The sequence below is a fragment of the Magnolia sinica genome, chromosome 11 (assembly GCF_029962835.1).
Source record: "Magnolia sinica isolate HGM2019 chromosome 11, MsV1, whole genome shotgun sequence".
In the NCBI taxonomy this organism is placed as follows: Eukaryota; Viridiplantae; Streptophyta; class Magnoliopsida; order Magnoliales; family Magnoliaceae; genus Magnolia; species Magnolia sinica.
The window spans coordinates 28298951-28371039 of record NC_080583.1 but is presented as its reverse complement, the minus strand read 5'-3'; the positions used below and the strand labels follow the sequence as shown (position 1 = coordinate 28371039).

The following is a 72089-nucleotide window of genomic DNA, read 5'->3' as shown; positions in this document are numbered from 1 at the left end:
AGAGCCGACCGGGATATGATTTTCCGTCGTTTAATAAGTCAATACATGATTATATGAGGGAGAATAATTATCATTCACCGGTTAAGAAGACAATGTGTAATTATTATATGGGTGATAACGCTTATCAATAACCATCAAGTACACTCACATATGACTCGCATGATCTTAATTGGTGGAACTATCAGAGCATAAATGAGAGAGGTGAATGTTGAGTGCTAAATATTGCATATTTTTCCCTGTTTATACCTTGATTTATGAACATGATATCACTTAGTCGATATATTTATGCATGTTTGTCTTGTAAAGTGATTTCGAGAGCTTAAAGTGAAAATGATGCTAAAAGCATGGATTTAATGCTCAAGAATTTTCAAAGCAAGGATTGGATATTTGAAGGCCAAGATTGTCCAAGATCTAAGGAAACCAAGTGAAGAAGTAAGAAAATTGAATTTATAAAGTGCAGAAATTCAGAACTGCTAAACTTGACTGTTCGATTGCATCGAATACATTTCAATGACATTAAAGTAAGTGTTTGATGTCATCGAATGACGATCGATCACATCGAGAATTTAGCGAAAAATCAAATTTTCATTTCCATCGAAGACCCTTTGATGCCATCAAAGGTAAGTTATTATATCATCGAAACCAGTTCGATGACAAGGAGAATTTCTGATTTTTCAAGCTCAACTCACTGGACAGTTTTGGACCAATTTTGAATGCATCGAGGAGTTGTTCGATGACATTAAAGACTGTTCGATGACATTGACAACTTACACAATGCGAAAGGCGTGCATTTCCAATTCGAACTCAACTTGAACTTCCAACTTTGATGACATCGAAGTTCCATCGAAGGTGCATATAGTACGTAAAATTGAGGTAGTTTCCAAAGTCAGCCAAACAAAGCCTATATATTTGGGTTCTATAAGGGATTTTAAACACGAATTAGGATTAGAGGAGTAGAGTAAAAGGTTAACTTCTTCCAAGGAGTTCTTTTTTCTTCCTTAATTAGTTTTTCATATTTTTCTTTAAGAGTTTTAACTTAATCATATCTTTGGTTGGCTAATCTCTTAACTAGAGCTAAGAGGTGAAGCTTGTTGCCTATTATAATGCTTTTTCTTTAACAAAAACTGGATTCCAATCCATTCTAATCAGAAGATAACATAATAATATCAATTATAAACATCCAACATATATTATAATCATGATAGGCTTAATCTTTCATGAAGATCTAGGTAATCACATCACAGGGAATCGAAAGCCTCTAATGTACCTAGAGGTGACAATAGATTAATCAATTTTATAGATTAATTCCATCTCCAATTTAGGAATTCAATCACATCCATTTACAATTCAATATAAATACCTTAACTTTAATTGAAAAATGAAATAAATATAAAATATCAATAAAAAGGTCCATCCCTTATCCATAGCTAAGAGATTAGCCTAACATGACTAAAAAAACTATAAAAAAGAAAAAGAAAAATAGAACCAAATGATTACAAAGGAAGGATGATTCCGAAGAAGCTTTATCACTCTTAGGTCTCTCTCCCAAGCTCGAATTTGTATTTAAAAAAGCCTAAAATACCTCTTTGTCTTCCTCAGGTTAGATTGAACCCTCCTTTGGTGGCATCAAACCTAACTTCAGTCGCACCTAAGTGTTGAGTTGAATTAACTCTAAAAATCATTATTTCTTGTTGGATTGTTTTGTACACTTTCAGTCAGACTGAACCAATCTTAGGTGGGGACTGAACAGTCTGTTGATTTTGTTATTCAATTGTGTGATTTTTCAGTCTTTTCTCTATCCTTTGCACATGGTTTCCTTGGATCTTTGGCATGTGAATTCTTTAATAATGACCTCCAAACATCCAAGTCTTCACTTGATTAGTCTTTGAGCTTTAATTCTCCTTCTTAAGCATGATATCATCTTTGAGAGGATAAATATGCAGTATTTAGATGTTATCACACCCCTAACCAGCATTTTGCTAGTGCCGAGAAAAACATGCGAAAAATTTTGAATTCAAAAATAAATTCCAAAGAGAGTTAATCTTGTAATCTCAAGTAATTTCAAACCAATGCAATCCAGAGAGAACTAAATCAAGCATATCATTCACCTAAGTTTCAGTACCTTAATAAATATTCCGATTGGCTTTAAAGTAATAATAATAATATAATTGAATAAATCCCAACATTATATTTCATGAATAGAACATGTAACCTAGACTGAACACCACCATAGATCTAGTTCTTCCACTTTCATATCCACAATGATAATCAAAGAAATGATCAAATTAAACAAACCAAAACTTGTTTTACATTTCAACACTTCACTCTTCAAGATCTTGATTTTTTCTTCGATGACTTTCATTATATTTCTCATTTTCAATTTATTATTATTTTTTTATTTTTTTATTTTTTACCAGACATTCTTTTCATGGACAATTCAATAGGTAACCCTTTTTTACAACTATTTTTTAGCTCGGTACTTTTTTTCCTTCTTACTTTTCTTAATGAACATGATGGACAAATTCCTCAAGATAAGTGGTATACCTCGATCCATAGCTCAAGTGGTAGACTGAGTGAAGATATCCTCATTTTAACATTGAGGTCTTGGTATCGATTCCCTAGTGGGGGTGGCTAATGAAAGTGTCCTAGTTTGTCAGATTACATGAGTATTGAGTCAGTCTTCAAGTGAACCCCAAGATGAAGATTACAAGATCAAGACCTCAACCAGGAAGAAACTCGAGTGCTCCAAACAAGTAAACGAAGCCTCACTTCCCTAACCAAACCCTTGAGATATATGACCCCATTTAACTAAGTCTTACCCCCAATATATCTTAAATCATCTTTTCGTAAGCTTAAATTTTGAATACTTGAAATATTAGAGGAGTAAACATGAACTGTACAGGTAAAATCAATTTCATCAATTTGTAATCAAAGACATTTTCGATTTTATTGAACATGGTTCGATTGCTTTGAGAAATAGGCCCATTCTATTCAGCAATAAAATCACCATTTACTGAGAAATATTAATTATATTGAATAGAGTTCGATGATATCAAAATTCAAATTTCGATGGTATTGAGCCTGCTTTGATGGCATCGACTTAGGGTACTCCCTCTACACAAAAAATATTCTCTAAGTATTCATCGATATAATTGAGTCACCTTCGACTACATTAAGAGTAAGTTCTCGATGGAATCAAAGACTGTTCGATACATAAAAAATTAGGAACATTTTGTCCAGCAAGCCATTTAGGTATATACATCTTTTTTATTACATCGAAGACCATTCGGTGTTATTGAAGTTCAAAATTCGACAGCATCGAATTATGATCGATAGTATTGAAAATTGAGACAAAATCTTCCAACAACCAAAGGTAATTTTTCTAAAGAGAATTTGATGAGATCGAACCACCTCTCGATTACATCAAAGTGTACATCGATAGAATCAAAGGGTGCTCCATAAAATTGAGCAGAAACTGTTCTACACAAAAATGAATATATGTGTGTAAGATGTCGATGCAATCGAAGAAGGCTCGATAACATCGAAGTTCAAATTTTGATGTTATCGAAGACTACTCAATAGCATTGACAAGGGCAGATTTCTGCCCATTTTTTTCCTGTTGGGATCTTCTTTATATATACCGAGGATTGTTTCTTAGTAAAGAGAGCAAGAATTGAAGGATCTTGAGAGAGTTATTGTAACCAATCATACCCTCATCCTCAAGTCTTTTTTTTTTTCCCATAAGAGTTCATCATTTAATCCATAACACGTACATTTACTGTCATATTCTTTACTTGGATTGAATTATGAACTCTGGCATTGATTGAGTTTCCAGCAGCACCTTTTGTAGGAAAATCATTGTACTGGAACTCTTGAATGCTTGCTCATGGGAATCTTCTCTAAGTAGTTAGCTCATATCATTTAATAGAGAAGATAGCTCCAAAACCCTAAACCTCACAACCTCAGAGCATTTATCAAAACATCAGAAGTGGTTGCGGTTCAAGGGAACAGAAGACTCTTCATCAACAAAGATCTTCAAATTGTGTGAGAAAGGGGCTCATTCACTTATTTGGAAGTATAAAGAGTCCGTTGAATCTAAAGCCCTTTCCTTGTGTAGAATTGGGATTCAGAATTTGAGTGAAAAACTCGCCAAGACCTTTTTATAAGGCCTCTGATGGGAGAATATATTGTCCTTGTATAGGACGTGTTTGCCTTGTGCAGGCATGGATTACCTTGTGTAGGATCCCAGAAGAGTTCTCGAGTAGAACTCATTGCCTTTGTGTAGGCTCCAAAGTGTGTCCTTGTGTAAGACTCGTCGCCTTGTGTAGGCACTTAAGGTTTCCTTGTGTAGCCTCCTTAAGTTAACCTTGTGTAGGTTATAAAGGTTCATGACAAACTTGATTTAAAACCATTGGATGGTAGAATCCGGTACACTCTAGGAGAGAGTTTATCTGCCGGGAGTGGAGTAGGCAAGTAGACGAACCACTATATATGATTGTGTTTAGGATTACTTTTTGTGCATTGATCTAATTATGCTTATGTTTATCGAATGATTATTATAATGTATGATTTAGTAAATGTCTAAGTATTGACAGGAATCACATCCCACACACTATCACATACACCATCTGAAAAGGAGAGCTTACAAAGTCCTTAGGGGGGGGGGGGGGAGAATAGGATTATACCAAATAATCGAATAAAGTACTGAATAATAAATAAATCAGAGCTTTCAATTATACTAGTATTGAAACATTGATTTAAACTGATTCGTAGGACAACCTTCACCCAAACAAATTTAGGTAGGACAACCTTATTTCACGAACGTGATAAAAATCAAAATCCCAAACTGAGCAAGATTAAATAAAACAAATATTACAAGCATTCACCAATTTAACATAAAAAGAATTATAAATGTTCACTGCAAAAAGATAAGATCATTTACCACAACACCAAGAATTATAGTGGTTTGGTGTGTCAACAACTGTTTTAAAACAGCCACACCTACTCCACTACCAAAATTACTATCCATGTAATCTTGGCTTTCACTAAGAACAAGGTTTTCACAAGATCACCTTAAAACCTGATAGAGTTGCGATTTTACCGGGCTATCATAAACAACGAAATCCCTCACTGAGATTTTCTTGCTTATATTAGAGAAACCAACATCGAGATTTTCTAGCTATCTCAGAAAAACCAAATATAGAAAATAAATGTATACTTATCTTCACCGCAGAAGAAGCTATAGCCGAAGAACTGCTTTTCTTAAATGTGTCAAATGTTCAATATTCAGTCCGATAGAAAAAGCCTAAGGTTATATTAATTTTAATTAAAATTAACCCAAGTGGCTACTTGTATTAATTCTCTTAAATCTCAATAAGAAGAGTATTCACTCTCTTTTTAGAATCAGAATACAGAGTTTAAGATTAAGGAAATTAAACAAAAAAGATATATAATGATTTATAAAAACCGTTCAATAGTTTGATAATAACTGAGGCTTCTCTCTCTCTCTCTCTCTTGTAGAAGGATTATAGTTGTGATAATTGAATAATTTGAATTGAGAGAGAACCTCAATTTATAAGCAAAAAAGTTGTTTGTTCAACTGGCCTAAGGCAGTCTTCGACTGGCCTAAGCACCGGATTCTGTTCTAATGGATTTCTGTATTTGAGCGAGATAAGATTCAACAAACGTTCGACTGGTCCTACTCGACTAGTTGAAGGTGGTCTTCGACTGGTCGAACATGGTGTTTGACTGGTCGAAGATGCCAAAATCTAAATTAATTTAGTTGCTGGACTTCGAGCCGAGAAACTCTCGACTGGTCGAAGATTGTCCTTCAACTGGGTGAGTAGACCACTTGACTGGTCAAAGGTGCAATAGAATTTTCTGTTTCCTCAGTTTTTACTAGGGCTGGTTGAGCCAAAACTTAAGTTGGTCGAAACTCAATCAAATACAAGCATAAAAATCTAATTTTAAATAGATTTTGAAAGCACCTAAACCTAAGGTCTTTCTAGGGTTTATAATACCTATATAGATTGAACTTCATTATCTTGAAGTAGATTAGAGACTTGAACTTCTCTAAGGAGCGTGATCTTCTACTAGAACATTAGTAGATCTTGACTTCATGTTGTCTTTCGAGCTTGATCTTTAACTTGATCTTGAGCTTGATCTTTTACTAGAACATTAGTAGATCTTGACTTCATGTTGTCTTTCGAGCTTGATCTTCAACTTGATCTTGAGCTTGATCTTCTACTAAGATCTTGGTCTTGATCTTTTACTAGATTTTGAACTTATTTTGAACTTTGATCTTGAATTATACTTGAAGATCACTTGATAAGATGTTTTCACTTAAATGAAATTTGACAAACAAAGTGTGAAGTGTACTTAAAATATTATAGCACTTACACTATCTTTATAGGCAAGTTTATTTATATAAAAATCTTGTGTAACCCTATGTGTTTTGGACCCTCTATTGACCTGGATGCCATATAATTACTTTGCCTTACTCATCTTGATTAAAGTTAAGCATTGTTTGTTATTATAGGAAAATAATATTTGAAGTCCTATTCACCCCCCTCTAGGACATTTGGACATACTTCTATACTTTAGTAATAGCAGTTTTACCGCAATTTCAGCTAATAGTGGAGCTTGTACTAACAAGGTAATCCAAAAAAAAAAGTCAAGATAAGTAGTCCGCTACTACGTTCTCTACTTCTTTCTTGTCACGTATCTCAAAGTTGAATTCTTGGAGTAGGAGAGTCCATCTCAAAAGACAGGGCTTAACATCCTTCTTTGAGAGAAAATACTTAAGTGCCGCATGGTCAGTGAAAATTATAATTTTTCATCCAATCAAGTAGGACCTAAATTTGTCCAGAGCAAAGATGATGGCAAGGAGTTCCTATTCCATGGTGGATTAATTTATCAGGGCATCATTCAACATTCTATTTGTATAGTAGATAACACATGGTTTCTTCTCCTTCCTTTAGTTTAACACGGCCCCAATAGCATAGTCACTAACATCACATATGATTTTAAAAGGAATGCCCCAATCGGGTGCATGCATAATTGGTGTAGTTATCAACATACCCTTTAGCTTTGTAAAATCCTCTTGGCATGAGTCAATCCACTCAAATGGGACATCCTTTTAAAGGAGGTTACTCAATGGTCTACAGATTTGGTTGGAATCTTTAATAAACATCTTATAAAATCTTACATGATCGAAACAGGTGTGAATGCCACATATGCTTTTGGGAGTCAGAAAATTAGAAATCAAATCTATTTTGGCCTTGTCAACTTCAATTCCATTAGACAAGATCATATGTCCAAGGACAATTCCCTTTTGAATGATGAAGTAGAACTTTTTCCAACTCAAGATAAGGTTTTTCTCTTCATTCATTGTTAAAAGCAAGTTCAAGTGCTTGAGCCACTCGTCAAACGTACTTCCAAAATGGAGAAGTTTTTCATGAACACTTTTAGAAATTGCCCAACCATATCTGAAAAGATACTAAGCATGCTTCTCTAGAATGTCGAAAGAGCATTACATAGCCCGAATGACATCCTTCGGTAAGCAAAGGTACCAAAAGGGCAAGTGAATGTGGTCTTCTCCTAATCTTCAGGGCTATTTCAATCTGATTGTATCTCGAGTACCCATTTAGAAAGAAATATTAAGAATGACTAGCCAATCTTTCCAAAATTTGATCAACAAAAGTTAAGGAAAAGTGGTCTTTCCTCGTATGGTATTAATCTTCTTGCAGTTAATGCACATTCTCCAACTAGTGGTAACTCTACTTTGCATGAGTTGATTATTGCATTGGTTACAATGGTAATTTTAGACTTCTTGGGTACCAGTTGAGTTGGGCTCGCCCATTGATTATTAGATATAGGGTAGATGATACCTATATCCAATAATTTCAACACCTCCATTTTAACCGCAAGTCTCATATTTGGATTTAATCAGCATTGTGGTTCTTTCATGTTTTAGCATTCTCCTCTAGGTGTATTTAGTGAGTGGAAATTAGGGGGTTAATTCCCTTAAGATCCGCAATAGTCCATCCTATGCCATTCTTGTGATTCTTAAGAGTAACAATCAATTTGCTGTCTTGCTCATCATCCAAGTGAGAGGAAATTACCACTGGATATATGTCTCATTGACCTAAATAAATGTATTTTACCATAGATGGCAATGGTTTTAGGTCAAGCTTCGGTGACTTGATGCTAGATGGTAAAGGCTTTGAGTCCATAAGGGGTAATATTTCAAAGCTTCGCCTCCACTAGTTAGTTTCAAGTATTGGCTTAGAATTTAATACATGGCTCATTATATGCAATATCATGTGATTGTTAGAATTTATAAATTGAGCAATACAGGATTCTAAGGGGTCACAGATTGTCATCAATATTAGCTCCTCCTCCATAAGTGTGTCAATCATGTTTACCTCGTAGATCTCATCTACATCTCATGGTTGCTTGCAGAGATTAAATACGTTCACTTTCAACATCATGTTCCCAAAGGACAGCTTCATCACTCTATGCTGACAATTGATTATAACATTTGAAGTGGCTAGGAATGGGCATCCCAAGATGATCGGAATTTGAGTGCTAGCATTTATAACCAGCTATGTGTCTAAGACTATAAAGTCTATTGGATAGTAGAACTTATCAACCTATACTAACACATCCTCAACTACCCCCCTTGGTATACGAATGGATCGATCAGTAAGTTGTAAGGTCGACTTGGTGGGTTTCAATTCTCCAAGCTCCAAATGTTCGTACAATGGGTAGGATATGAGGTTAACACTTGCCCCCAAGTCTAGAGGTGGGCATCGAATTGAGTCGGACTAAGTTAGGCGACCCGAACTTGATCCGATTTTGAAAAATACCTGACCTGAACTTGATCCGACTCGATATCGAGTCTAGCATGGCTAACTCGATCTGAGTCCGGTTCTTGGCTGGGTTGACCCGAACTGAGTCCAACTCAGTCATCGAGTCAAATTGAGTTCGCACCGATTCGGATCGGGTCACATCAGGCTGGCTGGCCAGATAATAATAAAAAAGTTGATATGGTAGTTATTTATTGATCGGGTTCACCTATTTACTGGTAGAATAGGAAGAATTGGACTCGCTATGGTATACCCATGACTTATCTCTCCATAGAACATGTGGTGGGTCATGTATTGATCGGGTCCACCCATTTACTAGAACTAGGATGGATGGCTCACTATTTAAAAATAAAACTCAGGAGACAATTCGATCAGGTAGCTTTTGTATGGTTTATCTCATTGCATTTTGTTTTACCATTAACATTTTATTTTCACCGTCAATGTAATGTTGACAGATCAAAACATTTCATGCCACAGGGTCCATAGGGTCCACTGTTAATTAGACCAAACATTACATGCCATAGGGTGCCACACCAATGGAAATAATGTAAAATTGCTCCCAATAATGCTAGGTTAGTGCAGTGTGGCCTACTTGTACTCTGATTTTTATATCTTTATTTCAACCAAAGTAAATAAACTATGTCCATAAAAATAACAAAGTAAATAAACACTTTCAAAAATCAAAAGTAAATAAACCATGTCCACATACAGACAAATAAAACTTTCATTCATTCAATAAGCTCTGTATGATAAATACCTTTGTGGCGTGTAACTTGAATAACCCTGTCCATAATAGTAACCCCCTCCTCCACCTCCATTTTCGTCACCAGAATTATCCTTCGGTTATCTTTTTATAGCTTCAACTGCGGGAGAACTTTGTGATGACTTTAATCTGTAGGTGTCCAAAATATGGTCGTTTACCTCTGCTGAATCAGATGGTGGAGATGACTTTCCATCGTCTTCATTCATATATTCAACAAGTTTTTTAAGCCGCTTTTTATGATCCGATTTGTACGGGATTCTCAACCGCCTATAAAATGCTACGAGACTTTTAAAAAACTTTGATGATTTACTTGTACCTGCTTGAGCATCATCTTGTTTCGGAGGGGGTGGATGTTGTTGTCTGGTTATGGATGCCATTTTCAAACTTTCTTTTAAAGTCTCTCTTGTTCTTCTCTACTAACTGTGAATGCATTTCCTCTACTTAACCCTTCTTCAACTATAATAGGCCTACTTTTATATCTTATGTGGCTGGTTATATTGGTTGTAGTTGTAGGGGATGGGGTGGAGAAAGTCTTTATATTTGAGTTGAAAATGGTTTGAAATAAGTTCCGCACTTCTTGAGGAGCTTTGCTACATCGTGGATTGTCTCCTCCCCGACAAGCTAAATGTAATTTCGACTGATTTGTTTTGTTAACAAATTATTTTCCACATAACTTATATTATTACTTTATCTTTCCATCCTGGGAGTAGACTTGACTCCATAATCCCAAATATCTGCCAATGTATCATCTTCTGATGACATATCTATAGGTGTTTATTTAGAAAGAAAAATATCTGGTTAGATTAAGGTAACATATAATTAAGATATAGTGATGAATAAACACAATCAGGCAACCATATGATGTGAGATTTAAGCAATATTAACTAATTTAAAATTATGAATGAAAAGAGAAAAATATCCATCTACCGATCAAATATTACAATTCAAGTCCATAAAAATGATTATCAAAATCCTATTGTAACTTATAAGAAAATACAAGAAAAATAGAATGCAGTGTCTTATCCTCTAGTCTCTTTTATACAATTATTGTATGTACTGTCTCATCTTGCTTATCACTCTCCTCTTCCTCAAACTCTTTATCAACAGAGTTCCCTTTCCCCCAGATTGGACGTAACCGATCCTGTGTATAAATGAGCGTTTGAACTAATTATAGTGTAAATGAGCTTCGATACTTGTTCACGACCCTACTCCCCGTACTAAAAGCAAATTCTAACACAACGGTTGAAATTACAATTGATAATATGTCTCTTGCCATTAATGAGAGCATAAGGTATTGTGAATCATGAGATTTCGACTTCCACCAATCTAAAAGTTCAAAATCTTCACCTTTGTGCTTTACAAGTGGCTCCTTGAGATAATGTTCAAGTTCTGATTGGGTTGTCTACATTTGAGTTTGAACCTGTGCCAGGAAAGACATGAAATCTTTGATCGTGTCTCGTTGTTCATCAACAACAGAACTAGAGCCCACTTAAGGAGTACATAGGCTTGCGGCTGTAGTTTTATCTTTTACGACGCCTAAAATTTGTACATAGAAATTGTACGAATCAACAATTGCATCACGAATCTTATCAACCTCAGATCCGCTCTTCTTACCATATAACTTATTAAAGATGAATAAAACTATGAACATCTTGTATCAAGGATCAAGAATGACTACAATGACCATTACCAGACTGCACTCAGACTAATACTTATCAAACTTTAACTACATACCCATGGTCATTACTCGTAAAAAGTCTAGTCATTCGTAAAAAAATTGAAAAGAACTTTCGAAATAAATTAGCTCTTGACTAATCATCATCAGAAGGCAACCAAAGATATGCACTATCACGCTCTGGATAGTGAGAGAATACATCTCTGAAAGTTATCGCTGAATCCAATATTTCAAAAGTTAAATTCCAACATATCATGACATCCAGCTTCATCATCATCTGAAATGACAAATTCAACTGCTTCACGATCTCATTCTATACATATAATCGTGAAGGTGACACTTGTATGTACTTCACACTCCCTCTTATGTTCTCGATCATTGGCTCAATTGTTTTAAGGCCATCTTGTACAATCAAGTTTAGGATGTGGGTACAACACCTAACATGAAATATCTTTCCACAAAAATACAAGTCATCGGTGGCCCTAAATTGGTTCTGAAAGTCATTATCATGTTATCATTTATAGAGGCATTGCTTAAAGTTATTGAGGAGATTTTCTTCTCAATGTCCCACTCCATAAGACATTTGTACATGCAGTCTAAAATCATCAATCAAGTATGAGAAGGCGAAAGATAACGAAAGTTTAGGATTCTCTTGCAGAGCCTCCATTCGGCATCAACGTAGTGAGAAGTTTGTAACATATACCCCTTTTGTTGATTGGATGTCGTCCACAAATCCGATGTTAGGCTAATTCAGGAAACCGATTTCTTGAATTATCATACACCGGCTCTTTATCATGTGGAGCAAGGCTTGGTCCATTATCATTCTCAGATTTATTTGAATCCTTAGGTGTGTCGGCCTTCATTAGTATAGTCTTTTCTATTTCCTTTTCACTTTTAAGAGTGGTGATGGACTTGCTTGTTCCACGTGTGGGTTAGGAGGATTCGAATCACTCACTTCATATTGTTCTTTTGGCTTAGGTTGAGGTTAGCCAGAAAGGTCCCTTTCTCCCTAACAGTTAAGTGTGATGCAATCCTTGAAATTGACATTTTGAGATCATTTATGGCATGCATAGTGGTATGATTGAATTGCATTTTCCCTTACACGAATGCTTGCAGTGTGTTTTCAAGGATCTTCTTTTATGGTTGCACTTGTGATGCACTTTGAGGTGCATGGGGAGGTCCTTAGGGAGGAGTGCTTGCATTAATGGTTGGCCCATTTCTCTAACCAAAGTTGGGATGATTCCACTAGTTAAGATTGTATGTTTTAGAGTTCGGCGCACTAAATGGGTGTTGGTAAGCATTCATGTCATTCACTTGAGCGTACAACACATCCTGAAAAGCTAAGATTGTAGGACAATCCTTCGTAAGGTGTCCATCACTCTCGCATATGCTACATGCACTTTTCATAGCCACATTGGTGGGTTGGATTGCTTACACCTTCCTTAGTTGCATGGCCTCAACTTTTTGAGTGAGACTTGTAATATTTGCATTCACATTGTCCTCCTCCTTGAGGGCATAAATTCCCCCTTTCTCTTTAGGAGTAGGCTTCGAATTACTTAATTTGGTGGCGGCGTCCCTTGATTATGCATTTCAACCAACATATCAAGGGAATCATATTCCTCCTCTAGATGCTTTATCATAAACTCTCCATTGCATATCATCATAACAAATTGGCGCATATTTAAATTCAGTTCATCATAGAAGAAATTGATTACTCACCAACTTTCATAATTGTGGTGTGGGCATGTGAGTAACAAGTCCTTGATTCTCTCCTAAGATTGGAAGAATGTCTCGTCTTCCTTTTGGGAGAAATTTATGATGGTGTACTTTAAGGTGTTGCTTTTATGAATTGGGAAGAACCTCTTAAGGAACTCCCAGGTTAGCTCAGCCCATCTGCCTATTAAGCATGTCTTAGTGAATGAAGACATTGTTTTAATGGAAAGTCACTACATTAACTGAGAAAATCATACAAGATGGTGTGGTTGTTCTTGCCGGTTGCAGGTAATCTCTTAAAGTTCAAACCGGGGAATGTAGTATGCCTCGTTCTCATCATGCATCATCCTATCTAGTGTTCATCATTGTTTTCTACACTAGTGTGCGGGCATGCCAGAATTGGATTTGTGGCTCTAATTCGAACTGAACAACAATGACCCTGAGTGCCGAGGTAGGTAAACACGTAGCGTATGACCGAGGTCTGGGGGGGATCGACCGCCTATTCAGCCACTCGCTCGATGTGTAAATTGGATTAGGCGATTTTCAGAGGGTGGGGTTCATCCTCTGATGATGGGTTACTCCGTTGCCTTCCGTACGAAAGGACTTTTTAATATATATGAAATTTAAAGAGAGAGAAATCCTTACAATCGATCGCGAAGAATAGCTGAAGAACTCCTTCCCGATAAATGAACTAAATTCAACATGCGAGTGTGAACTCAAATTATAGCTAAGGCTTATCAACTATTTAATTACCACTATGAATTACACTACAAAATGTAAACAAGGAGCTGGAAAATAAAAGGTTATACTAAGAAATGCAATTTGCTTGGCAGAAAGTAAAGGATTAGACTCTATAATCTAAATTGACTGGTAAGTAAAAGATACTTAAAAGATAGATTAGGTTTGTATGGATTGATATGAGACAAAATTTCTTCTTGATTTGCTTTGCTATTTATAGCTTTAATCCAAACATTTTGGATCCTTCCCACATTCTGATGGCTACTGTAACCACTCTCCACTATTCTATTTGGTTTTCGGATTCTTCTCACATTCTGCTTCCTTCACTTCTCTTTACGTCATCTATCTCGCAACCGCTCGATCTCGACCGCCTTTTTCTACGCTATCCATTACCTGATTATTCTAACTTGACCACCCTAGTTTCAGCCACTCTTGTGCTACACAGCACCGACTGATACGTCGTGACTCCACTTCCCAAGACAACTCCATACATATCTGCAAGTCAATCTCTAAGTGCGGCATGCGTGCCTGTACAGATCACATGTAACCTGCTCTGATTGGTTTTAACAGGGTACAACTGAAATGGGTGTGAACAACTGGTGGTGTGTTCCACACAGAAATTTCATTAAAATTTTATCTAGTTTTATCCATGTTATCATCAAAGTGTGGCTTATATTCAACCATGGTTTAAGATGATTCAGGCATACTAAGATATTTTCGAACTCGATGGTGGATGGAAAGCCCGCCCGTCGACTAGAACTCCTTCACTTAAAAGTCAGTATGTATGGTCCCTCATCCACTTGGACATGAAAGAAATGAAGTTCTAATCCTAAAAATAAAATCCTATAATGGAAAAGTATTCTAAGGCAATCAAGAGATCTAGAAGGCAACTGGAAGAAGTGGAGATGATTATTAATTAGAAGAACTAGAGCTAGAGAATTATGTTAAAAAAAAAAAAAAACTGTTAGTATCTAGAGAATAAAAATATTGTAAAAATACTTCTCCTAGCAATTCAGAGATCAAAATCCTAAAAATTAAGGCCTATGTTAGAACTAGAAACAATACCTAATCTAAACCTAAGTATTCTTAGTACAATTGTCCTAGGCAATGGTGCTAAAAACTTGATTGAACCCAAAGGTTAATAACCCCAAGTATAGGGCTACGATGTAGTAACAACTCAGTAAAACCAAGGTCGATTCATAGGGACTTTGATGAGAATACACTAAGAACTAATCAAAGAATAACAGTTGGTCTGGGTTTCTAATCCAGCAGAGTAGAAGGGTTTTAAAAATAATTAATAAAAATGAATAATGATCTAGGAATCCCCAATCAATAGACCTTGAACTTAATTTATCTTCTCGAATTGATAACTTAACTAGATTTGGATTCAAATCCATTCTAATAGGAAGATAACGTAGTAATATCAATCATAAACATCCATTACATATTAGAATTACAATAGGCTTAATCTCTTATTAAGATCTAGGTAATCATATCGTAGAGAATTAAAAGCATCTAATGTACTCAAAGGTGACAATAGATCATCAAATTTATAGATTGATTTATTTTCTAATCTAGGAATTCAATCACATGCAATCACAATTCAACATAAAAATCTTAACTTTCATTAAAAATGAATTAATTATCCAATATCCATTAAAAGGTTCATCCCTTAGCCTTACCTAAGAGATTACCCAAACATGACTAACATCTTAAACCAAAAAAGAGGAAAAACTAGAAAAATAAACTAGAACCAAATGAATAAGAAGGAATGATGATTCGAAAGAAGCTCTGTCACTCTTAGGTCTCTCCCAAGCCTTAATTCGTATTTAGAAAAGCCTAAAACACCTCTTTAAATAGACTTGATTCGCACCGACTTTAAAAATTCACACTTTATTACGCTTCAGTTGCATCGACTGTGACATTTGGTCACATCGAACATCACTTTTCTCACCTCGACTAGATCAGCTGAATTTCTTCAATATTCATCTGAAGTCTTTGTCTCCCTCAGGTCGGATCGAACCCTCCTTCGGTGGCACTAAACCTAACTTCAGTCACACCTAAGTGTTGAGCTGAATTAAATATGAAAATCACTATTTTTTGCTAGACTGTTCTATACACTTTTAGTTGGATTGAACCAACCTTAGATGGTATTGAATAACATGTTATTTCTGTTATTGCACTATATGATTTTTCAGTCTTTTCTTTATCCTTTGTACTTGGTTTTTTTTGGATCCTTGGCATGTGAAATCTTTAATAATGACCTGCAAACATCAAAGTCTTCACTTGACTAGTCTTTGAGATTTAATCATCATTCTTAAGCATGATTTCATTTTTGTCTTTCAGATTACCTCGCATATACAAAATATATATCAGTTAACCAATCTAGCACTTTAAATGCATGGAAACTAATACAATTGGGAGGATAAATATACACTATTTAGATGTTATCATGGCTCCCACAAAGACTAACACGTACGAATTTATGTCCGGTGAATTCGGACCTACACAAGAGCTTAGGTCATTCACAAGAACCTATCAAGTTTGGGTTATAAATTCTTACCCTCAATTCTATACAAGAAAATATAATATAGACATACTAAATGACACTTACTTTTCAAATTAAGCCCCTTTGACGTACTGTGCTTGAGTCACTTTTTCAAAGATCTCCTGTGTTTAAATTTGCTCCTCAATTGCTCACTCGATCGTTGATGCTGATGTTTGCCAATGCTTTAGATCCAAGATCAAACACCTTTCATGCAATACTCCTTTGAGGTAACCAAGGTAATGAGAGTTGGGTAAAATCTCCTACAACTAGGGGATTCTCCCTTATGGACACTTTAGAGGTTGAGAAACACTAGAATTTTTCAATAGAATCGATGTCTAGACTCTAAAAAAGACTTGAGATCATGGTCTTCTTGTTAAAAAAAAAAAAAAACTTAGAATGCTTATTAGAGTGAAATCATTAAGAAGATTGCATAGATCTCATTGGGATTGAACATAGAAGTTTAGGTAAAGCTTGGGATGTGTTAGGGTATCTAAAATGCCAAAATCCATAATTTTTTCAAAGATCTGACTGCAATATATATCATAAAAAAGCTCCAACGGATCTCTAGTGGTTAGGCTCGAGTGAACGAACTTGACCCTCGATCGGTCAAGCCAGGCCAAAAAGTGGTTAAATGAACTCATTGGACTATTTTGGCCATATTCGATTGATCAAGCTATACCAAAAAGTGGTTAAATGAATTCGTTGGACTAGTTTGGCCATATTCGATCGATCGCGCTCGATCGCTCTAGAGGAATCAAGGATTCCTCGAGCGATCAAGCTTATACCTCGAGTGCTTGACTTAAATCATTTTTAGGCCAGTTGCTTGTTGGACATTTTTTGTCATGTTCAGTTGATCGACTCGATCGATCAAACTTTGATGAAGCAGAACAAAAAGTCTCCTGGTTTGGGCAGTTTATTTTCTAGTAGATCGGGACCTCTATAACCTATCTTATCATATTCCAATAAGGTTGTTAAGGCTAAGTGATAATCACACAAGATTTTCCTATTAAGGGAAGGATCATCTAGAGGTTTAAGGGTTATTTTGGGTTAAGGTTAGGGTCACCAAGGCACCTCATTTACCTATTCTTCACTTCCTTGATGATCCAGTCTTCATGTGTTTTTGGTCTTCAATTTCCAAGGGCTTATCCAACTCCCGGACACATAGATACATGTGTTTGAAAAATAAGTTGCATAAATTAGTGTACTAACAGAATATTTTAAATGTTGTGTAGTGGATCATCGATATTTACTGTGAATCGCCCATATTTACTATGGATCGTCAATATTTTCGCTATGGATTGTTGATATTTTCATAGTGGATTGCCAATATTCAGTGTGGATCGTCGATTTCACTGTGGACCACTGATATTAAGAGTGGAGTGCTGATATTCCCTATAGACCACTGATATTAAGAGCGGACTACTGATATTCACTGTGAACCACTGATATTGACTATCGATCACTAATATTTTCACGGTGATTGCAGATATTCACTATGGGGTACCGGTCCAATGAAAACGACCATAAATCCCTACATGTTTGATTTTGGTGAGCTTATGCTCATTGCAAAGGTAATTTGATGATATTTCAAATGGATTTAGAATAATCTCATTTGGATTATTCCCTAAAAGTGGGCCCAAATTTTATTAAAATTATTGTGGATCTTGATATTCTCTAGGAGGTACTAGTTTGATGAAAACGACCATAGCTTCGTCGTTGTGTGTCCGATTAAGGTGGTCTTATACTTGTTAGAAAGTTAATTTGATAAAATTTCAGTTCAATTTAGAATAATACATTTGGAGACCATTTGACTGCCCAAAAGTGACCCCAAAACTAGGCCTCAGTGAATATCAAAGATCCATAGTGAATGATGAACTTTAGGCCTACTTTTGAAAAATAAAATGGTTTCCAAATGAGATTATTTTAATGTCAGTTACAATGCTATTAAGTTACCTTTCCAACAACTATAAGATCACCCAAATCAGACATGTAATAAGAGAGTTATGACCATTTTAGTTAAATTGATGGCCTAGAATAATCTTGATAAACTTTCAGCCCACTTTTAGGTAATTAAATGGTGTCCAAATGATATTATTCCAAAGATATTTTAAACTTCGTCAAATTACCTTTTTAAAGAGAAAAAGATTACCTAAATTAGATATGTAACATGGGAGTTGTGAACGTTTTCATCAGACCAATACCAACAATTCATATTAATCTTAATGAACTTTGGGCCATTTTTTGTGCAATCAAATGGTATCAAAATGAGATGATTTCAAATCCATTTGAAAGTTCATCAAATTACATTTCCAACAAGTACAAGATCACTTAAATTGGATATGTAACAAAGGGAGTTATAGCCGTTTTCATCTTACTAGTACCCCATTGTGAATATCTGCGAACATAGTGAAAATATTAGCGGTCCGCTCTTAATATTAGTGGTCTACATTGAATATTAGAAGTTAACTCTTAATATTAGCGATCCATAGTAAATATCAATAATCAACACTGAATATCAGTGATCCACAGTGAAAATATGGGCGATCCACATAGAATATGGGTGATTAACAATGAATATCGATGATCTACCATACAATATACTTCTATCTCAGCAATCTTTCATTACGAAAATTTATCCATTACAAAAGTCATCCATTACAACATTCATTTATTCCAACATTTATCATATTTATCCATTACAACATTCTTTCCTTACAAAATTCATTCATTATAACATCATTCTAGTATAAAAATTCATCCATTAAAGCATTCTTCCACACCATTTTCCCTTTTATAAACTCCCACCAATATTCATACCCAATAAAAAAACCCAACAAAGTAACTATAATGGAAACCAAAAATGAAGAAGGAATTGAATAAAAAAAACACCATCCTCCCCTTTACACCCTTCTCCTCTTTAATGAAAAAAAACATAATCAAGGAATAAGAAAACAACCAAATGGCCCTCGTATGGCTTGGGCCTCATGTTTTCAACACATCCACATCTTATGTGGGGCCCACTGGGTTGTCTAAAAGAAAATCTATCACATCCACATGTATTAGGTTTCAATTTCATGTCATTAGCCTAGGTTTGAGGACAAATCTCATCATAGATGAACCACACCAAAGGAAATATATCAGAATTAATGCACAAAGTTAGTGTAATACTGGGCCACAAACATCTTCAAACCAAAAACTAAAAAATCCTTTCTATGTGTTCACGGTTGTTTGATTAAAATAAACAGATCATCGGCTAAAGAGTAAGTTGAATTTTAGTTTTTGGTAGGCTCTTGTTCCTCTTAAGAAAACCTTACATTTTACAAGATGAGTACCCTCTGTACAAGTAGCAGTTATGGCACGGTGACATTCTCGTCCTCTAAAAATAATTTCGTCTTAGACACGTCACAATATGGGGCCACTTAGACCAACAATTATTTTTTTTTTTTTTATGTATGTTTGTGTATGTATATATATGTTTGTATGTGGAAATGGTAATGTGAGGTCGACCTCATAGCACAGAGTCCCATGAGGTCGAGTTCTATGGGCCCTATCATGATCGATGTTGGACATCCACAGTGAATTTGGTGGGTTTCCACCAGGTTATGAGATATCCAAAAATCAGGTCACATTATGTGAACATCTAAAATACATTTGATGGGCTCACATGAGTTTTGGATATGAGTGAAACTTTGTGTGACCCCTCGTCAAATGAGACACACATAATGGATGAGCTGAATGTTTAACTGATAGGGTTACCTTCTTGCAAAATCAGCCCTATCCAAGCCGCCCTATCCAAGCATCAGCCAACCACACATGTTTTATGTCATTTATCAGCAGTTATACAAAGGTGCTGTCACCTGTGAGTGGATGGAGCTGATTTTTCATATGGTGGCCCTCCTTATCGGGCAATCTACTGGATGTGTGGACGTCACAAACACACGATATACTGGAAGTTATCACAACCGGTTGGACCAATAGTTACCGTTGTCAGCAGCTACCGTTCAAACATGTTTTTGAAAAAATAAAAAATAAAAAATAAAAGAAAAGAACCATCATGTGAATGCTCATCCAACTCCAACCGGTCGACCTCATTGTACCATTTCCCATATATATATATATATATAGAGAGAGAGAGAGAGAGAGAGAGAGAGAGAGAGAGAGAGAGAGAGAGAGAGAGAGAGAGAGAGAGAGATCTTTTAAGTCCCTTGAAAGGCCAAATAACCGTCCATCTCATGGGATTAGAAAGATACCCAATTCATTTAATAATACTAATAAAAAAGGCGTGGGGAACTAGTGAGCTATACGTCCAAACATTCCCAATCCAAAAAGCCAACACGAAAGGGAAGGTTATCAGCACCTCATATATATTTAACAAAGAGCAACTTGTCCTGTCGCACTGGCGATTGATCATATGCAACTAGTTGTACCATTGGCCTATGGTACAAGTAGTTGAATTGGAGACATGTGCAGTGGAATTAATGACCTCGACCATCCATTCGTTCTAGTCCACTATTGGAAAACTACCAAACAAGAACCAAAGATATTAACCACCAGATCAATAGCTTGCAAAATTGAGAGTCCAGATTGTTTGTAGATAAGGTTCAGTCACTTTGAACCCATATGACTGTAAAGAATCACTTGGGTCAGATGATCCAACCGTCCAATGTACAACTTATGAACGGATACCTGTAACAAAAATTACCAACATGCAGTTGGTTATGGTCATCCGGTCGGACTGATTTTTGGATAATTGCCTAGAATTAGAAAGATTAACGGCTGGTCCGTATTATACAACTAGTTGTTTGGACACATGGAACCGTCCAAATGTCCACATTGACTGCTAAGTCGTTTATCCAGCACTTGGTTATGATACAATAATAATCCAACCGATCAGATGATGATTCTAATCATCCAATGTATAACCTACAAAATGGATGGTAAAGATCAATCGTAGTAATAGTTCCAACCATCAAATTGAGAATTTGGTGGAACCCCCCTTGCATTTGTTATGATTATGAAGAAACACCTTGGTCCAGATGATGCTAACCGTTGGATGTATAGTTTCAATAATGCAAGGTTGTAACAAACATGATCAACCTTGAAAAGGGTCCAGATCATCCGGCCGTGTGATTTCTCTATGGCGGTCTCAAAGTAGGCTCTAAATCATCATGTGGACTGTCCTATGATACAGCTACCTATCTATTTATGTGCGTGGATATCAATAATCCTCTAAATTGGTGACGCATGGAAAACTTGATGGTGATGTGAAGCTATGGTTCAATGATCTAGACCATTGAGATGATGAGCTCAAAAATCCCTTAGAAAATTTTGAAACTTTTGGCAGACTGTGATGGACAGTTCACAGGCTTGAAGAGATTGTAAACGTGGGATGTACTCAACTCAAGCGGAACCATCCAAATCGTGAGCCTAATTTACATGGATCATAAATCAACGATTACAGATGATTGGAAATCCTGACCATCCGATCGGTGCACACTCAATAGCCAATGGTCCTAGTTCAGAAAACATGTCCATGAATCAAAGGTTAGGATTATTCCTCGTTGTTTTGGGCAGTTTTGAATGCAAGCGTGCCTAAATTGTAGTTCAATTCAAATTGAACAACTATGACCTCAAGCGCCAAGATAGGTAGATACACAGTATATGACTAAGATTGGATGAGATCGGCTGCCTATTCAGCCACTTGCTTAGTGTGTAAAATAGAAATAGGCGATATTCAAATAGTAAGATTTATCCTCTGATGATGGGTTACACATTTGCCTTCCGTACAGAAAGATTTGTCAATACAGATAAAAAAGAAATAAGAAAAGGAATCTTAAATTTGGTCGAAGAATGGTTGCTAAGCACCTTTCCGAATGAGGAGCTGAATCTAGCATATGAGTGTAGATCTAAATTACAACTAAGGTTACCAGCTACTCGATTAACGCTACTAATTACACTATGAAATGTAAGCAACAAGCAAAAAGTAAAGGATTACATTAAGAAATGTAATTTACTTGACAAAAAAGTAGAAAGATTGCACTAAGGAATGTAATTGACTTGGTAATTGAAAGGATAATTGAAAATTAATGTTTGGGTTGGATTGGGTTGGTGTGAGACCTCTTTTCTTGTTGAATTCCTTTATTATTTATAGCGTCAATCCAGCTATTTGAATGCTTCCCACATTTTGACGGTTACTATAACCATTCAACACTATATGGCTTTCTTTGCTTCTTCTTTTGTCATCTGTGATGTAACTGCTTCTACACGATTGTTCTTCCATCGGCTACTTAAGCCAAGATGTGGCATTGTTTGCGCTCCAGTTCTACTACCACAAGATCCTCTTCGTATACCTCTACAAATCTTCAAATACACCATGCAGATCCATCCAGATCACATATAACTTACTCTGATTGGTTCCCGCAAGAAATGATAATAATGTGGATGAACATTGCCCCTCGCATTGCTTCGCCTTTTAAAAAAGGTGACAGCGATGTATGACCCTATCACGGTAATCGTCTCTAGCCAATACATCTTCACACGTCAGTCGTAACAACCCTTGTCCAAAATAAAAGGCAAACCCTACTACGCACGTGTGTCTACATCGTACCAAGCAAAGCAATAATAATGCCCTAATAAATACTTCACCACCTTGTCCGATATAAGTGTCATTTTGATTATTCTTTTATTTCACGCTTCATTTCTCCACAGAAAATTTCGATTTCCTTCTCATTCTCATACTCCAGCAATGGATGTCGCATCGTCTTCTTCTCCATCCTTTCACCAGGACGATCTAGTCACGACAATGGATGCCCTTTCTGAAAAATATTCCAACAACAGTCATCCAATCGCCTATGGGGGATTATTTCTGCATGGGATTAGCCTTCTCTCCTGCAACTGATGTTGACAAAGTTAGCATGATGGATCCTCTATTTCCCATTTGTCTGGGTGAAACTCTACTAATTCAGTCCGAATCGATCCCTAAACCCGCTAATGCCCTGAAGAATCCTTTATCCTAGCCAAGACCACTGTCGAAATGGGATATTTTGTCTGCTCATGTCTCATCGCAGTATGAGGCAACATGAAGGAATTTGGCCATTTACGAATGCATCAAACTATCCATCCACGATTACCCATTAGATCCTACCCTTCTCACAGCAGCTTTGACATTTTAGAGCTCTTCCACCAACACATTTTTCTTTAGATGCAACCTTATGAGTCTGATGATTTTGGATGTCACAGCTCTAACCCAACTTCTTCCTTTCGGCGAGGCTGTCTTCCCCAGTTTCGTTTAAAAAGAAACCAGACAATTCACAAATAAAGCTGGCAAGGATTATTCTCACTTCATGTAGACGTACCGCAAACACATAGGAGTAGTCAATTATCAAGAACATAAGGCCTTCCTATTACTCTGGATTTGTCGATATTTACTTTGCAATGCTCTGCAAGTCACGAATGAGTACCTTCAACTGGTCGAAGTGCTTGTACATGGTCAAAAACTTGCTCTGACACCTTTCATATTAAGCCACTTTTACAGAGGTATCTTTGAGATTAACAGCAAAGGTTTGTATCTTGCAAGAGGACCATTATGGCTTCTTCAAATATGGATCTACAAGTACTTTTACCCTTCCCTTGTACATCATTCCTTTCACTCCGTCCTTCTTATTCTTCATATGGTGAATGTGTCATCAATTCTTCCTAAAAAAAACTCGATCATTTTGTTATACATATGGATACTTTAGTTTTTTTTCTTTGGATATGGGAAAACGGAGTCGAACGTTCACTCTCTTTCATGATAGAGAATTCGACCCAGCTTGTTTCACTGGCTAATATGAGAGTAAACACTACCAAAAAATCGAGCAAAGGATACAGCCTATGGCGGAATTTTGCTACGGTTTAAAGCCGTAGCTATATAGCTACGGATTTAATCCGTAGCTAAAGTCCGTATATCCGTAGCTAAATCCGACGGAAAAAAAGCCGCGCGGGTCCTTTCTATTTCATTGACGCGGGCCTTTTTTTTTTCATTCCCACTCTCTCAAACATCCCTCTCACGCCTCCACCTCACCCCCACGCCCTAGCCGCACCTCCACCTCTCTCTCTCTCTCTCTCTGTGAATTGGAAGAAGGTCCCCACGCCCTAGCCGCACCCCCACCTCTATCTCTCTCTATCTCTCTCTCTCTTTGAATTGGAAGAAGGTCCCCACGCCCTAGCTGCACCTCCACGCTCTATCTCATGTCTACCATCTTTGATGCCTATAAGAAGCAAAAACGGCAGATCAAGGCCTATGCATTCCATGCATTCGCAGACCCTAGCTGCCCAGTCGACTACTCGGGCCTGTTTCGCGACAATATCCGATCGTTCCTCCAGGAATGTGCTAAGATCGAGGACTACAATATCAAAGGGATGCCGACATGGTGCACGCTGCTCGTCAATGAGAGCACGGTGTCATTGTCCGTCTCTATTTCATCGAAGAAAATGTCAAGCCCTCAAGCCGACTGTTCTGCGATTTCTATTGTTGCGTCGGTAAGGAATTACTGATTTGGATTTGTCACGTTTGATTGGAAATGGGATTTTCTTGAATTGGAATTTGCAGGATTTGGGTTTTGAATTGGGGATTTGGGTTAGAATAATGAATTTTGAGAATCACGATGAATTCTTTTTGGCAATTCATTAACATGGCATCTGTCATTGTAACCCTAACTGGATTTCTTGTGAGAAGTGATGAATTGGCTCTGTGTTGATTTCCCCCCTACATTTCTACCCTCGACCTGGATTGGGAATCAGACTTGTGTAGGATTCTTTCAGGCGTCATGATATAAACCAGAGTGTGTTTGTTAAAAAAACCTTTTGGATTTGGGTGGGATTCTTTTCAGCAACGAATTTCAGTTATTGGGTGATTTTTTTTTCCATTTCTAGCCTTGAATCGGTTTCCTGAATTGGGGATGGGATCATGAAGAATTCCTCTTGATCCAAATCAGGTTTTGTGATTTATGTCTTTTCTATGACAGAATCTTATTTCTTACAATTAGTCATGGATGGTTGTATAGTTGTCAAGGTATTTTCTTCATTTGAAGGTATAGGAAGCCTATGAACTCATTTTCAACTATATTCAGGCCTGTTTTGCAGATCAAAACATAAGATTTGATGTATTTAAATGAGATCAAAACTCATTTTCAAGGTATATTTAATACTCAATTCTACAGTTAACTCCAATAGCTACACTGTCAATCCACTATTGCCCTTCCTCAACCATCTCAAGGTAGAGTCTCTAAGAGATCTAATTTATGGCCCTGGAGTGGGCCATGTCCAAATCCAGAATTCAAGAGTTGCTTGAAGTGAATCAAATATGTCTCTTAAATGTTTGTCATGGTTTATTAGTTTCAAGAAGTATTCCCACATTGAAAAGTATTCTAAGCCCATGCTAATAATATCTTAGTTATAATTTCTTCAAGCAATTTATATGGTAAGTATTGCTATTGAAAGCCTCCCTAGCCTCTAAACTGCTTCCATGCTCCCTTTATGCTTCCAGATGGAAGCTAGGAACAGAAGAAAGTGTTATAGAGTCCCCAACATGTACCTGATTAAAAATGAGAAAAAGATTGCTTATTATCTTTTAAGGCTTGTTTCTTTTCAAGTAAAAAATATATGCTCGGGAGTGCTATAAATGCATACATTTCTCAATGTCAGGTGTATCATGTAGAAATTTATATATATATTTTATTTTAAATGAAGGGTCAATTTAAGGATGAGTTCGTCACTGCCGGAAGGGTCTCGCTCTTGGAGGTTTCCACTTCTGCAATTGCATGTCTGCTGGAATAATTTTTCTGGGTTCATGTCATTGAGAGGTGAGACGTGCATTCTGTGGAAGATATAGGAAAACTACTACTCATGATCTAGTTATGCTGGTACATTTCTATAATATCTTCTGGAAATTTTGATTTTTGTTTTGAATTTCTTGGTTTAAATGTCTCTGCTTTTTCTTTTTTTTTTTTTTTTTTGTTTTAAAAGAACGTATTATTGGAAATGTGGACAGTTAACTGCTTTCTTTTCTCTTTTGTTTGCTATTCTGTTCTGGGTGAATTTTATTTTTTACCTTTTGAGATTTCTTTTGTTCTATTTTTTTCTATGTTTGAAATTTGAATTGAATATGATGAATTATTTAAAGGAGGTGACTGTACCAGAAACATATGCAGATATGCCATCGATTGAAAAAGGAACGAGGAAGAATAAAAAGAAGCAACTAGTATCTTGAATTGTAATATTCAACCAAATCCATATCCTGTTTTGGGTTTTATCCATTGTTGGAATTAGTAGTGCTAAATCTTAGTAATTTGAATTATTTTTAGCATTTAATGGTTTTGGGAAAGAAATTAAAATAAAACCATCTTCCTATTTTATGCATTGTAATTACTGATTTTCAAGAAATTGAAACTCCATGCAGGTCAAGAAGACTATAACAGGCTGAGACCTGTCAGCTACAGTGGCGTTGATGTCTCTCTCCTTGCTTTCTCTTTCATTAGCAGGCCTAGTTTTGAGAACATAGCAAGGAAGGTGAGCTTATTTGATTGTCCTGCTGTGATTTTTTTTTCAATACCCAATTGTATTTTGTTGGCATTGATATTCTGCTCAAAGTAATAGTAATGATGCTGTATTCTTAGGATACACTTTTCTGATTTTCTGTCACTTTCTTTTTCCGGATTCTGTTATTCGTATTGGTTTCTATTTGTATTTCACATGTGCTGACTCTCAATATGTTCTGTTATAGTTCTAGTCCTGAGCCTGCCTCTTCCTTGTTGAACTCTTGCTTTTACTTTACTCTAACATTGTTCATTTTTATACTTTTATTACCTGTTCTAGTCTTCTGGCCACTAAGCTGGATTCGCACTATCCAACTATTGGTGACTCATGGTGTTGTGGCTTCAAAAACATCACACACCTGGTTCACCACTCACCAATGGTGGCTCAGTCACTTAGCATCAAAACTTAACCGTCCAATATGGGAAAAACAAAGAGGTCAGGCAGATTTGTGAGTTGCCTGAGTCAACTCAGTAAATCCATCCCATTTTGACTCGTACCAAGCACCTAGCTAACAAGGTGTCAACAAATGGGGCAATAGAAGATCAAAGGGCAACTAAACTGATTTCGTGGCATTCGGATCATGGGGTTTAAGATGGAGAGTCACTAAACTGATTCTATCATTTCCAGTCTCTAATATCTCCAATGATTTCTATCTTGCAACGTATCATTGGAAATTTCTAATACACCGCCCAGTTTCTCAAATTAGCTTCGAATTCAATTGTTAGGTTTTAGTTTATTGGCGTAGTTTTTTAATTGTGTAGATATTTGTTAATCAAATCAACCCAGAAATTGCTAAAGCAGGGTGACACCAATTTAATTCATATTGATGGCCGATCTTTAGTTGTATTCTCATGCATTTCGAGCAGGCCTGAAGCAATCCTAGCTAGAATTTGGGGCCTAGTTCTGCCATTTTGAATGGAATGGAGCTAGCTCCACTGGTTTACCTAGAATAGGAATCAAATAAATTTCCTAAATCAGATGATATCTGTGTAGCCTGCATCTTTTCTGTGCATGTGGACTGTCTGATGATGAATCTGAAGCATCCAACTGATGGGCAAGCTTGGATTTTCCATGTTTCAAAACTCTGCTATCTAAACAGTGAGCTTCAACAATTTCTTCTGTTCCATTAAATGGTCATGATTTGAATTACTCTTATACCACATGCAATTTCTAAATAATTACCCAGTGCTTATGTATCATTCATCTGAGTATCAGAGTGTTTAATTTTATTTTCCTTCTTACCATGCTCTTGTGAATAAGGGGCTCAATTTAAGAGCTTTCACAACCATGCTCAATTTCAGGAACTACAAAGTGTAATGTGGTACACATGCCATGTTTATAGTGGCTTTGTGCATGTTTATGGATTGTTGTGCTATGCTAGCATTCAAACAACAGACCCCAAGATAACTAAGGAACTTTTCCATTTTTGTGTGAGTTGAGTCAAATTGTGAATATTTTCCACCATTTTTTCTGTTTGGTTTCAGCATTGCATTGTTTTGAATGGTACTTGTGTTGGTATGGGCATTTATGAAGTTTTTTTTTAGTTATATCATGTTTTATAATTTAGCAAAGGACCTGATGATACTGTTTTGTGGCCCTTTTGAATTTCCAGATTGATTCGCTATGTATTGTAATGGGAATGGTATGTATTGGAATTTGAGAAATTTTAGGGTGTCCCTTTATCTCGAAATTGATGAAGCAGATCTGGATGTGCGTTGGAGCTATCCGGATGTTGAGCGGGGGTCCCTATGGACAACATTGGAGTGGCCTGGCCATTTGGACAGGCCATGTTTATTTATTTACTCGAAATTGATGGAGCAGACCTGGATGTGCGTCGGAGCTATTCGGAAGAGCGGGGTTCCCTGAAAAGAGGGAACCGCTATTATGACCATGATGAAGATGGACAGCATTGGAAGGGCCTAGCCATTTGCGCCGGATGGCCGTGTTTATATCTGTATTTGCAGGGACCATACCCTTAACCTAAACCAAAACCTATGACCTAAAACCTTAACCTATAACCTAAACCTCAACCTTAACTTAAACCTAAACCTAAACGTTAACCTAAAACCTAAAACCTAAACCTAAACCTAAAACCTAAATGTATTCTCAAATCTCTAAACCTAAACCTACACCTAATCCTAATCTTAACTCCCTAACCTAAACCTATACCTAAACTTGAAAACCCAAACATAAACCCGATCCCGAACCCGAACCTGATTTCCTAAACCTAAACCTTAACCTATTCTCAATTCCCTAAACCTATATCTTATAACCTAAACCTAAACCTAAACCTAAACCTAAACCTTAACCTATACCTATAACCTTAACCTAAACCAAAACCTATGACCTAAAACCTTAACCTATAACCTAAACCTCAACCTTAACTTAAACCTAAACCTTAACTTAAACATATAACCTTAACCTAAAACCTAAAACCTAAACCTAAACCTAGAACCTAAATGTATTCTCAAATCCCTAAACCTAAACCTACACCTAATCCTAATCTTAACTCCCTAACCTAAACCTATACCTAAACTTGAAAATCCAAACATAAACCCGATCCCGAACCCGAACCCAATTTCCTAAACCTAAACCTTAACCTAACCTCAATTCCCTAAACCTATATCTTATAACCTAAACCTAAACCTTAACCTAAACCAAAACCTATGACCTAAAACCTTAACCTATAACCTAAACCTCAACCTTAACCTAAACCGTAACCTTAACCTAAAACCTAAACCTAAACCTAAACCTAAAACCTATAACCTAAACCAAAGCCAAAACCTATAGCCTAAACCCGAACCCATTCTCAAATCCAAAAACCTATAACCTAAACCATTAACCTATAACCTAAATCAAAACCTATAACCTAAACCAAACCTAAACCTAAATCTAAAACCTAAACCTAAACCAATAACCTAAACTCAAATCCCTAAACCTAAACCTAAACCTAATCCTATAACCTAAACTCAAATCCCTAAACCTTAACTTATAACCTAACCTAAACCTATACTTATAACCTAAAACTATTCCCAAATCCCAAAACCTATAACCTAAACCTAACCTTTCCCTAAACCTATAACCTAAACTCAATTCCCTAAAGCTAAACCTATACCTAATCCTAATCTCAACTCCCTAACCTAAACCTAAACCTAAACTTGAAAACCTAAACTTAAACCCAATCCCGAACCTGAACCTGATTTTCTAAACCTAAACCATAACCCATTCTCAAATCCAAAAACCTATAACCTAAACCTAAACCTAAACTAAAACCAAAACTTATAACCTAAACCCGAACCCATTCTCAAATCCAAAAACCTATAACCTAAACTTAAACCTAAACCTTAACCTAAACCGTTAACCTATAACCTAAATCAAAACCTATAACCTAAACCAAAACCAAAACCTATAACCTAAGCCCGAACCCATTCTTAAATCCAAAAACCTATAACCTAAACCTATAACCTAAATCAAAACCTATAACCTAAACCAAATCCAAAACCTATAACCTAAACCTGAACCCATTCTCAAATCCAAAAACCTATGACCTAAACCTATAACCTAAACCTAAACCTATAACCTAAACTAAAACCTAAACCTATAACCTAAAACCGAACCCATTCTCAAATCCCAAAACCTATAACCTAAACCTAAACCTTAACCTAAACCTATAACATATAACCAAAACCTATAACCTAAACCCGAACCCATTCTCAAATCCCAAAACCTATAACCTAAACCTAAACCTTAACCTAAACCTCTAACCTATAACATAAACCTAAACCTAAAACCTAAACCTAAAACCTAAACCTATAACCTATAACCTAAATCAAAACCTATTACGTTTCCCTAAACCTTAACCTAAACCTATAACCTATAACCTAAATCAAAACCAAAATCAAAACCTAAAACCTAAACCTATAACCTATAACCTAAATCAAAAAATATAATCAAAACCAAAATTAAAACCTATATCTTAAACCCGAACACATTCTTAAATCCTATAACCTATAACCTAAACCTAAAACCTATAACCTAAACCAAAACCTATAACCTAAACCAAAATCAAAACCTATAACCTAAGCCCAAACCCATTCTCAAATCCCAAAACCTATAACCTAAACCAAAACTTATAACCAAAACCAAAACCAAAACCTATAACCTAAACTTGAACTCATTCTCAAATCCTAAAAACTTTAACCTAAACCTAAACCTTAACCTAAACCGTTAACCTATAACTTAAATTAAAACCCATAACTTAAACCAAAACAAAAACCTATAACCTATAACCTAAACCTGAACCCATTATCAAATCTCAAAACCTATAACCTAAACCGAAAACAAAACCTATAACCTAAACCCGAACCCATTCTCAAATCCCAAAACCCAAACCTAAACCTAAACCTAAAACCTAAACCTAAACTTATAACCTAAACTCAAATCCTTAAACCTAAACCTAAACCTAATCCTATAACCTAAACTCAAATCCCTAAACCTATACTTATAACCTAAAACTATTCCCAAATCCCAAAACCTATAACCTAAACTCAATTCCCTAAACCTAAACCTAGACCTAAACCTAAACCTAAACCTATAGCCTAAACTCAAATCCCTAAACCTTAACCTATAACCTAACCTAAACCTATACTTATAACCTAAAACTATTCCCAAATCCCAAAACCTATAACCTAAACCTAACCTTTCCCTAAACCTATAACCTAAACTCAATTCCCTAAAGCTAAACTTACACCTAATCCTAATCTCAACTCCCTAACCTAAACCTAAACCTAAACTTGAAAACCCAAACTTAAATCCAATCCCGAACCTGAACCCGATTTTCTAAACCTAAACCATAACCCATTCTCAAATCCAAAAACCTATAACATAAACCTAAACCAAAATCAAAACTTATAACCTAAATCCGAACCCATTCTCAAATCCCAAAACCTATAACCTAAACCAAAACCAAAACCTATAACCTAAACCCAAACCCATTCTCAAATCCCAAAACCTATAACCTAAACCTAAACCTATAACCTAAACCAAAACCAAAACCTATAACCTAAGCCCGAACCCATTCTCAAATCCCAAAACTTATAACCTAAACTTAAACCTATAACCTAAACCAAAACCTATAACCTAAACCCGAACCCATTCTCAAATCCAAAAACCTATAACCTAAACCAAACCCTATAACCAAAACCAAAACCAAAACTTATAACCTAAACCCGAACCCATTCTCAAATCCTAAAACCTATAACCTAAACCTAAACCGTAACCTAATCTTATAACCTAAACTCAAATCCCTAAACCTTAACCCATAACCTAACCTAAACCTATACTTATAACCTAAAACTATTCCCAAATCCCAAAACCTATAACCTAAACTCAATTCCCTAAACCTAAACCTACACCTAATCCTAATCTCAACTCCCTAACCTAAACCTAAACTTAAACTTGAAAACCCAAACTTAAACCCAATCCCGAACCTGAACCCGATTTCCTAAACCTAAACCATAACCCATTCTCAATTCCCTAAAGCTATAACCTATAACCTAAACCTAAACCTAAACCTAAACCTAACCTAAACTTATAACCTTTCCCTAAACCTTTAACTTAAACCTAAACTTAAAACCTAAATGTATTCTCAAATCCTTAAACCCAAACCTACACCTAATCCTAATCTCAACTACTTAACCTAAACCTAAACTTGAAAACCCAAACCTAAACCCGATCCCGAACCTGAACCCGATTTCCTAAACCTAAACCTTAACCTATAATCAAGTTCCCAAAAGCTATAACTTATAACCTAAACCTAAACCAAAACCTATAACTTAAATCTAAACCAAAACCAAAACTTATAACCTAAATCCGAACACATTCTCAAATCCCAAAACCTATAACCTAAACCAAAACCAAAACCTATAACTTAAACCCGAACCCATTCTCAAATCCCATAACCTATAACCTAAACCTAAACCTTAAACTAAACCTATAACCTAAACCAAAACCAAAACCTATAACCTAAGCCCAAATCCATTCTCAAATCCCAAAACCTATAACCAAAACCAAAACTTATAACCTAAACCAAAACCAAAACTTATAACCTAAACTTGAACTCATTCTCAAATCCTAAAAACTTTAACCTAAACTTAAACCTTAACATAAAGATATAACCTATAACCTAAATCAAAACCTATAACCTAAACCAAAACCAAAACCTATAACCTAAACCCGAACCCATTCTCAAATCCAAAAACCTATAACCTAAACCAAAACTAAAACCTATAACCTAAACCCGAACCCATTCTCAAATCCAAAAACTTATAACCTAAACCAAAACCTATAACCAAAACCAAAACCAAAACCTATAACTTAAACCCGAACCCATTCTCAAATCCCAAAACCTATAACCTAAACCTAAACTGTAACCTAATCTTATAATCTAAACTCAAATCCCTAAACCTTAACCTATAACCTAACCTAAACCTATACTTATAACCTAAAACTATTCCCAAATCCCAAAACCTATAACCTAAACTCAATTCCCTAAACCTAAACCTACACCTAATCCTAATCTCAACTCTCTAACCTAAACCTAAACCTAAACTTGAAAATCCAAACTTAAACCCAATCCCGAACCTGAACCCGATTTCCTAAACCTAAACCATAGCCCATTCTCAATTCACTAAAGCTATAACCAATAACCTAAACCTAAACCTAACCTAAACTTATAACCTTTTCCTAAAAACTAAACCTATAACCTTTTCCTAAACCTCCTAACCTTAATCTCAACTACTTAAACTAAACTAAACTTGAAAACCTAAAACCAAATGATCCCGAACCCGAACCCGATTTCTAAACCTTTAAACCCAAACCTAAACCTAATCTAACCTATAACCTAAACCTAAACATAAACTTGAAAACCAAAACTTATAACCTAAATCGAAACCGATTCTCAAATTCCAAAACCTTAACCTAAAACCTAAACCCGAACCCATTCTCAAATCCCAAAACCTATAACCTAAACCTAAACCTTAACCTAAACCAAAACCAAAACTTATAACCTAAGCCTGAACCCATTCTCAAATTCCAAAACCTATAACCTAAACCTAAACCTATAACCTAAACCAAAACCTATAACCTAAACCAAAACCAAAACCTATAACCTAAACTTGAACTCATTCTCAAATCCCAAAACCTTTAACCTAAACCTAAACCTTAACATAAACCTATAACCTATAACATAAATCAAAACCTATAACCTAAACCAAAACCAAAACCTATAACCTAAACCCGAACCCATTCTCAAATACAAAAACCTATAACCTAAATCAAAACCTATAACCAAAACTAAAACGAAAACCTATAACCAAAACTAAAACTAAAACCTATAACCTACACCCGAACCCATTCTCAAATCCCAAAACCTATAACCTAAACCTAAACCATAACCTAATCCTATAACCTAAACTCAAATCCCTAAACCTTAACCTATAACCTAACCTAAACCTATACTTATAACCTAAAACTATTCCCAAATCCCAAAACCTATAACTTAAACTCAATTCCCTAAATCTAAACCTACACCTAATCCTAATCTCAACTCCCTAACCTAAACCTAAACCTAAATTTGAAAACCTAAACTTAAACCCAATCCCGAACGTGAACCCGATTTCCTAAACCTAAACCATAACCCATTCTCAATTCCCTAAAGTTATAACCTATAAGCTAAACTTAAACCTAAACTTATAACCTTTCCCTAAACCTTTAACTTAAACCTAAACTTAAAACCTAAATGTATTCTCAAATCCTTAAACCCAAACCTACACCTAATCCTAATCTCAACTACTTAACCTAAACCTAAACTGGAAAACCCAAACCTAAACCCGATCCCGAACCCGAACCCGATTTCCTAAACCTAAACCTTAACCTATAATCAAGTTCCCAAAAGCTGTAACCCATAACCTAAACCTAAACCTAAACCTTAACCTATAACCTAAACTTAATTATAACCTATAGCCTAATGTTCACTCCCCAAGTATAGGGTTGTGATGTAGTAATAAAGTCGGTAAGACCGAGGTCGAATCCCAAGGGACTGATACCTGTACGTTATCTGAAACCAAGTAGAACCAGAACTAGACTAAGATGTGATCTAAACCAAATAGAATTTAAGAAATAATTGTGGAATAATTATCTAATAACTTAAGGAATTCAAAGGAAGGAAACTAGAGATTCGGAGGATCCACTTGTAGAGATCAGGGAGATCTTATGCCTGTATCAAGAATCATGAAATTAAACTGAACTTATTTGATCTAGTTTTCATGAGATGAAAGGTATATGAATTAGAATGGATTCCATCACCAAACCATGCCCAGGATACAAGGCAAACAACAAAATTAAACTAATTACCAACCAATCAACAATACCTGAAGGTTAAGAAGGGTACCGTCATCCGACTATGCCCATGAGACAATGGTGAACAACAGGGCTTCCTGACGTCATAAACATCAAAATGAAGAAGAAATACTCAAAACTATCGCAGATCTATTGTAATTCCAGTCACAACAAACCATTAAAAATAACTGAAAGTATTCCTTTTAATTTGAACAAAAATCAACATCAGTCAGTCTAAATAATAGGCACAAGCAAAGTCTCTCCCATCAGACTACAAGCTTCACCTCTTAGCCCTATCTAAGTGGTTTAGCCAGCCATTATAAACTATCCTCTAAAAAGAAATAATAAAAAGAAGAAAGAAAAATATATGAAATACTACTCCCTCTCGCTGCTCCACGCTTCACGTCCCAGCTCCCCTTGGAATTGAATAGAAAAGTGAATCCCTTTCTCTCTTCACGTCCCTCCCTTTTGTAGCTGCTGGGGGTGGATCGGAAATCAGACGTGTACAACTGGAGTCGGTGCGCAGCTACAACTTCAGGAACCTTCTTGCACAGCAACCAATAGAAACAGAATGGGGAACTGATCGCGTGATCTGCTCCGTTTAGTCTTCTTGGGAGTGATCGATTGCCCCATATGAAGGGTTTGGACGACCAGGATCATTGGGCCGATCCTTGCCATGGTCGTAGAACGGACATGAAACGTCCGGTTTCCGCAGACGCGAAGCCTTCTGCGTAACACATGTAACCGACCCACTTTGTATTAGATATGGGGTCCCTGTTGGGAAGGGACTGTTTTGGTTGTCCGTTGAAGTGGCCTAGGGATCCATGCTTCTACCATACGATCAGTGTTTGCTACTTCATGCACGTGCAACGTTTGAGATACTCAGGCCGTCAATCACTGTACGGTCGGTTTGACCCCCTAGTTTCAATGAACGGACCCCTAGTTTCAATGAACGGATTGGATCATTGAATGGTATGATAGTAGTGGCCCACCGAGCTTCGCCCGGATTTCCCTGTTGCGAACAGAGGCTACGCAGTCGGTGCTGTGACATTGGTGGGGCCCACTTTATTATATTTTTAAGAAATCGACGCCGTCCTCTGCATTATGCTCAAAAAACCATTCGGGAATGGTGATTTTTGGAGTGAAATCGGTGGGGTACACAAGATCTTCTACTCCGCCGTCCATCCTGCGTTTAATGGCTGGGATCGTGAAGATGCTTGCATAGTGGCAAAAAGACACCTAGGCGCTGGTCTTAGCCATCTTCTAAAACAAGTGAACGGGTCGGATCATCGAACTGAGGAGCGAGTGGGGCCCACTTAAAAGGTGGCTGATTCGCCGACTTTCAGAAAGTAAAGATACCGGATTGCGTGGCGAAACCAGCAGGTGCACAGCCGGTGCGTGTACACTATGTACATGCACTGTACATGTAGGGTCCACTGTGATGTTCGTGAGACATCTGCTCCATCCATTTGCTGTATCACTCCATTCAAGGCGTTGAGAACAAAATTGAAGCATTTTCAGATGCCAGGCGTGCCCCAAATCATTGATTTATGAGATGATCTGTCCGTTGGGCCACTTCCAAAGGGATCCAATAGCTGAAATTTGACGTGTACGGTTAGCTTTTGGTCCTCGAGCCATGTATAAAGTTTCGAGACGAACAGATGATGGAAACCTAGTGATCTTGCATTTTGGCTGACTTTCAAGCTGCTTGAGCTTCAGTTTCTCGATTTTCGCGGATCCCTGGCATGTAATTCTGTCGATCTTGGTCCCCTGGAGTCCGTCCCTTGCCTTTAGTGTCATCAGAGCATTAAATCCATGTTTTAAGCTTCCTTTTCAGTCCATGCTTGTAAATACGCTCTGCATCACAAACATGATTAAAGCGGGCCATTAAATGGTATCATGTTCGTAAATCCAGGCAATAACTGGGTCTGATATGCAATATTTGACCCTCAACACAACCCCCAACCAGCATCTTGCTAGTCCCGAGCAAGGTATGCGAAAAATAAATTGAGAATTATAGGACAATTTTTATAACTCAAGTGATTTATGAAAAAACAATTCAGATACTAGAATTCTAAGATTCATGAATGTTGGCATTACTTTCTCTCCTAGACTTAAGCACACGGTAACTTCATAATTAAGTTCAAAATATTTGTCCATCAATTAGAACATTTCTAAATATTGAATTCCATGGATGTATAGTCTAATCTCGACTTGTCAACATTAAGGTTCACCTCTCTATTTAAGGATATCATTGGTAACTAATAAGAGAATTCACGATAACCAGAACTTGCCTCACACATTATCTTTTTATTCTTTTAATTTTTAACTTTTTCATTAGAAGTAACGCCAAGAAGAGGGATCAAATCCTCACCTATAGGGAGCAAATCTAAGGTAAAGACTGTACACCCAACTCTTTTTCAAATATCATCCATGGGAAATCGAATCCTCACCTATAGGGAGCAAACCTATGGTAAAGACTGTTCGCCCAATCCATTCAATTTCCCAAGTTGGTTCCTTTCATGTTTAGTGATTACCAAGCTAATCCTTCAATATCGAACTGAAACCTTAATATGCATGCGAGATGTGTCCTGCGAATTCATGTCTCAATCAATGTTTACAAATTATAATAATGGATTAACAATTCAAACTTAGCTGTGAAATTTAACAGATAACCGAATCCAAGAGTTGTAAATTACCAACATCATTTATTTTGCAATTCCCAGTGTCCCAAATGGCCATCAAAATCACTTTGAATTCATACGAAATTCCAGAAAAATTTAAAATTTTCACAATTTTGGCTCAAGACTAAGAAAACACTGATTAGGAAACCTAATCTCCCACCCCCAACCTAAGATCTACATTGTCCTCAATGTAAAAGAAATAAGCATGCAATGCACATGGGACAACGAAAATATAAGAGGAGTGATGAAAAGATAGTACCTGGATGAAAGAATCAAGAGGCTTTCCAAAGATATTTACATAAGAGTGGGTCAGCACAAGAGAGAAACCAACAGAAGTAAAATAACAAAAATAAAATCCTACCTATACCACTTTCGTAGGTGCTCTCGATTGTATTTAGCGTATGCAACAAGCCTTTAAACCCCTAGGTTGCCCCTAGTGGACGAGTTGTAGTCTCGTGAGGGTTTGCAGTAATGTTACCCACAAACATTAAACTAACTAATGATAAAAATGAAATGAAATGAAGAGCTGGGTTGCCTCCCAGGAGCGCTAAGTTTACCGTCTTCAGCCAGACAAATAAAGCAACTACCCTAGTCCTATGAAAGCGATAAACCTACCTATACCTCCATCAGACTAGGAGATCAATCCTGGTAAACAGGAGCAGTCAGGGGCATGGACATGTCCTCTGAATCAAATTTCTCGACAAATGGTTTCAATCGATGTCCATTGACTTTAAACTCCTTGCCATTGTCGGGATCTCTTATCTCAACGGCCCCATGAGGAAAAACAGTAACAACAATGTAAGGGCCGGTCCAACGAGATCGAAGCTTACCCGGAAAGAGATGTAATCGAGAATTGTACAAAAGGACCTTCTGACCAGGCGTGAATGATTTTCGCAAAATGTGTTGGTCATGAAATGCTTTCATCTTGTCCTTGTAAATTCTCGAATTATCGTACGCATCATTTCGGATTTCCTCAAGTTCATTCAATTGAAGTTTGCGTAGCGAGCCAGCGTTGTCCAGATTGAAATTAAGATTTTTGATCGCCCAGTACGCTTTATGTTCCAGCTCCACAGGCAAGTGACAAGCTTTCCAATAGACAAGTCTAAAGGGAGACATTCCAATAGGGGTTTTAAAGGCAGTACGGTATGCCCATAAGGCATTGGTCAATCGGATTGACCAATCCTTACGATTAGGGTTAACCATTTTCTTCAAAATGTGTTTAATTTTCCTATTAGAAATCTCGGCTTGCCCACTTGTCTGTGGGTGGTACGGGGTGCTCACTTTATGAGAGATACCGTATTTTTTCATTAAGCTCTCAAATGGTTTATTACAAAAGTGTGAGCCCCCATCACTAATGATGGCTCAAGGCGTTCCAAATCGAGAAAGGATGTTTTCTTTTAGGAATTTAATGACTGTGCAATGGTCATTAGTTCGACACGGAATCGCTTCAACCTATTTAATGACATAGTCCACAGCGAGCAAAATATACAGATTTCCAAACGATTGGGGGAATGGTCCTATGAAATCGATGCCCCAGCAATCAAATGCTTCAATGATAAGGATGGGATTCAAAGGTATCATATTTCGACGGGACAATGCTCCCAATTTCTGACAACGCTCACAAGCTTTGCAAAACTCATGAGTGTCCCTAAACATAGTGGGCCAGTAAAAGCCACACTGCAGAATCTTGGCTGTGGTCTTTTTAGCAGAAAAGTGACCACCACAGGCCTGTGAATGACAGAAGGAGATGACGCTCTGATGCTCATTGTTTAGTACACATCTCCTTAGGATTTGGTCTGGGCAATATTTAAATAAATAAGGATCATCCCAGAAAAAGTTGCGCACCTCGGTGAAGAATTTCTTCTTATCTTGCGCAATCCACTGTGTCGGTATGGAACTTGTGGCAAGATAATTAGCAATATCAGCGAACCAAGGAGAATGGGAGACTCTGAACAGTTGTTCATCAGGGAACATATCATTGATATGGGTCGCCTCAAGGGAATCAGAGGTATTAAGGCGAGAAAGGTGATCGGCCACTACGTTCTCTACTCCCTTTTTATCTTTAATTTTCAAATCAAATTCTTGGAGTAGAAGGATCCATCGTATCAAACGGGACTTTGAATCATTCTTAGAAAGAAGATACTTAAGTGCCACATGATCTGTGTAGATAATGATCTTGGATCCGATCAAGTAGGACCTAAATTTGTCCAAGGCGAACACTACAGCTAAGAGTTCCTTTTCCGTAATTGAGTAGTTCACCTGGGCAGAATTTAAAGTTCTACTTGCATAATGAATAACGTAGGGTCTCTTATCTTTTCTCTGGCCTAGGACCGCCCCAAGAGCATAGTCAGAAGCGTCGCACATAAGCTCAAAAGGAAGGCTCCAGTCGGGTGGCTGCATGATAGGTGAAGTGGTTAACGTGCCCTTAAGCTTGGTGAAAGCTTCCTGGCATTGCTCAGTCTACTCGTACGGAGCATCCTTTTGAAGAAGATTACATAAAGGACGAGAGAGGAGACTAAAGTCTTTTATGAATCGCCCGTAAAATCCTGCGTGTCCTAAGAAGGATCGCACGTCTCTGATGTTCTTGGGTGGAGGTAGGTTAGAGATAAGATCGATTTTTGCCTTATCTACCTCGATTCCCTTGGACGAGATGATATGCCCAAGGATAATTTCCTTCTGAACCATGAAATGACACTTCTCCCAATTAAGTACCAAGTTCTTTTCTTCACATCTTTTCAGCACACATTTAAGACTTTCCAAGCACTTGCTGAAAGATGGACCGTAAATAGAGAAATCGTCCATGAAGACCTCTAGATATTGCCCCACCATATCAGAAAAGATACTAAGCATACATCGCTAAAAGGTGGCAGGGGCATTACATAGTCCGAATGGCATCCTTCGGTAGGCAGAGGTGTCGTAGGGACATGTAAATGTGGTCTTTTCCTGGTCTTCAGGGGCTATCTCTATCTGGTTATAGCCCGAATAGCCGTCAAGGAAACTGTAATAGGAATAACTAGCTAACCTTTCTAGGATCTGATCAATGAATGGTAAAGGAAAGTGGTCTTTCCTCGTGACGGTATTCAACTTCCTGTAGTCAATGCACATTCTCCAACTAGTAGTGACTCTAGTTGGCACGAGTTCATTATTAGCATTGGCTACGATGGTGATTCCGGACTTCTTAGAGACCACTTGAGTTGGACTCACCCATTGACTATCAGATATAGGGTATATGATACCCACGTCCAATAGTTTAAGAACCTCGGCCTTAACCACTTCCTTCATGTTTGGATTTAGTCTACGTTGTGGTTGCCGAGCGGTTTTTGCATTATCCTCAAGATATATGCGGTGAGTACAAATCGAGGGATCGATTCCCTTGAGGTCTACCATCGTCCATTCCAGGGCTCCTTTATGCTCAATGAGAGTAGATATGAGCATACTCTCCTGTTCTTTCTCTAGGTAGGCAGAGATCACCACTAGGTATGTCTCATCTTGACCTAAATAGGCATATTTCAAATCAGAGGGCAAAGGTTTTAGGTCAAGCTTCGGCGGCTTGAGGTTAGACGGTAGAGGCACTACATCGGTTTGTGGCAATTCTTCAAATTGTGGCCTCCACCGGTTAACTTCAAGTACCGGTGTAGTATCAAGTAAGGCGCACGTCTCCCTAATCATGTCATCATCAAAATCATAGGAGTGGGCCAGGCACGTCTCTAGATGGTTGGAGGATAAGGTTAGAGGTGTCGTATCTTCCACGAATGAGTCAATCATGTTAATGTCGTGGAAATCGTCATCCTCCTCTAAGTTTCTGCCGTTATTGAAAAAGATGTTTGACTCCAATGTCATATTCCCAAAATACATAGTCATGACACCATTCTTGCAATTGATAATTGCATTTGAAGTGGCAAGGAATGGGCGGTCAAGAATGATGGGGATCTGAGTGCTTATGTTATTGATGGGTTCGGTGTCCAGGATGATAAAATCTACAGGGTAGTAAAATTTATCAACTTGGACCAACACATCCTCAATTATCCTTCTTGGTACACGAACAGAGCGATCAGCAAGTTGTAGTATGGTTAGGGTAGGTTTTAATTCACCCAAACCTAACTGTTTGTATACTGAGTAGGGAATCAGACTGACGCTCACTCCTAAGTCAAGAAGTGTGTGATCAATTCGATGGTTCCCGATTACACATGATATGGTTGGGCTACTGGGATCTTTGAATTTTTGTGGCACGTCTTGCTTTAGGATAACACTCACTTTCTCAGTCAAGAAAATTTTCTTTTGAATACTTTGCCGTCTTTTGGTCGTGCATAAGTCTTTCAAAAATTTGGCATATGAAGGAATCTATTTCACGACATCAAGTAGAGGAATGTTGACTTTCACTTGTTTCAACACCTCTAGGATATCCTGAGAGTTAGAGAGAGGTTTTGGTGAAACCAACTGTTGGGGGAATGGAGCAACTGGCTTCTCTAGAAGTTCCGGTTCTAATTTTTGTGGGGCATCACTGGATCCATCATTGTTGTCCTCTTCTGGTTCTTGAGGCTTTTCGGGCCTAACCGGAAGAGTTTTATCAATGATCTTTCCACTCCTAAGAGTGGTGATGGATTTAGCGTGCCCCATCTGATTTGAAGAGCTGGGATCATTAATCTCGTACTGCGATTTAGGATTGGGGAGAGGTTGTGCAGGAAGCATCCCCGTTTCTATAACCGTCATTCGAGAATCTATCTTTTGCATAAAATCTGTAATTCCCCGCATTGCCTGAGCCAGCTCTTGTATGGATTTTTGAACCGGTTCCTCTAGAGGTTTCACTTGATTTGATTTTTGATTGAAGAAACCTTGAGGGGTAGCCGTTTGTCCATTCCTCCAACTAAAGTTTGGATGATTTTTCCAACCAGGATTGTACGTATTGGAGTTAGGTCTAGTAAAAGGTCTTTGATAGTTGTTTACGGCATTATCTTGTTCATTCAACACTCCTCGAAAGGCGAGTATTGTAGGACAATTTTCAGTTGTATGAATGTTGCAATCATAGATGCCGCAAACAATTTCATTAACCTTATCCTTCTTTCCTTCCATGGCCTCAACTTTCCTTATGAGAGTAGTCACTTTACACTTGAGATCATCCTCTTCTTTCAAGAGATATAATCCACCTTTCTCCTTTAATTGAGTCGGCCTAGACGTGGTGTTCGACTTTGGGTAATAGTCCCATGATTGTGTTTTTTCAGCAAGACTATCGAGGTAATCCCATACCTCGTCAACATCTTTATTAATAAACTCTCCATTACACATTGTCTCGACCATTTGGCGCATGGAAGATGTCAGTCCATCATAGAAAAAATTTGCAATGCACCACGTTTCAAATCCGTGTTGTGGGCATGAACTGACCAAATCTTTGAACCTTTCCCAACATTGGAAGAATATTTTATCTTCCTTTTGGGCAAAGTTCATGATTGCTTTTCTGAAGGTAATCGTTTTATGATGTGGGAAGAATTTTTTTATGAATTCCCTCTGCATGTCGTTCCATGTGCCAATGGATCTAGGACGCAGTGAATGTAACCACGTCTTAGCTTTCTCTTTTAAGGAAAAAGGAAAGAGTTTTAGCCTAATTGTATCCTCAGATACATTAGGAAAACATAATGTAGCTATAATCTCATCGAACTCTTTCAAATGTAAATATGGACTTTCTGTTTCAAGTTCATGAAATTTGGGAAGGAGTTGAATAACTCCTGGCTTGATGTGCATTTGTCCTGTGTTTTCAGGAAAAATCATGCATGAGGGCGTACTCACTCCAGCCGGTTGTAGATAATCTCGTAAAGTACGAGGCGGGGGTGCCTGTTGCACCTCATTCTCATCTTGGGTATCCTCCACCCTGGGTGGAAGTAGAGGAGGTTGGTCTTCAGCCATAACTTCAATTAACTCAGGGGATTTCGAGTGGTGTCTAGTCCTGCGATGGATAGTCAACCCCTCAACCAATCCTCCTTCAGTCAAGAGACGTCGAGTGTTGTCACGGGCCCACTTGGGCATGAAACACTCACAGCCCTCAATTAAATTCAAAACCTAATCCTAAGAAAGGAAAAGAAAATCTAGAAAGAAAGAGAGAGTTGGAAAGAAATTACCAAATTAGAGTCCCTAAGTTAAAAACCTGTAAAATAAAACAAAATAAGTAAGATTCTAGAAAGAGAAGAACAATCCTTTAACAGAAAGATAGCAGTAAACTGATTTCTAAAAGAAGGAATTCCTAAAAGAAAGTGGAAATTTCTAAAATAAATTAGGAAAGTCCTAAACTAGAAAGTAAATCACTAAAAGAGAACTGAAAAATAGAAAGTAGAGAAGGAGCTTACCGAATTAGAAATTTCTATTTTAAAGGCCTACAAAATAGGAAGGTTAGTTTCTAAACAAAAATTCTACAAGTAGAAAATTTCTAAAAACAAAAGAGAAAAATTTCTAAAAATAAACTATTTCCTACAAATAGAAAAATACTAGAATTAGAAGATTTCTAAAATTTAAACCCTAATTTTAAAAGTAAAAAAAGTAGAGAAATTAGGAAGGAATTACCAATTTAGGAACTTATGTCAGGATCCTACAAAACATGGAAATAAGTTAGTTCTAGAAACCAATTAAAAATCTAAAACTAAAGTTAGTCAAATTCTAATATTAAACTAATTCTAAACCTAATTAATTTCAGAGAATCGCAACCGTCAGTCCCCGACAACGGCGCCAAAAACTTGTTCACTCCCCAAGTATAGGGTTGTGATGTAGTAATAAACTCGGTAAGACCGAGGTCGAATCCCAAGGGACTAATACCTGTACGTTATCTGAAACCAAGTAGAACTAGAACTAGACTAAGATGTGATCTAAACCAAATAGAATTTAAGGAATAATTGTGGAATAATTATCTAATAACTTAAGGAATTCAAAGGAAGGAAACTAGGGATTCGGAGGATCCACTTGTAGAGATCAGGGAGATCTTATGCCTGCATCAAGAATCATGAAATTAAACTGAACTTATTTGATCTAGTTTTCACGAGATGAAAGGTATATGAATTAGAATGGATTCCATCACCAAACCATGCCCAGGAGACAAGGCAAACAAAAGAATTAAACTAATTACCAACCAATCAACAATGCCTGAAGGTTAGGAAGGGTACCGTCATCCGACTATGCCCATGAGACGATGGTGAACAACAGGGCTTCCTGACGTCATAAACATCAAAAGGAAGAAGAAATACTCAAAACTATCGCAGATCTATTGTAATTCCAGTCACAACAAACCATTAAAAATAACTGAAAGTATTCCTTTTAATTTGAACAAAAATCAACATCAGTCAGTCTAAATAATAGGCACAAGCAAAGTCTCTCCTATCAGACTACAAGCTTCACCTCTTAGCCCTATCTAAGTGGTTTAGCCAGCCATTATAAACTATCCTCTAAAAAGAAATAATAAAAAGAAGAAAGAAAAATATATGAAATACTACTCCCTCTCGCTGCTCCACGCTTCACGTCCCAGCTCCCCTTGGAATTGAATAGAAAAGTAAATCCCTTTCTCTCTTCACGTCCCTCCCTTTTGTAGCTGCTGGAAGTGGATCGAAAATCAGAAGTGTACAACTGGAGTCGGTGCGCAGCTACAACTTCAGGAACCTTCTTACACAGTAACCAGTAGAAACAGAATGGGGAACTGGTCGCGTGATCTGCTCCGTTCAGTCTTCTTGGGAGTGATCGATTGCCCCATATGAAGGGTTTGGACAGCCAGGATCATTGGGCCGATCCTAGCCATGGTCGTAGAACGGACATGAAACGTCCGGTTTCCGCAGACGCGAAGCCTTCTGCGTAACACATGTAACCGACCCACTTTGTATTAGATATGGGGTCCCTGATCGTTGTTAGATTGGAAATCCAGTCCGATCATTGTTTCTGTCTCGAAAATTAAGCTGGGAAGGGATGGTTTTGGTTGTCCGTTGAAGTGGCCCAGGGAAACCGTGCTTCTACCATCTGATCAGCATTTGCTACTATATGCTCGTGCAACGTTCGAGATACTCAGGCCGTCGATCACTGTACAGTCGGTTTGACCCCCTAGTTTCAATGAACGGATTGGATCATTGAATGGTATGATAGTAGTGGCCCACCGAGCTTCGCCCGGATTTCCCTGTTGCGAACAGAGGCTACGCAGTCGGTGCTGTGACGTTGGTGGGGCCCACTTTACTATATTTTTGAGAAATCGACGCCGTCCTCTGCATTATGCTCGAAAAACCATTCGGGAATGGTGATTTTTGGAGTGAAATCGGTGGGGTACACAAGATCTTCTACTCCGCCGTCCATCCTGCGTTTAACGGCTGGGATCGTGAAGATGCTTGCATAGTGGCAAAAAGACACCTAGGCGCTGGTCTTAGCCATCTTCTAAAACAAGTGAACGGGTCGGATCATCGAACTGATGAGCGAGTGGGGCCCACTGCTGAAAAACGGACGGACAGCGTCCATCCGCTATTGCTGCGGAAGAAGAAGACGGGTCAGCCCGTCTTTGACCAGGCTGACCATTCGGTGCACGGCCGGTGTGTGTACACTATGTACACGCACTGTACATGTAGGGTGTCACGCCCCAAACTTGGAAACTGAGCTCACAAAATTCCCGATCGCCAAATCCGGTGCTGACAGCCTCCGTAGTACCCCATTCTCGGCTCCCAACGTATATACGCCAGATTTCGATCCTGGGATCCTACATGGAGGATTTTCCAATGTACATTTATCTCGTAATGAGCATAACCACAAGATTACCCAAATCACAAAGGTAACATCATCATCACATATCCACTAATATAATCGTTTGAGTACAATACAGAAAAGGAAATACATATATAAAATAAATCAAAGCTTCAGAAGACCGCTGCATGCTCCAGGCTCAATGCTGCTGCAACCTAACATCACCTGCACGCATCTATCGTGCATAAGCTTATAGAAAACTTAGTGGGTGACGAAATGTGTGCATAAGGTAAGTGCCAAGTAAGCAATATCAGAGTAATTAGAGTAAGCGAAAATACTGATAAACACATAATCATACAATATCAGAAACACTAGCAAGATCATAAATCATATGAAATCAGAGTAATACGAAAACATACTGATGGGTCCATAAATACCATTAGTTTTATCCAGGCTATGCGACGCAGAAATATAATAAAAACAATATCATATACTAATGAAGCAATGTAGATCAACTATGCAATGTGGAGGCAACAAGTCAAATATCAGATGCCGCTGATGCAATGCAATATACAAATCCTGATGAGTCCACGAATACCATCAGTCATATTTAGGCCGTATAATACAGAAACATAGCAACCTAAAATGCTAAGTACTGCAGATGTAATGTGGTATGCGGTGCGAATGAAATGACCATGCTGGAGTGTGAAGTCGGGATGATAGTACGTAGTATCGCAGGCTATGGGGTCCACCACCAGGGACTTCTATCCAAACCAGTCCCATACCTAAATTTGGATAGTCAGACTCAATGTGGTAAACTCCTGATCTCAGGTTAGTCGCGCGCCCAACCGAAATCCTCGCCATGCGAAGGTACATGTAACAAATAGTTACGCACTACCACCCGAGTGGATAGTGAATGAATGAATATGCAATTCTTGCTCAATAAGCCCACATATCAGTACGATTACTCTCTAGAAAATCACCGGGGTCTATTACACTCCAAACCAAGTTGCCGCCCCATCGCGTGCAACAAGGTGAGTGAAAGAGACTTCATTATCCGCCTGCCAATATCGGGCCCAGCTCGTCGATAGCGGACCCATTCCTCGAGCTGGTCAGACTCAACCTAGCATTGCCCCCTCCTCTTGGGCAGGTAAGGCCGTACCCCCTTCCAACCGACCACGACACAGTGGGAGACGCGGCCTAACGGTATACGGCCCTCATGCGCTCGTGCATCCACTCGGTCTAGACGTTGGAGCAACCTCTGGAACCAAGAGGGTTAGGGACTCTCACCCAGGGATATCTATAGCACCCCATGTAGAACAGATTTTCGGTATCCCATCTGGCCATCCACGATAAGCCTGTGGAGGCTACGACCCTGATGTTGCTAGGGCGTATAGTAATCATAATGCAAGATGCATGAGTCATACAATCTAGTCATGCATCAATCTTGCGCATACCGTGTGCTCATGTGAGATTACCTTCGCCTATCAGGGAGTCTTATAACAACATGCTCAATGACATATGTAATGATCAACCTCATTTTATAACAAACATGCAGATGATGCGTATGAGCATGTACCATGATGCTATGCTGTCACATACTCGTAATCGGCATCAACAATCAATCTCGACAATATGGACATTTAACCAGCATTGCCCTCGAGGAATGACCCGCATAAAGCCTAATATATAGTAGACTCATGGCCTCATACAAGGACCTAATATACAACACCATGGGCCTTACTCAAGGGCCACATATACACAACAGGTGGGCCCTGCTCATGGGCTTCAAATACATGACATGTGGGCCCTACACATAGGTCATGAATACATCAAACACGTCATACATCATGGGCCTAATACATATCACAATGGCCTTGCCCATAGGCCACAAATACACAACAATGGGCCTTGCCCATGGGCCATGAATACATCACAGTAGATCTCAACTATGGTTCGCATATACATCATATAGGTCTCGACAATTGGAATCGACACTCAGAATCGGCCTCAACAATCGGGGTCGGCCTATACAATCGACCTCGACAATCAGAATTGGCTTCGATACTCGGCCTCGTCAATCGGGATCGATCAATAATCAGAATCGGTAATCGGTCACGATATTCAACCTCGATCACTAATCAGAATCGGCAAATCGGTCACGACAATCGAATCGATCGATAATCAGAATTGGTAAATCGGTCACGACAATCGGGATCGATCGATAATCAGAGTTGGCAAATCGGTCATGACAATCAGATCGATCAATAATCAGAATCGGTAATTCGGTCAGGATAATCGAATCGATCGATAATCAGAATGGAAAATCGGTCACATCGTTCGGAATCGGTAATCGGAATGGGCCTAACAAGGCCTAAGGGAAGGTCATAATGTGGACATTCAACCAACATTGCCCATCAATGTAGACATTTAACCATTATTGCTCCCAAGGAGTGGCCCACATAGAGCCAAACGTATCGTAGGCCCATGGCCTCACATAAGGGCCTAATACACAACAGGTGGGCCGCATCCACGAGCCTCATACAAGGCCTACATATACATCACTATAGGCCTTACCAAATGGGCCGGAAATACATCACAATGGGCTTCATCATATGAGCCTTATATAAATCAAATTGGGCCATTCGGATCAAACATATACATCACGTGGATCTCGGCATATGGGCCATGATTTCGTCACATCAGGCCTCGTCATATGGGCCTCACATACATCACAATGGGCCGCAATACATGGATCTCATATACATCAAATGGGCCGCACTATATGGGCCTTATATAAATCAAATGGGCCGCATCAATGGGTTGCACTAACAAGCCTCATATACATCAAGTGGGCCCCACGAGTATGGCCCATTAAAGATTTGAATCTGCCACATTCTTGGACAGTGTGAATAAACCACACACGTCCAGATGGGTCCATGTGATGGATGGTGTGAATGAAACACGCATACCATGTGAACCCCACGTCCAAGCAATGGACAGTGGTGTGCTCCACCTAATATTTGAATGTCTCAGATGGATGATGTGGATAATTCACACGTGCCATATGGGCCTCGTCCCGATGGACGGACGGCCAGGATCTAAGACACATACATCACCTATCCCACCGTCCAGCAGTGGACGGTGGATAACAGAGGTGAAATACCTCCATCAGAGATGGGTCCACATGTGTGGCCCACCTCAGCCATGTAGTTGATATATATAATACATATCATATATATTGATATGACGTAATTATAATACATATTATATATTATATGTATACCTCCATCAGAGGTGGGTCCACACATGTGGCCCACCTCAGTTGAATATAACATGCATATATATTAAATTATTAATATATCAATGTCCACCCTCTTTATGTTATAATATAATATTATTATATTGCTAGGGAGTCTAACAACCACCGTCCAGTGGACTGGACGGTGTGGACACGAGACACATGCATCACGTGTGGTCCCACATGCAGTGGGCCACACTGTTGTTTACGCAGCGTGGATGAAACACATACATCATGGTGTGGCCCGTCAAACGGACAGCCAGGGGATCACACATCACGGTGGGGATGAAACCATACTTCAAGGTGGGTCCACATGTGTGGGACCCACCAGCTTTTAGATTAAGCTGACATTTATGTTTTTTTTTCTTCATCCACGGTCAGCGGCACTGCTGCTGTTACGAGCATCCGACATCTACAGTGGATGAACGGTGGATGCCACTGTCCCCCATAAATATCAATGGTGGGGTCGACTCATTTTTTTCTCCCATACCATAAAATGATATCACAAGATGGTTGGGCGGTATGGATACAACACATGCACCATGGTGGGTCCCACTGTCCAAGGGCTGGACGGTGTGGATCAAACCACCCAGCCGCTGACGCACTACAACAGCAATATAACTGGTGTGGTGGTATACCAGCCGGTCCACTCCTTATCATGTGGGTCCCACGCTGCATGGATGCTACACACGAGCAGGGTGGGCAGCATAATAAAACACTTACGTTCAAGGTGGAATCCCACCGTCCAGAAAACCTCTAGACGGTGAAGATATAACGTATAAATCATGATGGATCCCACTGTCCCTGATGGACGGTGGATATACATACCTCGAGGTGGACCCCACACGTCCAACAGATGGACGGTGTGAAGAAACACAAACATCAGGGTGGTGCCACGTCAACGGCCCACCCATTTTGGGATCAAGCAGACATTTGTGTTTTCCATTTCATATAGTCCAGCAGCATTGCTGCTAGACACCTGAAACCTGGTTGGTCAGGATCATGTGGGCCCGTGGCCTGGGCAAAATGGATGGACGTATGGATGTGGGACACACGTCATGGGCGTCCAACACACACACATCAAGGTGGGTCCACCCGGTGGCCCACCAAAGCTTTGGATCAACTTGATATTTGTATTTTTTTTCCTTCATCTGGGCCTATCCAAATGGACGGGCAACAATGGTGGGTCCCGCAATCGGACGGTGTGGATCAAACTCAACATGATGGCCACACACCTCATCAACATCATCACCAAACAAAGAGAGAGAGAGAGAGAGAGAGAGAGAGAGAGAGAGAGAGAGGGATCGGTGTAGTAGAGGGACCCCGCCACTATGGGCCCCTCCTATGATCACAACACATACATCAAGATGGGTCCCACATATATGGGCCCTTAAATCACAAATCAAATAATAAAATCACCTACCTTAGATCCCTTCTTCCTTCTTCCGCCTTATGTATGATAGAGCTCCAATAGGCACAACTTCAATGGTCAGGATGATCTTTAGATGGTGGAGATGGGAGGTAGGAAAGTGGGCCACAAAAGCTCTCCCATGGAAGCTTGCTTGGATGTGGGATGCTTGCTTGGAGAATGAGAAAGAGAGATGAGAGAGAAGTGTAAGAGAGAGAGTGAGAGAGATGGGTGTGATGGGTGTGAGTGAGTGATGTGTACTTGTGTAAGAGAAAGTTGACTTTAGGGGAGGGGTGGTTGTACTTGGGGATGGGTAAGTGATGGAGTGTGATGTGTACTTTGATTGATGGGATTGATGTGATGGGTTCTCTTGGGATTTGCAACAAGCGGCGTTTTCCTCAAACTAAACGTGGGCCCACATCTCCTGGCCAGGGTACTGCATCGGCGTGCAAGACACGACATCAGAACCGCGGCGACGGCGCGGTCGCACTGGTATAAGTCTCGGGTCGCGCCGATTCTGATATACGAGACACGACTCAGGATCGCATGTAAAATGCCAGCAACAGATCGCGGATCGCCGAAATTCGACCGAGAGGACTGCGGAAGCCTATGGAATGGTACGGTCTAGGACACGGGCCTTACATAGGGTCCACTGTGATGTTCGTGAGACATCTGCTCCATCCATTTGTTGTATCACTCCATTCAAGGTGTTGAGAACAAAATTGAAGCATTTTCAGATGCCAGGCGTGCCCCAAATCACTGATTTATGAGATGATTTATCCGTTGGGCCACTTCCAGAGGGATCCAATGGCTGAAATTTGACGTGTACGGTTAGCTTTTGGTCCTCGAGCCATGTATAAAGTTTCGAGACGAACAGATGATGGAAACCTAGTGATCTTGCATTATGGCTGACTTTCAAGTCACTTGAGCTTCAATTTCTCGATTTTCGCGGATCCCTGGCATGTAATTCCGTTGATCTTAGTCCCCTGGAGTCCGTCCCTTGCCTTTAGTGTCATCAGAGCATTAAATCCACGTTTTAAGCTTCCTTTTCAGTCCATGCTCGTAAATACGCTCTGCATCACAAACATGATTAAAGCGGACCATTAAATGGTATCATGTTCATAAATCTAGGCAATAACTGGGTCTGATATGCAATATTTGACCCTCAACACCTAACCTTAACCTAAACCTATAACCTAAACTTAAACCAAAACCTATAATCATATGGTGAGACCATTTCTTTTGTGTCAATTTCATTCCTCTTTGAGTTTTTTTTTTAAATTCATTAAGAAGAAAAAAAGTGGTTATATGTGATGCACTTCTTTCACTATCTTTCTTTTCCCCAATGGGCATTATAATTTATGAATGATATGACTGTTTGTAGGATGATGTAATTTTAGTAGCTGTTGAAATTTCAAGGTGAAGTCGAGCACATTTCTCTAATGAAGTCAAAGATTTGTATTTTCAGCATTATTGTAATTGTAACTGTAATGGATTGTAATTGTAATTGATTAAATGAAGGATTGTAATTGTAATTGATTGAATGAAGGATTGTAATTGAATGAATGAATGAATGATGTAATTAATTGAATGAAGGATTGTAATTGAATGAATGAATGATGTAATTGATTGAATGAAGGATTGTAATTGAATGAATGAATGATTGTAATTGAATGAATGAATGATTGTATAGGTGGTAATTGAATGAACAAATGATTTAATTTTTCAGTGTACAAAATAGCTACGGATATTGACCGTAGCCACTAATCAGACAGGTGTAGCCTTTTCAATTTTGGCATTTTGCTACGGACCTTCAGCTACAACTAAGATCCGTAGCTGTTTGAAGTTTTTGCTACAGATATAATTGCTACGGATTATATCTGTAGCTATTTAACCTATAGCTACGGATTAAATCCGTAGCCATATGTTCGAGACTTATTTTTATGGCACCTACGACGACGGTTTTCAGCTACAAATAATATCCGTAGCTGTTTGAAGTTTTTGCTACAGATATAATTGCTACGGATTATATCCGTAGCTATTTAACCTATAGCTACAGATTAAATCCGTAGCCATAGGTTCCGGACCTATTGTTATGGCACCTACGACAACAGTCGTGTTACGGACTAGCTACGGTTTTAGTCCGTAGCCAGGTCTATGGCTACGGATTTTATCCGTAGCCTTTGCCCCTTTTTTTGGTAGTGAAAGACGATCATGCAATATCTTATATGCACCTTACGTGGGAGAGTTATCTCATCTATAGAGATCTCTTTTATAGTGGCACCATTGACACTAGTAAGATTGCCAAAGTATGCTCGTCAGTTCAGTCTCATCCAATGCATCCCCTGTCCGTTCACTCAAACTCAAACAATCTACAATCAACCTCCCTTCTCTCAAATGATCACTGATCGAAATGATCTCTATCACTTCCTCAGCTCTACTTTCCAATCGGCCAGTTGGACTCTCAATCTTTCTCACTATCCGAATCAACCCCAGGTAATGGACAATTTCGCCACTTGGTGGGATGGCCATTATCAAAAGCTTTTTAATAATTCTCCCGAAGCCATCACTGCCCAACTTTCTTCTAACATAGAGCTTCAAGGAAAGAAAAGGTTAACACTCCCATCGGCCACTAATCCCAGCTAAAAAACAAATAAGTCGAAGACCAAATCGGCTACCATCTCTTCCCCATAAGTTTCATTGACCTAGACGGCTCATCAACCGAAGCGCCAAAAAAGATACAGTGAAGGTATCTGTCACTACCACATCTCCACCAGCTTGACCATCTCCATTTGCTCCGAAGAGGATCCTTGACTTAGGAGCTCCTCTTGACCTACCTCCTCAATGTCCTACTCTAATATTCAAGCGCTCCAACCCACTTTCTCAGCCAATCATTGCAAATCGACCACTGCTGACCTCATCTAAAGGACGATAACAATTAGGTACTTCCTCAGCTGAGACTGTGTCTACAGTTCAAAAATACTTTAAAACCAAAAATTAGCTAGGGCTCTCCACTAAAGACTACTCTAAAGAAATTGAGGAAGGTTTAACATGTCACCAGGAAGCTCACTATAGTAAATGGTGGTGGGATAGGGAGAGATTAAACAATCCTGATCTTTTATTTGATGAAGAATACCATACTCCCTATCACCCCAATTTGCCACCATTCCCCACTTCTACATGAGTAATGGCAATGATTATAAAATATTCTCAAACTTGGACAAATGATTCATCACCTACACCATCCGTTCTGATTTAGGTGGAGGTTACTTTCACTTGTATACCTTCTCTGAGTCTTTTTCCTCATACATCGACTAACTATATCTTTCTTTTACAATTAATCGGGAGCTATCAGCTGTAGAGAAGCAAGTCATTGTGGCACAACCACTACAACAATGTCAGCCAACGATCGATGCTCGTGAAATGCCTGACGGGCAGACTATTGACTCTGAGGACATGATCAGCACTAAGGCTCTTCCTTCTCATGTTTCTCCTGAAGTTATTACCCTTGCTACATAGTATGAATACATGGTCAACCTTCCTCGAACACCGCCTACTACTGTCAATCGAGAAGAAGAAGAAGATGAGCGCCCCTTAAGTGCCACTCCTCAAGACTTAAACAAAGAATCGTCTCCTCGACATATTCCTCTCTATATCTAGTAGATTCCTCCAACCATTGAAGAACCTCTTTAACTAGATGCAGCATCAAAGTAGATTGTCTATGATCAGGCAGTAGAAGAGATTCATGTGGTCAATATCTCTCTACCTAACTCGAACCCTTCATTAGCGCCAACAGTCGTGGATGATGCCTCGACCTCTTCTGCATCTACTAAAGACATACTTCCAGTTGAAGACATCCTCTCCTTCCTCAAACGATCTCTTGCTAAGGACCTCAATGTGGCCAAGTCTCCTTCCCTCTCGACTGAGTTGCAAAGCTTCCAAAAAGAACTCTGAATCCTTGTACAGGCATTATTGTTTGGGATTATGTCAGTCAAGATGATTGATAAGCTCGCCCAGCTGATCAATCCATATAGGGCTTTCCTTTATTCGGACGTGCATCTCATGGCCAAATTACCAGCTCACAAGGACTTCTTAGGATTCGTTAAAGAGAAATGAAAGCTTTGCTTTATCATTAGTCACTTTGAAACTAAGCATGTAACAGTGGAATCCCAGATGACCTCCGCTAAGGATATCGTAAGTAAATTATCGACCAACCACATGGAATTGAAAACATCTAAAGCCAAATTGGAGGAAATGAGCATAAAGATCATTGCTCTAGAGGCAGAGCTGATGACTCTGAAGAGGAGATATGAGGAGAAGAGTATTGACTGCGATCGGCAGAAGAAGACGGTCGAGGATCTGGTAGTATCTATTAAGGCCTAGAGAGCAAATATTAGTCGAATTCTTCAAGTGGCTACCAAACATAAAGTTGCTTTGCGTGCGGCGAAGGGTCAGTTGGAAGAGGCCGAAGCATTGATTTAGTGCTTTCCTTCCTTTAACTTGTAACTTCTTGTAACTGCAACATATATTTTACTAAATCAGTTACTATTATTACAGTTACTCTTTCGACCAACAAATAATATCTTAATGTGGTAGTCACGAAATATAATGATAAGCATAACTTTTCTATGGAGGAATAACATCTCTCAGTGTCGAGAAGTGTTCAGCTCAGATAATAAATTGCATGCTCTTTCCGGTCATTGTAGTCCTGTAATAGGAGGGCTCCGACCGATTTTGCTGCTGCTATGACATACAACTTGAGCGGTCGATCTTCAACTGGTGGCATCAACATTGGTGACTTAATCAGATACTCCTTGATCTTTTTAAATGCTTTTTGATGCTCTGCCTCCCATTTAAATTCAAGTCATTGCTTAAAATTTACCAATGGGGAGAATATATTGGTCTTCCTAACATAGTTAGATATAAACCTTCGTGTGAAGCTAACCTTCCCTAGGAACCATTATAGTCTGGTTTGTTCCTTGGCAGATGAACATTTATAATCACTCAAGCCTTGTTTTGATTGACCTCACTCCCTCGATAATGTACTAAGAATCCCAAGAAATTATCGGTTGAGATTCCGAAAGCACATTTAAGGGGGTTCATTTTTAACTTGTGGGGTCTCGTCCGTTTGAATGATTTACACAATTGAGTAACATGGCTCTCCACATCGGTCGACTTTACTACTATGTTGTCAACGTAAACCTCCATAAACTAGACAATTATATTGTGGAATATTGCATTCATCACCCTCTGATATGTGGCCCCTGCATTTTAAAGCCCAAATGGCATTACCACCCAACAATAAGTCCCTAGAGAGCCTAAACACCTAAATGTAATTTTCGGGACATCGCGCAGTGTGATGTAAGTTTGATTGTACCTAGAATGGCCATCCATGAAGGACACAACTCGATGCCCGACAACCTTATCGATTAGTTGATTAGCCACCGGCATTAGATATTCGTCCTTTGGCGCTGCCAAGTTTATATTTTGGAAGTCGATGCAAAACCACAATTTGCCATTCTTTTTTTTAATTATTATTAATGATTGGGACTACATTCGAAATCAAATCGGCATACTTAATGGGCCTAATGAAACCAACCTTCAATAATCGTTCGATCTATTCCTTTACTTTCCGGGTTACTTCCGTTGTCATTCATCTAGGTGGCTGCTTATGCGGCCGATATCCTTCCTGTATAGGTAGTCTATATTCGACTAGACCTCCGTCGAGTCCTGACATCTCATGGTAATCCCATGCGAAGAAATCAACAAATTCTTTTAGTAAATTAGTCAATTGCATTTTATCTTGGGGCCAAGTAAATCGCTGATAAACGTAGGCTTTGGGTTTTGATCTATCCCTAAGTTCACCTCCACTAGGGGATCCTGAACTTTTATCTAAGAATCTTCCATCTTATTAGGAGCCTCCCTAAGCTCCATGTCCTCTTCCTCGATTGAAACATCTATATGGACCATGTTCACAAGAAAATTGTCATTGACATCTCTTAGGCTTTCTTTGTGCCTTCTTATTCTGGCCATAAAATCGGCCCAATGCTGGCTATATTTTGGTGTGCTAATCATGAGATCTCTTCGATGGTATAATGTATAACCGGTCAAAAATGAATAATGTCCTTCAGTGGGTTATTGACTAGACAGATCACTTTTGTGATATCTTATACTATGCTGTCTGGATTCTTCTTGACAGATATTACAGTCGGTCGACCATACTTATTTCTCCCAGTGAACTGGATTGGCCCTACCTCTTTGCCATAATAGTAAGCTTCATTTGCATTCGATATGGCTAAGAAGGATTTATTATCAGCCAAAACTAATTCAACTTTATCCTGCTTCTAGAAAATTATAAATTGGTGTAGAGATGATAGGATATATACTAACGAATGGATCCAATCTCTACTAAGTAATGCATTATAGCTATATGAGGTATCGACTACAAAAAATAAGGGTAATAATATTTTAGTGCCAATGGTCAAGTCGATTGGCAGGACCTCATGAGTATTTGTTGTGTAACCTGCGAAATTACTGACTGAGACCTCAAACGGTATCAACTCGGCCACTATCTTCCCAATTTTGACATCGTTCTCATGGTAGGAGATTGACAGTAGCCCCATTCTCAACCATAATCCTTATAACTGGACATCCTTCAAGGTGAGTAGATATATACAATAGCTTGAGATCTTACATCATGGGTCTTTCTATGACTACCCTTTCTGACGTGGCTCCTGATTCCACCTAATTGTATTCACATTTGATGTTTCATCTAACCCAGGTTTCCCTTTAATTACTTTATCTGATGGAAAAGAAGCATGTTATATCACCACAGGAGGGTTGCACTCTTCCACGTCGCCCACCATCTTACTTAGCTGGGCCGGTGTAGCCTGTAAACTGGAAGGCAAAGTAAATATCATATTACAATGGAACATGATGGGTGGTAATGCCCCAAACATAATATTCATACTCAGATATTACCCCCCTAGTGTTTCTGAGCTCTCTTGAGTATTGGGATTTTGAATGTGCTCGGTGCACTTATCGGCCATAACAACGGATGATGTCTCTGTAAGACCCGTGCCCTAATCCGTACCGTTCTGTTGGCTTCCGCGGTTCTTTCGATCAAATTTCGGCAACCTTCGCACCATATCCGACGTTTGCGCGTGATCTTAAGCCAGGTCCTGCACACCAACGTCAGCTCAATCCGAAACCTATGTCTTGGCGACCGCGTCGTCGCCGCGGTTTCAACGCCGCGACTCGCGCATCGAACCGATACCCTGACAAGAAGATGTCGATCTGCGTTTATTTCGAAGAAACACCACGCGTTGTAAATTTTGAGGGAATCTCTATACAATTAGTCCCATCAATTAACCATAAATGCAACCATACCTCAAGTACTTCAACCTATTCCCTCCTTTTTCAAAAGTCTACCCTCTTTCCACCTCACCACTCCTCTTTTTCCAAATTTCAACCTCAACCATACTACTTTTACAAATTTTCAACCCAACCCATCACCCATCACATCTCACCCATCCATATCACCTCTCTCTCTCTCTCTCATTTCTCAAATCTCCAAGCAACCCAAGCCTCACACGTCCAAGCTTCCCTCTCCCTCCCAAGTGTGGTCCACCTTCTCATCTCCCATCTACACCCTCTCATCTCTCATCCACACCATTAATCCCCCATCATCCATCATCCAAGGCATAGGCAAGGAGCATTTGAGGCCAAGGGAGCAAGGAGGAGGCTTAAAGGTGGGTGATCCACCGTTGAAATCTTGATCTTTAGGGCCCACTTGTTGTGGGACCCATTTTGATGTATGTGTTGTATCAATGGAGGGCCCATAGTGGCGGGGTCCCTCCTCTCTATCTCACCGTATGTTTCTCTCTCTCTTTCGTTGTGATGGTGTGGATCCCACCAATATGTGTTATATCTACCCCATCCATCTACATCAGACGATGTGGCCCACTCTATTACAGGTGATGATCCACACCATCCACTGTTTGGATGGGCCCAATGCATTATATATATATATGTTATATTTTATATAATATATATATATATATAATATATAATATAATATGTATTATATATATATTATATGTATATATGTTGGTGGGCCACATCTACGTGGGACCCACCCCAATAATATATTTATGTATGCCGTCCAGCGTCACTAGACGCTGGACGTTGGCAAGTGAAGTGTTAATGGCAAGGGTGTGTACTTTAAGGAAGAAAGAAAAAAAAAGGAGAGAGAGAAAGAAGTGGTGGGCTTCTCATGCAAGCCCCACCTTGGTTCAGGTATTTAATCCAAGCCTTCTATCCTCTTCCTCGGATTATTTTAGGCGTTGAGCAAAATTTTGGAACCAATCCGGTTCTCGAGCGGGCCATACCATAAGAAATAGACGTGTCACCATTGAAACCCACTTTGACCCTTCCATTCGCCAACAACACATTGCATATTGGTCTCATTTCGTCGATCATGAGTCGTAGAATCCTATGGCTGGGTCGGATCGGACTGATGTGGGCCCTACCATAGAAAATCCGTAGAAAAACGATTTTCCTTAAAAAAAAAACAAAAAACCGCGCTGGCCGCTGACGGACGGACGGGCTGGGGCTCAAGCCCCAGCAGTGGGCCCCACCTTGATGCTTTTCAACCATCAACACCGTGCATTTGATGGGTCCCCTCAGTCCACACGTCCACTCCAAAAATCAGCCTTATACGGAACTCAGGTGGGCCATACCATTTAAAATCATGTGAAGACATGCCAAAACATGTAAAATCACTTGGTGGGGCCTACCTGAGTTTTGGATGTCACTGAAATTTGGTCTGGACCATTAGTCCAGTGGGACACACAAAATGGGTGGGCTGGATCGTGGACCACATCACGGTGGGCCCCAGATTTGGGTGGCTCCTCAACCGTTGGAATGGCAAATAAACATCACCGTGGGCCTGGTCCACGTGAACTCCCACACCAACAAATAGGAAAATAAGTAGAATGGTGGGGCCCCTGGTCCACGTGGCTTATCAACAGGTTGGGTGAAAAATAAATATTACAGTGGGCCTATTTTGGACGGAAAATAAATAGCAGTGGGCCCTATCCAGGCCCACGTGACCTTATGAATAGATTGGATGATAAATAAATATTTTAGTGGGCCCTATCCTGGTCCACATGACCTTATGAATAGTTGGTTGGAAAATAAACATTATGTTGGGCCCTAGGTTGCTTGGAAAATAAACACTACTGTGGGCCCCGGTCTGAATGACCTTAACAATGGGTTGGATGGGAAATAAACATTATGGTAGGCCCCTCATGGGACCCACTTATGTATGTGTTGTAAACCATACCCTCCATTAGAGTGGGCTCCATCATGATGCATGTGTTTCATCCAACTGTCCAACCATTTTGGAGATAATTTAAGGCCCATGTGACTAGGCCCATGTGGATGCATTTATGGCCCGTCATTGAGGCCTACCTTGATATATGTATACGAGACCCATGCATGAGGCCCATTTGATGTATTAGAGGCCCAATAGAATGTACATGAGGCCCATTCCATGATTTATGTGTTGACCCTTATAGCGGCAGTGCCTTGGGAGCAATGATGGTTTGATGTCCACATTATAAGGTTAATGTTGGTTAAATGTCCGCATTACGACTCTCCCTAAGGCCCATTAATAGGCCCATGTCTGTAGTATATAGGCCGTCTAGGCCCATCTTCATGTTGATCAGAGCCTATCACCACATAACATGTATAGCATAGATCCACGATTCATGATCATATGCATCATATGTATGCCTGATATGAGAAGTGACTGATCATAGCATATGCCTTCGGGCAGATCGTTATGGGCTCCCTGATAGGCGGAGTCGCCCCACATGAGCGCTCGGTACGCGCGGGATTGTTGCATGTTTGGTAGTGTGATTCATGCACTTGCATCTGTGTGATCATGATTATTGTATGCCCTAGCAACATCAGGGCCATAGCTTCCACAAACACATTGTGGGAGGCTGAGTTGGATGCCGAAAATATTTGGTTCTAACATGCGGGCGCCATAGATGTCCTTAGGTGAAAATCTCTAAACTCGATGGTACCAGAGGATGACTCCAATGTCGAGACCGAGTGGATATATGAGCACACGAGGGCCGAATACCAGGAGGCCGCATCTCCCACTGTGTCGTGGTCAGTTGGAAAAGAGTGTGGCCTTACTCCCCCGAGGGTAGGGGGCAATACTAGGCTGAGTTTGACTAGCTCGCGAATGGGTCCGCTATCGACGTGTCGGATAGGTATTGGCAAACTATTGGCCAGGCGGATAGTGAGGTTTCTTACGCTCACTTGGACTGTGCGGCTAGGAGAGCGACAGTGCCATTTGGAGTGTATTGAACCTCGGTGATTATCTAGAATGAAAACTGTACTGATACATGATGAGGATTGACATGCTTGAGTTGCATTTCGCATCGCATGGCTGTGTTATGGCTGATAGCATTCATATCTTGCACCGCATAGCCTTGGTACGGCTGATTGCATTCATGTGCTCATCACCATGATTCTGCATTACTCTTACCTTGCATTTTGAGCACGCTTATATTGCGCACATATTTACACCACCCTCTAATCTTTCTATAAGCTTATGCATGATTGATGCGTGCAGGTGACGCCAGGACGCAGTCGCAGCCATAGTCTCACCGTAGTTGAAGCGTGCAGACGAGCTTTGGAGTTTCTATCTTTTGCACTACATTATATTTTCCCTTTCTGTCACATTGTACTAAAAAGTTTTTGATCATAGTGGATTTTGTGGTGGTGTTCTTGTGTTTATTGTTCGTGGGTTATGCTTTTGTTATGCTCATTATGAATCAGACTGATGATTATAAATCCTCCTTGTAGTATCCCAGGATCGGAACCTGGTGAATGGGTGCCAGGATCCGAGAATGGGGTTCTACGAAGGCTGTCGGTGCCGAATTCGGCGATCGGGAATTTTGTGAGCCCGGTTCCCGAGTTCGGGGCGTGACAGTCTCTATTGGTGAGACCACTTGAAATGCTTCGGCGGTTGTTACTAGTTCGTTCACCAACTACTTGTCCCTTGGGAAACTTTCATCACTGAGAAAATTGAATAGATTATCATAATCGTCCTTTTCTTTCGTTCATATCAATTCACTGGGTTGGTTTAAAATATTGGTATCCTGTTCACACAACACAAGAGGTAGAACCGCTTTAACCGTATTAACGACCACCTATTCTTTAGGTAAAGGAATTCTCCAAAATGATCGCAGTTGTATTGCTATATATCGGTCAGGGAATGTCTTCGATTCTTGCTGATTCCCTCCTCACAACCACTCTACGCCTTTGCCAACGACGTGTTTGAGTTTGAGTCAATGCTTCTAGCACTTCCAGAAATTTAGGGTGCATGACCTACTTCCAGACTCCCTTCAGAGTTGGTGGAGGTTTGACCATTCTTTGATTTGACATCCCACTCTGACAGTAACGACCAAAGGGTGAAGGTGCCTCCTGCGGTCGATGTTGACTGCTACTTTCAGTCTTGGGAGCCATGTATCAGCCTTGTAACCTTGGTTGAGGAGGATATCTCCATCTGGGAACGATCCTTCAGGTACATTAGTTATATAGTTGTGAGCCTCGACTGTCTTACTGGATTGTGTTCGGCCGAGTGGTGACCAAGTGGGAAGGTCGACGTCACCCTCACCTCAGTTGCTGCGGTGTGCTTTCATGGCTGGTTGGGCCAAGATCAGCCCTTGGTCACGATTAATTAGCCCTCCTCAAATTTTTTGTCACCACATTGACTTCGAAATTGGGCGGGAACGGATTGTATCGATCAATATCACCTCCTCACCCTTCTGAGGAAATTTCAGCAGCCTAGGGTCGATATTATTCTGGATCATGTTCCTGAATACAACACATTTGTTAGTTGAATGGGAACAAGTTATGTGCCATTTACAGTATTCCATTTGTTGCAATTTGTCAGCCGAAGGTATCTTATGATATATGGGAATCTTGATAAACTTTCCAGCCAACAGAATTTCTAAAATCTCATAGACCTGTGTGATATCAAAAGTATAAACTTTTTGAGCCTTTTATGCAGTCGATGTGGTTGACTCCGCCTTGACTAGTGTCGAACATATGAGTGGCTTCTTAACTACCACTTCGACAATCACGACCTCGTAATTTGTGTCATTATAATATATCCCAATTGACGACTTCTTTTGCCTAACACCTTCTTTCAAGAGTTCTTCGTACCTGAAGATCTTCCTAATCAAGTTGTATAAGTCCATGAATACTGTCCCAATGAACTTCTTGTGAATTTTGTACTCAAGCCCATCTTATGCAAGCTGCACAAATTCAGCTTTGGTCATAACAACCTTATATCGGATTTTTTTTCCTTTTTAATCGGGTAATATAGCTCTTACAGGTTTCTCCTAGTAGCTATCGGAAACGAGCAAGATCAGTCATAGTTATTTTCCTATAAGGCTTAGCATGAATTTTTTTCTCTTCCATTTTTTGCTAAGTATGAATCGAATTTGGCAATAGATTAGAATACCATGTGACGGCCGTGGTTGTTAATGAATGACTGAATAATTGTAGTTTGTTATAGTCATTATTCGCTAAGTCCCTACACTACATAGTGAATCGGCCAACGTGCTCAATGGTCAACTGACTGGGTTAACCTGAAAATAAAGCAAAATTTAGCTGATAATTTCTTGGCAAGGGATGTTGCCAATCAATCCACTGAGGATAAGGTTTATGGTAACTGAAATAGTATTGGAGCCTAGTACTTGGGCTGCAAAATCCTGAACCATTTGCGTAATTTGGTTATGATCCACTTGCTGAGGTTCAATCACCAGTGATGGATTTGGACCGAATCAGTTTGGACCCTCTTGGAATAACGGATTCCTAGGGAATTGTTAGGGGTTATATCCTCCTAATAAACCCTGATTCTGAATTTTAGGAACAAAATTTCAAGTCTCCCACTCTGGTTGTCTAAATTCAGGAGAAGGCGGAGCATTTCATATCTTTTGAATTGGAATTGGTGGCGGATTCCTTTGAGGAAGAGGCATAGATAGTGGCTGAGACGCATTGCGAAATGAACTTCCCTCAACATTATACTGCATTTTCATTGGCGTTCGTTTGGTCATCATCGTCATTATTTGATGCATGGCCTCAGTCTAGCTGGCTATGTATCCATTGGTCTTCTCAGTTTGAATAGGGAATTGCTTGACTTGGGCCCTTATATATTCTTGAACATGCTGGATACTCAGTTGTACATACCAGAGTATGACTGCTATCTCTTCCGGAGAAATGGTCTAAGAGGTTAACGCTCCCTCTTGGTTCCCAGTACTAAATGTTGGGCTATTATCCAAATTCAATGTTTCAGGGGTCACCTGAACCGGCACATCCTTGGTGTGGAAGGTTTGACCCCAACGATTTGATTGCTTCTTCTATTCATAATTATGATTGACAAAGTTACGCCAGTAAATTAGAGACAGAGTCCCATCAGGTATGCCAAAAAAAATAAAATTGCTCGTTGTTTTTAACAATTTGAATGTGGGTGTGCCAGAATTAAATTTGCGGCTCAATTCAAACCAAACAACTACGACTCCAAGTGCCGAAATAGGAAGATACGCAGTATATGACCGAGATTGGATAGGATTGACTGCCTATTCAACCACTCACTTAGAGTGTAAAATATGATTAGGTGATATTCCGAGAGTAAGGTTCATCATCTGAAGATGGGTTACACATTTGCCTTTTGTAGAAAAGGACTTTTTAATACATATAAAAGATAAACGAGAAATGGATTCTTACCGTAGATCACGGAGAATGGTTGTGAAGCATCTTTCCGAATAAGGAGCAGAATCCAACATATGAGCATAGATCTAAATAATAGCTAAGATTAACAGCTACTCAATTAATGCTATTACACTATGGAATGTAAGTAGCTGGTGAAAAGTAAAAGCCTATACTAAGAAAAATAATTTACTTGGTAAAAAAATTTAAAAATAATATTAAGGAATGTAATTGACTCAGTAATTGAAAGATACCGTGTGAGTTTGATTAGGTTGGCATAAAACCTCTCCGTTACTAAATTCTTTTCCCACTTGTAGCGTCAAACGTATGAATGCTTTTCGCATTTCGCAGTTATTATAACCTTTCAACAACTTTTCAACAACGTTACTTTTTTAGGTAGTTGTAACATTCCGTAGTTAATTTTTGCTTCTTTTGCTGTCCCGTAATTGCTGCTATGCTACCACGCTTCCATCGGCCATTTAAGCAATGACATGGGATTATCTGCCATCTAGTTCCACTACCGTAAAATCTTTTCCTATGCGTTCGCATATCTTCAAATACACGGCAAGAATCCGTACTTATCACACCTGACCCACTTTAATTGGTACGGGCAAGAAATGGCGAGCACAGGGATGAACAAACGTCGTCCAACCAATCTGATTTGTGGTCTACATACAGCGGGTCCTGTGATGCCGACGGTTTAATTTCTGAGTAATACGACCCGTACGTAATTTCTGAGTGCCTGCATATCAACCATCACACTCCGCCGGAGTATCAAAGAGAGCCAAAATTTTCTCAAGTGGACAATCTTAACCTTTTGATCACTGTTCAGTAAATAGATGGTGGAGAAGATATACACCAACCTTCCACGTTCGACGAGGGAAAAAAAAAAAAGAAGAAGTCCCATTGAGTGGTTAGAATACATCCTGGTGCGGCCCATAAGACCAATAGTTTGGATGAGAGAGAGAGAAAGAGAGCATTGGGTTAGTGACAAAACTATAACGCTACCTAACCTTGAAACAGCAAACATAAATTATCTAATCCGAATATAGAAATGGACAACATGTACATGTGAGACTATTATTGTTCCATAATTTAAGATGTGCTTGATATTCAACGGCTGTATCCACACAGCCCCATCTTTTCTGCCTACAGCCTCTTCTTTCGGCCAACATGTCACATATAGAATATCTGATCCATGCAAAAGGTGAGGCATGTCATGATGATCACATGAAATGAAAATCTGGTTGATCAGCAACTAGGTCAGCCGCAAAGTAAGAATCTATGGATAGCCGATGGAATGACTCAATGTATTACTGTGGGCCATCGAATGAGTTGATTCGCGTGATTTTCACATCAGCTGAGCTGCATGATGTGGCCTACAGCATACACGGCCCGATGTTCTAATAAATATCAAACCTTGCACGAGTCCAAAATGGCCTAACAAGGAAGGGGAAAATAATAAAATACGTTACAACGCGCCGTTGGTAGGTTGGTCGACACAAATTCCTGCTTGTGGAGCATTTTGGATAAGACCATTAGATATGATATTAAATTCGAAAGTTTCCAGTCCAACCGGTTGGACAATATATTACGGTTCACCAAGCAAGTAACCTCCAATTTATCATGTTTCCACAAAATCCAACTACTCCAATAGTTTGAGCTCATCATGAGGATTGCCTTACGAAAAATCAGTCCAATCTATTAATCTGGTGGTCCACATTATAGAAAATTTTTTATAGCCGCTGATAAATAAGAAAATGTATATTTGGTCTACCTAATAAGTTAAGGAAATGAATTTCTTATAGTTTGATTCTTATAGTGGTTCAATACATTGGACCGGTAGGATTGTACAGACACATGACAGGTTCGAAGTTATCCAATGGTGGACGGTAACTTTGATTTAACGTGCTGGATATGAGACAATTCTTTTGCTAAATCCATCTATGAAATTTTAATGAAAGATATGACTATATACTCTGTCCAGCAATAGCATCGGGGATAATGATTGGGATGGTTCGTATTGTGGGCCCCACATGAATGGGCCGTATCTCGGAAGTTTCTTGTAGCTGATTCCGATGAACTTAACCATTCGTCATTTGTTTTCAGTAGTTTTAATGTGGACCAATGACGGAGTTTTATTTTTAACCGTTCAATTTCCAAGCCACCGATCAGACAGTCGAGATTCTGGCCTCGATCTAAAGATGTAGAGAAACATCAACCGTTGATCGAGTTACGGAATTCCCCGGACAATAATTGATAGATGGGCCCCACTCAAATCTCTGGTCAGATGATCGGGAATGTTCATCTCTTGGGAACTACCATGGATGGGCCTCAATCCAAAAATAAAATAAAAATCACACCAAACAGATGATCCTAACTGGCTCGTGTTGACTGTGGACCACAGGCCGTCGTTTCGAACCATCCATTTGAATGCGATCAGTTGGAAGATGACACGTGGACGTGACGGACGCAAAACAATCTTCTTCACTAGCATGTACAATCAAGAAATGGTACGATAGAGACTGTTCAACAGGGATGTGTCAGTGGTCCCCTGTCCTCAATGTGTTTGGGCGGTGGGATTAAAAGGGATTTGGAGGGATGGAATTCAAAAAGCATAATTAGTTGGTCATACGGTGGTATATTGAGTGGATATACCCACCAATATTTGAAATTACTAGAATATACCGAGAATAACATACGTGTTATATCTAAACCGTTTATTTGTTTTGTAACCTCATTTTATGGCATGGGCCTAAAAATGACGTAGATCCAAAACTTATGTGGCTCCAAAGAAGTTTTCAACAGTAAGTATTCAATCCCCGTTGCTTTCCATGGTGGAGTCCACTTGAGCTTTAGATTTACCTGATTTTTTGGCTGATGCTTTAAAATAATCTCGAAAAATGGGCGGACGGTGTGGATATAGCCCACACATCATGGTAGGACCTACACAACTTGCTAACATTGAGTGAAATTGAAAAGGGACCGATGCAATTCCATCGAATCTAATACCAAGCTTTTCCATTCTTCCCCAAACATGGAGTGGAATTGGCAGACCAGTTGAATCCCATCCAACCTAATCCCTTCTAATCCCACTGCCCAAACACGCCCTAAAAATCACACCATGGAGTGACCCAGAAATATCCAATCAGCGGTCCTAAACTCCTTTGGTAGAAAATAAATAAATAAATGGTTAACGGTCCACATTCAAAGTGATTTCCAGGATCTTTCGAAGGACATCCTTGTGGGCAGGTAGGGCCCACAAAACAGCAGTCTGATTCACATTTTTACTGCCACGTGTATGGTGGAGAGACATTGGTGTGTCCCGGTCTCCCTGTACCCTCCTCCTATACTGGTGCGGATTAGGTTTGAGTCCCGGGTAACAGCTGGTGGGTGAGGAGCACCGATTAGGTGAGGCCCTGACCGTGGGTCCACCCCCATGGATGTCTTGTATAACCACATCGTCCGTCCGTTGTTGCAAACTCAGCATGGGCCAAAAAATAAGGCAAATCCAAATCTCAGGTGGATCACGCCACCAGAAAACAGTGGTGATTGAACATCCGGCATAAATTTTTTTTTTTTTTTAAATTACTTCCTAAGGCCCACCGCAATATTTACTTCCCATCGGATATGTTGATTGAGTGGCACAAACCGGAATGAAGGAAAAACAGAAAATAGTAGCTTGATCCAAAACTTTTGTGGCCTCATAAATTTTTAATGGAGGAAATTCAATCTCTGCTGTGTCCACTTAGAATTTCGATATGCCTCGTTTTGAGACCTGTAAACAGCTCAGTCCAAATAAGAGAAAACGACCTGTAAACACCAGCAAACTATTCTTTAAGCTTTATATAATAAATAATAATAATAATAATAAAATTTAACACACCTTCCGTGCACCGAAAGCTGGACACCTAGTTTAGCTTAGCCCAGCTCGAGTTGGTTCGGCCAGCAGGCTACCCTAGCTTGAGTTTGGCTCGGCTCAGTCCACGGGCTTGAATGGCCAACTCACCTCACTTCGATAAGCAACTCGAGCCATGTTCTGAGTGCAAGCTTTCAAGCTGAGTTTGTACTTAAAATACAAGAACGGGTTATCATGGTAGTGTAAGAACTCTATGTGGTGGGCCTTACTGATCAACGGTCTAGATTATCCTTCAGTTGGACTATGTGATTGAGTAAACCAATGGGCCCCACTTCAAGTGATCCGCTGCATAGCTTATCTGCGCAGCAGTGCGTATTAGGGGTGAAGTGCTATAGCCTTATGCAGGGCTACTTGAGTTGAAGTAGGATACAACAATGTGGAGCCCTGGGAGGGAGTTGTGATGGGTTTCAAACTCTCATCCCCACAACTTCTATATAAGAAAGAGTTGGGTCCCTGATCCTACACCACTACGGAAGCCGAATTCCCATCTACCGTTCTGAATAAGGGGGTGAAGGAAAGGAAGACTACAGCAGAGGTTTCTGGTATATATGGCGTCTCAGTTAGGTAAGCCATATGAACCCTTAATCCACATGTCCTGTGCACAATGTGATCAGTGGGCCTATTCTGCATATCTGATAAGTCCTTACAGTTGGTATCAGAGCCAACTGTGCAAATGCATCACTACCAAAAAAACGGGTAAAGGCTACGGATTAAATCCGTAGCCATAGACCTAAGGCTACGGATTAAGTCCGTAGCTAGTCCGTAACACGACCGTCGTCGTAGGTGCCATAACGATAGGTCTGGAACCTATGGCTACGGATTTAATCCGTAGCCTTAGGTCTATGGCTACGGGTTTAATCCGTAGCCTTTTCCCCTGTAGCAAAAAAAATAAACAGCTATAGATATTATTTGTAGCTGAAAGTCCGTAGCAATAGGGCAAAATTTAAAAGGCTATACCTATCTGATTATTGGCTACGGATTTAATCCGTAGCTATATTGTAAATAGCTACAGATATAATCCATAGCAATTATATCTGTAGCAAAAACTTCAAATAGCTACGTATATTATTTGTAGCTGAAAGTCCGAGCAATATGCCAAAATTAAAAAGGCTACACCTGTTTGACTAGTGGCTACGGTCAATATCCGTAGCTATTTTGTACATTGAAAAATTAAATCACCTGTTCATTCAAATACCACCTGTACAATCATTCATTCATTCATCACCTGTTCATTCAAATACCACCTGTACAATCATTCATTCATTCAATTAAAATTACAATCCTTCATTCAATTAATTACAATTACAATCAGTTACAGTTACAAATACAATAATGCTGAAAATACAAATCTTTGGCTTCATTTGAGAAATGTGCTCGACTTCACCGAATTTCAGCAGCTTCATATATTCCATCATCCTACAAACAGTCATGTCATTCATAAATTAGAATGCCCATTAGAGAAAAGAAAGACAGTAAAAGAAGTGCATCACGTATAACCACTTTTTTTTTCTTAATGAATTAAAAAAAAAAAAAAACTCAAAGAGGAATGAAATTGACACAAAAGAAATGGTCTCACCATATGATTATAGGTTTAGGTTTGGTTTAGGTTTATGTTATAGGTTTAGGTTAAGGTTAGGTTATAGGTTATAATTAAGTTTAGGTTATAGGTTAAGGTTTAGGTTATAGATTTTGGTTTAGGTTTAGGTTAAGGTTTAGGTTATAGGCTATAGCTTTTGGGAACTTGATTACAGGTTAAGGTTTAGGTTTAGGAAATCGGGTTCAGGTTCGGGATCGGGTTTAGGTTTGGGTTTTCAAGTTTAGGTTTAAGTTAGGGAGTTGAGATTAGGATTAGGTGTAGGTTTGGGTTTAAGAATTTGAGAATACATTTAGGTTTTAAGTTTAGGTTTAAGTTAAAGGTTTTAGGAAAGGTTATAAGTTTAGGTTAGGTTTATGTTTAGGTTTAGGTTTAGGTTATAGGTTATAGCTTTAGGGAATTGAGAATGGGTTATGGTTTAGGGAAAGGTTAGGTTTAGGTAATAGGTTTTTAGATTTGAGAATAGTTTTAGGTTATAAGTATAGGTTTAGGTTAGGTTATAGGTTAAGGTTTAGGGATTTGAGTTTAGGCTATAGGTTTAGGTTTAGGTTTAGGTTTAGGTTTAGGTCTAGGTTGAGGTTTACGGAATTGAGTTTAGGTTATAGGTTTAGGTAATAGGTTTTGGGATTTGGGAATAGTTTTAGGTTATAAGTATAGGTTTATGTTAGGTTATAGGTTAAGGTTTAGGGATTTCAGTTTAGGTTATAGGATTAGGTTTAGGTTTAGGTTTAGGTTTAGGTTTAGGGATTTGAGTTTAGGTTATAGGTTTAGGTTTAGGTTTTATGTTTAGGTTTAGGTTTATGTTTGGGTTTTAGGATTTGAGAATGGGTTCGGGTTTAGGTTATAGGTTTTGGAATTTGAGAATGGGTTCGGGTTTAGGTTATAAGTTTTGGTTTTGGTTTAGGTTTATGTTATAGGTTTTTGGATTTGAGAATGGGTTATGGTTTAGGTTTAGGAAATCGGGTTCAGGTTCGGGATTGGGTTTAAGTTTGGGTTTTCAAGTTTAGGCTTAGGTTTAGGTTAGGGAGTTGAGATTAGGATTAGGTGTAGGTTTAGGTTTAGGGAATTGAGTTTAGGTTATAGGTTTAGGGAGAGGTTAGGTTTAGGTAATAGGTTTTGGGATTTGGGAATAGTTTTAGATTATAAGTATAGGTTTAGGTTAGGTTATAGGTTAAGGTTTAGGGATTTGAGTTTAGGTTATATGATTAGGTTACGGTTTTGGTTTAGGTTATAGGTTTTGGGATTTGAGAATGGGTTCGGGTTTAGGTTATAGGTTTTGGTTTTGGTTTTGATTTTGATTTTGGTTATAGGTTTGGGTTTAGGTTATAGGTTTTTGAATTTGAGAATGGGTTCGAGTTTAGGTTATAGGTTATGGTTTTGGTTTAGGTTATAGGTTTAGGTTTAGGTTTAGGTCTAGGT

General features: G+C 39.0%; 1 long non-coding RNA gene and 1 other non-coding gene across 2 annotated transcripts; one reads left to right on the top strand and one right to left on the bottom strand.

Annotated features, from left to right (window-relative positions):
• Positions 1 to 33076: 33076 nt before the first annotated feature.
• LOC131218319 (uncharacterized) lies at positions 33077 to 34185 on the bottom strand. The gene is made up of 4 exons (XR_009157638.1): positions 34148 to 34185; positions 33919 to 33949; positions 33258 to 33302; positions 33077 to 33149 (listed from the first exon to the last, which is right to left on the bottom strand). It is a non-coding gene; the product is annotated as an uncharacterized LOC131218319 (long non-coding RNA).
• Positions 34186 to 43316: 9131 nt separating this feature from the next.
• LOC131219780 (small nucleolar RNA R71) lies at positions 43317 to 43423 on the top strand. The gene has a single exon (XR_009158424.1). It is a non-coding gene; the product is annotated as a small nucleolar RNA R71 (small nucleolar RNA).
• Positions 43424 to 72089: the final 28666 nt, after the last annotated feature.